The following is a 72,089-nucleotide window of genomic DNA, read 5'->3' as shown; positions in this document are numbered from 1 at the left end:
CCCCTTTGAACTTGGCCATGGCAAGATGGCACCTCAGGAGAAACAAAAAGAAAGCCAACTAATAAAGGAAAAGCCAAAAGCCTACAGCACATGGTATTCCCAGGCAGTCTCCCATCAAGGTACTAACCAGGCCCGACCCTGCTTAGCTTCCAAGATCAGACGAGATCGGGTGCTTTCAGTGTGATGTGGCCGTAGGCGATCACCACTGCCACCCTCGACCCCTTTGAACTTTGCCATGGCAAGATGGCACCTCAGGAGAAACAAAAAGAAAGCCAACGAATAAAGGAAAAGCCAAAAGCCTACAGCACCTGGAATTCCCAGGCGGTCTCCCATCCAGGTACTAACCAGGCCTGACCCTGCTTAGCATCCAAGATCAGACGAAATCGGGCGCGCTCAGGGTAATGTGGCCGTAGGCGATCACCACTGCCACCCTCGACCCCTTTGAACTTGGCCATGGCAAGATGGCACCTCAGGAGAAACAAAAAGAAAGCCAACGAATAAAGGAAAAGCCAAAAGCCTACAGCACCTGGTATTCCCAGGCAGTCTCCCATCAAGGTACTAACCAGGCCCGACCCTGCTTAGCTTCCAAGATCAGATGAGATCGGGCGCTTTCAATGTGATGTGGCCGTAGGCCATCACCACTGCCACCCTCGACCCCTTTGAACTTTGCCATGGCAAGATGGCACCTCAGAAGAAACAAAAAGAAAGCCAACAAATAAAGGAAAAGCCAAAAACCAACAGCACCTGGTATTCCCAGGCGGTCTCCCATCCATTTTCTAACCGGGCCCAACCCTGCTTAGCTTCTGAGATCAGACGAGATTGGGCGCATTCAGGGTTATGTGGCCGTAGGCGATCACCACTGTCACCCTCGACCCCTTTGAACTTGGCCATGCCAAGATGGCACCTCAGGAGAAACAAAAAGAAAGCCAATGAATAATGGAAAAGCCTACAGCACCTGGTATTCCAAGGCTGTAGCGGAAGGGACACTGAGAGTGTGGCTTGTGTTGAAAGAATGGCCATAATATTACTGAACAGTGTCCCTGAGGAAATATATAAAGAAATATTGCAGATTGCTAGAATATGGCAGCAGTGTTTCTTAGACCCCTGCTAGTGGGGTGTGGTTTGTTATTGTGAATACCTGCATTCCATTGTCCTATTGTTTCTGTCTGCCTTGTAAGCATATTATGGGATGTGTGTTTGTGTGGAATGACTCGAAGAGGGAGGGGGTTTTGGAGAAGTGTAGATCTCTTGTGTTTTCAATAAACAATGCATTCTGAGTTGACTCCCAGCCTATGTGTCGTCTAGTTCTTGGGAGGAAAAGTGCACAGTGAAAAATCCAGGAAAATCAGAGGGGGAAATAAGAAAGTTCTTATCTGCTAACCAGAAAACAACAGAAACCAATAGAACAGCCGAAGCTAAGCAGGGTTCGGCCTAGTTAGTACTTGGATGGGAGACCGCCTGGGAATACCAGGTGCTGTAGGCTTTTGGCTTTTCCTTTATTCGTTGGCTTTCTTTTTGTTTCTCCTGAGGTGCCATCTTGCCATGGCCAAGTTCAAAGGGGTCGAGGGTGGCATTTGTGATCGCCTACGGCGACATCACCCTGAAAGCGCCCAATCTCATTTGATCTCAGAAGATAAGCAGGGTCGGGCCTGGTTAGTAGCTGGATGGGAAACTGCCTGGTAATACCAGGTGCTGTAGGCTTTTGGCTTTTCCTTTATTCGTTGGCTTTCTTTTTGTTTCTCCTGAGGTGCCATCTTGCCATGGCCAAGTTCAAAGGGGTCTAGGGTGGCAGTGGTGATCGCCTATGGCCACATCACCCTGAACGTGACCTATCTCGTCTGATCTCGAAAGCTAAGCAGGGTCGGGCCTGGTTAGTAGAGATGTATAGAACTGTTCGCCGGCGAACAGTTCCCGGCGAACTTAGCATGTTCGCGTTCGCCGCTGCCGGCGAACATATGCGATGTCCGGTCCGCCCCCCATAAGACATCATTGAGGCAAACTTTGACCCTGAACTTTACAGTCAGCAGACACATTTCGAGCCAATCAGCATACCTCCCTCCCACACCCTCCCACCTCCTATAAATAAGCAAGGGCAGCATCCATCTTAGATCATTCTGAAGCAGTGTGTGTAGTGAGAGTAGGGAGAGAGCTGCTGCTGCTGCTGCTGCTGTTAAGCTAGGGACAGTTAGTCAGTGTTCCTGGTCTTGCAGTGTTCTTGGTCCACTACTGCTGTAATATCAGCACCCCAAAAAGCCCTTCTAAGGGCTGGTATTTGTGTTTTTTTTTATATATATATATATATATATATATATATACCTAGCGTCCCCAAAAGCCCTTTTAAGGGCTGGTAATTGAGTTGTTTCTTCTTAAATATATATATATATCTATATCTATCTAGTGTCCCCAAAAGCCCTTTTAAGGGCTGGTAATTGAGGATTTTTTTTATTTATATATATACATATATATATATATATATAGTGTCCCCAAAAGCCCTTTTAAGGGCTGGTAAGGTAATAGAGTTTTTTCTTTATATATATATCTATATATATCTATTGTACACTGCAGTTGCCTGCCCGCTGTGTGTGAGAGGCCACAGACCTACCACAGACTGTACTGTGTGCACACCACACTCATTTCGGGTGGCACAGGCACAGTACCTTGCATTTTAAAAAATATTTTTTTTTCCTCTGTCATAATTGCAGTGAGTGCTGTGTCAGGTCCACAGAGTGCACTGTACCCACTGCAGTGCACTGCCCACCACTGATATATATACGGTGGCACAGCATCTTGTTGCAATAAATTGAAAAAAAAAATTATTTTTTATTATTGCAGTTGCCTGGGCTGCCAGTTAATGTCAGGTCCACAGAGTGTACTGTGCCCACTGCAGTGCCACTGTGTGCCCACCCACCACTGATATATAAGGTGGCACAGCAGCTTGCAAAGTAAAAAAATATATATATATTTTTTAATTGCAGTTGCCTGGGTGCCAGTGACTGCTGTCAGGTCCACAGAGAGTGTACTGTGCCACTGCCCACCCACCACTGATATATAAGGTGGCACAGCAGCTTGCAAAGTAGAATAAAATATATTTTTTTAAAATTGCAGTTGCCTGGGTGCCAGTGACTGCTGTCAGGTCCACAGAGAGTGTACTGTGCCACTGCCCACCCACCACTGATATATAAGGTGGCACAGCAGCTTGCAAAGTAAAATAAAATATATATTTTTTAAAATTGCAGTTGCCTGGGTGCCAGTGACTGCTGTCAGGTCCACAGAGAGTGTACTGTGCCACTGCCCACCCACCACTGATATATAAGGTGGCACAGCAGCTTGCAAAGTAAAATAAAATATATATTTTTTAAAATTGTAGTTGCCTGGGTGCCAGTGACTGCTGTCAGGTCCACAGAGAGTGTACTGTGCCACTGCCCACCCACCACTGATATATAAGGTGGCACAGCAGCTTGCAAAGTAAAAAAAAAATATATTTTTTTAAATTGCAGTTGCCTGGGTGCCAGTGACTGCTGTCAGGTCCACAGAGAGTGTACTGTGCCACTGCCCACCCACCACTGATATATAAAGTGGCACAGCAGCTTGCAAAGTAAAAAAATATATATATATTTTTTAAATTGCAGTTGCCTGGGTGCCAGTGACTGCTGTCAGGTCCACAGAGAGTGTACTGTGCCACTGCCCACCCACCACTGATATATAAAGTGGCACAGCAGCTTGCAAAGTAAAAAAATATATATATATTTTTTAAATTGCAGTTGCCTGGGTGCCAGTGACTGCTGTCAGGTCCACAGAGAGTGTACTGTGCCACTGCCCACCCACCACTGATATATATGCCTGCAAGAGAAAAAGCCAGCCGCAGAGAAGCCGTATTCCTGAAAATATAAGAAAAATGCTGTTTTTTAGGGGTTCTGGACATGCTACAGAGCTGAAACTTGACAGGTACACTTTTTAGACCCCCCAGACACTGAATACAAAAAATGACATGCCTGCCTAAAAAAATGCCCGCTAAATGCCTGCAAGAAAAAAAGCCAGCCGCAGAGAAGCCGTATTCCTGAAAATATAAGAAAAATGCTGTTTTTTAGGGGTTCTGGACATGCTACAGAGCTGAAACTTGACAGGTACACTTTTTAGACCCCCCAGACACTAAATACAAAAAATGACATGCCTGCCTAAAAAAATGCCCGATAAATGCCTGCAAGAGAAAAAGCCAGCCGCAGAGAAGCCGTATTCCTGAAAATATAAGAAAAATGCTGTTTTTTAGGGGTTCTGGACATGCTACAGAGCTGAAACTTGACAGGTACACTTTTTAGACCCCCCAGACACTAAATACAAAAAATGACATGCCTGCCTAAAAAAATGCCCGCTAAATGCCTGCAAGAAAAAAAGCCAGCCGCAGAGAAGCTGTATTCCTGAAAATATAAGAAAAATGCTGTTTTTTAGGGGTTCTGGACATGCTACAGAGCTGAAACTTGACAGGTACACTTTTTAGACCCCCCAGACACTAAATACAAAAAATGACATGCCTGCCTAAAAAAATGCCCGCTAAATGCCTGCAAGAGAAAAAGCCAGCCGCAGAGAAGCCGTATTCCTGAAAATATAAGAAAAATGCTGTTTTATAGGGGTTCTGGACATGCTACAGAGCTGAAACTTGACAGGTACACTTTTTAGACCCCCCAGACACTGAATACAAAAAATGACATGCCTGCCTAAAAAAATGCCCGCTAAATGCCTGCAAGAAAAAAAGCCAGCCGCAGAGAAGCCGTATTCCTGAAAATATAAGAAAAATGCTGTTTTTTAGGGGTTCTGGACATGCTACAGAGCTGAAACTTGACAGGTACACTTTTTAGACCCCCCCCAGACACTAAATACAAAAAATGACATGCCTGCCTAAAAAAATGCCCGATAAATGCCTGCAAGAGAAAAAGCCAGCCGCAGAGAAGCCGTATTACTGAAAATATAATAAAAATGCTGTTTTTTAGGGGTTCTGGACATGCTACAGAGCTGAAACTTGACAGGTACACTTTTTAGACCCCCCAGACACTAAATACAAAAAATTACATGCCTGCCTAAAAAAATGCCCGCTAAATGCCTGCAAGAGAAAAAGCCAGCCGCAGAGAAGCCATATTCCTGAAAATATAAGAAAAATGCTGTTTTTTAGGGATTCTGGACATGCTACAGAGCTGAAACTTGACAGGTACACTTTTTAGACCCCCCAGACACTAAATACAAAAAATGACATGCCTGCCTAAAAAAATGCCCGATAAATGCCTGCAAGAGAAAAAGCCAGCCGCAGAGAAGCCATATTCCTGAAAATATAAGACAAATGCTGTTTTTTAGGGGTTCTGGACATGCTACAGAGCTGAAACTTCACAGGTACACTTTTTAGACCCCCCAGATGCTAAATCCAAAGAAATTTTTTATTTTTATTTTTTTTTTAATTTTTCCAATAATTGGCTCTCTATCAAAAAATTATAATTTTTAAGAACTTTTTTTTGCGTGATCCCTCTCCGGCATGCCACAGTCCAGGTGTTAGTCCCCTTGAAACAACTTTTCCATCACTATTGTGGCCAGAAAGAGTCCCTGTGTGTTTTAAAATTCGCCTGCCTATTGAAGTCTATGGCGGTTCGCCCGGTTCGCCGGTTCGCGAACATTTGCCGATGTTCGCGTTCGCCGTTCGCGAACGGCGAATTTTAGGTTCGCGACATCACTACTGGTTAGTACTTGGATTGGAGACCGCCTGGGAATACCAGGTGCTGTAAGGCTTTTGGCTTTTCCTTTTTTTTTTTATTTAAAATTTTGTAATATAACACTTGAGTATCAACAACAGAAAAGGTACAATTAAATACAGACATTATGCAAATTAGGTCACTCATAGTATGGGTAACCTGAACTGGGGAAGGGCAGGGCGGGGGGTCCAGGGTCAAAAGAGCATGGAAACTGATGGGGAATGTGAGAATGGGGAAGAGTTCTTGGGCGAGTCCTGGAACGTAAATGTATATTGATCCATAGAGGGGTCGGATTTGGGGAAGGAGTACTTGACGTAATTGTCCCATTTCTGTAGAAATGATTTCCGTGAGGATGGGGCTGAAAAAAACCTGTTGAGGCGGTCAATGGAAAGAAGTGTGGAAAGCTCTGATCTGACCCGGGAAACTAAGGGGGGAGTCGTGGAGATCCAATTAGTTAGGATTGTCCATCTGGCCACCAGTAAACAGGTCAGGATCCACAGACGATGTGGCGAGGCAGGTGCTAGACCACTTTTGCAGGCGTTTGTCCCAGTAACCGAACAGGAGCAATATAGGGTCTTTGGGAATGTGCCACTTCGTCACTTGAAGGTCAGAACCTGGTCCCAGAATGTCGTGATATAGGGACAGGACCAGAACTTGTGGCAAAGAGAAGGTCTTTCCGCGGAACATAACGGACAATTATGAGCATCCCGAATCGTTTTGTTTAGAGGTACATTAGGCATTCACACAGTATACAGAAGTAAGTGTCGGCATGTATAGGCCCAATCAATATTGAGCCCGTGAGGGGCATAGGATTTGAGGCGGTAAATCCAACTGGTCTCCAACTGGGCGACCCCTCTCCTCAGATTGCTACCCCTCCAATTACCCGGGAATTTATCAATCCCCATAAAAATAGTGCCAGAATACACAGTTCCCTGCGGGGCTCATTTAGGGTCTGGTGTATTGGAACACCAATACCACTTGATACACTTTTTTCTCATATGTCCTTAGGGATGTGGCAGGACCTTTCTTGGCTTACTGGCATTTAGGGTCGGCACATAACATTTTCTACTTACTTCTGCATCCTGTGAATGCCTAATGTACCTTTAGCCACAGAATACTACGTTCTTAGCAGTCAGGTAAACCCATGTGAGCTACGTTTTGGGGCCTAAACAGGCCGACACTTCTGTATACTGTCAATGCCTGATGTACCTCCAGTCATCAAATACACTACGTTCTTTGGTGTCAGTTAAACCCATGTGAGCTAATTTTTGGGGCCTATACAGGCCGACACTTACTTCTGTATCCTGTGAATGCCTAATGTACTTCCATCCTTTAAATACTACGTTCCTTGCTGTCAGTTAAACCTATGTGAGCTAATTTTTGGGGTCTATAAAGGCCGACACTTACTTCTGTTTACTGGAAATGCCTAATGTACCTCCAGCCATCAAATACACTACGTTCTTTGCTGTCAGTTAAACCCATGTGAGCTAATTTTTGGTGCCTATACAGGCCGACACTTCTGTATACTGTGAATGCCTAATGTACCTCCAGCCATCAAATACAGTACGTTCTTTGCTGTCAGTAAAACCCATGTGAGCTCATTTTTTGGGCCTATACAGGCTGACACCTACTTCTGTATACTGTGAATGCCTAATGTACCTAAGGCCACAGAATACTACATTATTAGCTGTCAGTTAAACCCATGTGGGCTAATTTTTGGGGACTATACAGGCCGACACTTACTTCTGTATCCTGTGAATGCCTAATGTACCTTCAGCCTCCAAATACTACATACTTAGCTGTCAGGTAAACCCATGTGAGCTAATTTTTGGGGCCTATACATGCCGACACTTACTTCTGTGTGAATGCCTAATGTACTTCTAAACAAAACGATTCAGGATGCTCATAATTGTCCTTTATGTTCCGCGGAAAGACCTTCTCTTTGCCCATATAGGGTCCTGTCCCTATATCGTGACATTCTGGGACCAGGTACTGACCTTCATCGGGGAAGTGACGAAGTGGCACATACCCAAAGACCCTATATTGCTCCTGTTCGGTTACTGGGACAAACCCCTCCAAAAGTGGTCTAGCACCCCTGCCTCGCCACATCGTCTGTGGATCCTGACCTGTTTACTGGTGGCCAGAAGGACAATCCTAACTAATTGGATCTCCACGACTCCCCCCTTAGTTTCCCGGGTCAGATCAGAGCTTTCCACACTTCTTTCCATTGACCGCCTCAACAGGTTTTTTTCAGCCCCATCCTCAGGGAAATCATTTCTACAGAAATGGGACAATTACGTCAAGTACTCCTTCCCCAAATCCGACCCCTCTATGGATCAATATACATTTACGTTCCAGGACTCGCCCAAGAACTCTTCCCCACTCTCACATTCCTCATCAGTTTCCATTCTTTTTTTACCCTGGACCCCCCTCCCCCCGCCCTGCCCTTCCCCAGTTCAGGTTACCCATACTATGAGTGACCTAATTTGCATAATGTCTGTATTTAATTGTACCTTTTCTGTTGTTGATACTCACGTGTTATATTACAAAAAAAAAAAAAGGAAAAGCCAAAAGCCTTACAGCACCTGGTATTCCCAGGCGGTCTCCCATCCAGGTACTAACCAGGCCTGACCCTGCTTAGCTTCCGAAATCAGACGAGATAGGGCACGTTCAGGGTGATGTGGCTGTAGGCAATCACCCCTGCCACCCTCGACCCCTTTGAACTTTGCCATGGCAAGATGGCACCTCAGGAGAAACCAAAAGAAAGTCAACGAATAAAGGAAAAACCAAAAGCCTACAGCACCTGGTATTCCCAGGCGGTTTCCCATCCAGGTTCTAATCAGGCACGACCCTGCTTAGCTTCTGAGATCAGAGGAGATTGGGCACGTTCAGGGTTATGTGGCCAGAGGCGATCACCACTGCCACCCTCGACCCCTTTGAACTTGGCCATGGCAAGATGGCACCTCAGGAGAAACAAAAAGAAAGCCAACGAATAAAGGAAAAGCCAAAAGCCTACAGCACCTGGTATTCCCAGGCAGTCTCCCATCCAGCTACTAACCAGGCCCGACCCTGCTTAGCTTCTGAGATCACATGAGATTGGCGCTTTCAGGGTGATGTGGTCGTAGGCGATCACAAATGCCACCCTCGACCCCTTTGAACTTGGCCATGGCAAGATGGCACCTCAGGAGAAACAAAAAGAAAGCCAACGAATAAAGGAAAAGCCAAAGGCCTACAGCACCTGGTATTCCCAGGTGGTCTCCCATCCAGGTACTAACCAGGCCTGACCCTGCTTAGCTTCTGAGATTAGACAAGATCGGGTGCGTTCAGGGTGATGTGGCCGTAGGCGATCACCACTGCCACCCTCGACCCCTTTGAACTTGGCCATGGCAAGATGGCACCTGAAGTTATTCGTTGGCTTTCTTTTTGTTTCTCCTGTGTGAATGCCTAATTTACCTCTAGCCATCAAATACACTATGTTCTTTGCTGTCAGTTAAACCCATGTGAGCTACGTTTTGGGGCCTATACAGGCTGACACTTACTTCTGTATCCTGTGAAAGCCTAATGTACCTCCAGCCATCAAATACTACGTTCTGTGCTGTCAGTTAAACCCATGTGAGCTAATGTTTGGGGTCTATAAAGGCCGACACTTACTTCTGTCTACTGTGAATGCCTAATGTACCACCAGAATACTACATTCTTAGCTGTCAGGTAAACCCATTTGGGCTAATTTTTGGGGCCTATACAGGCCGAAACTTACTTCTGTACCCTGTGAATGCCTAATGTACCTCCAGCCACCAAATACTACGTTCTTAGTTGTCAGGTAAACTGATGTGGGCTAATTTTTGGGGCCTTTTATGGCTGACACTTACTTCTTTATCCTGTGAATGCCTAATGTACCTTCAGCCACAGAATACTACGTTCTTAGCTGTCAGGTAAACCCATTTGGGCTACTTTTTTGGGGCCTTTTATGCCCGAAACGTACTTCTTTATCCTGTAAATGCCTAATGTACCTTCAGCCACAGAATACTATATTCTTAGCTGTCAGGTAAACCCATGTGGGCTATTTTTTGGGGCCTTTTATGGCCGACACTTACTTCTGTATCCAGTGAATGCGTAATGTACCTTCAGCCAAAGAATACTACGTTCTTAGCTGTCAAATTTTAGTCAAAATGACTGTATTTTTGTCTTTTAGAGTTTTAAAAAGCCGGTTTTAGACAACATAGCTGCATTTTGCTCTCCAAAGGCCTGAAAATGTTTTTGGTCAAAATGACTCTATTTTGGTATCCAAGTGTCTTAAAAGCCTTTTTTAGTCAAAATAACTGCATTTGGTCACCAAAGGTCTGAAACATTTTTTTAGTCAAAATTACTATTTTTGTCTTTTAGAGTCTTAAAAAGCCGGTTTTAGACAAGATTACTGTATTTTGTCTCCAATGGTCTGAAAATTGTTTTTGGGTCAAAATGACTGTATTTTGGTCTCCAAGTGTCTAAAAAGCCTATTTTAGTCAAAATAACTGCATTTGGTCACCAAAGGTCTGAAAAACAATTTTAGTCAAAATGACTGTATTTTTGTCTTTTAGAGCCATAAAAAGCTGGGTTTAGACAAGATTTGTCTAAAATCGGCCATTTGGGCTCCAATGGCCTGAAAAAAATGTTTTGTCAAAATGACTCCCAAACGTCTGAAAAAAATGTAGTCAAAATGACTACATTTATGTCTTGTAGAGCCTTAAAAAGCCGGTTTTAGGCAAGATTTTAGACATTTGGCTCCAATGGCCTGAAAAATGTTTTTGGTCAAAATGACTTTATTTTGGTCTCCAAGTGTCTAAAAAGCCTTTTTTAGTCAGAATAACTGCATTTGGTCATCAAAGGTCTGAAATTTTTTTTTCTCAAAATTACACTATTTTTGTCTTTTTGAGCCTTAAAAAGCCGGTTTTAGACAAGATTTTAGACATTTGGGCTCCTATGGCCTGTAAACATTTTGTTGGTCAAAATGACTCTATTTTGGTCTCCAAGTGTCTAAAAAGCCTTTTTGTTAGTCAGAATAACAGCATTTGGTCACCAAAGGTGTGAAAAAATATTTAGTCAAAATTACTGTATTTTTGTCTTTTAGAGCCTTAAAAAGCCTGTTTTTAGACAAGATAACTTTATTTGGGCTCCAATGGCCTGAAAAATTGTTTTTCGTCAAAATGACTCTATTTTGGTCTCCAAGTGTCTAAAAAGCCTTCTTTAGTCAAAATAACTGCATTTAGTCACCAAAGGTCTGACAACATTTTTTAGTCAAAATGACTATTTTTGTCTTTTAGAGTCTTTAAAAGCCGGTTTTAGACAAGATAACTGCATTTGGTCTCCAATGGTCTGAAATTTTTTTGTCAAAATGAATGTATTTAGTATTCTGTGGCTGAAGGTACATTAGGCATTCACAGGATACAGAAGTAAGTGTCGGTCTGTATCGGCCCCAAAAATTAGCCATGGGTTGAACTGACAGCTAAGAACGTAGTATTCTGTGGCTGAAGGTGAGTGTCAGGTAAACCCATGTGGGCTAATTTCTGGGGCCTTTTATGGCTGACACTTACTTCTGTATCCTGTGAATGCCTAATGTACCTTCTGCCACAGAATACTACGTTCTTTGCTGTCAGTTAAACCCATGTGAGCTAATTTTTGGGGCCTATACAGGCCGACACTTACTTCTGTATACATGTGAATGCCTAATGTACCTCCAGCCATTAAATACTACGTTCTTTGCTGTCAGTTAAACCCATGTGAGCTAATTTTTGGGGCCTATACAGGCCGACACTTACTTCTGTATACTGTGTGAATGCCTAATGTACCTCCAGCCACCAAATACTACGTTCTTAGTTGTCAGGTAAACTGATGTGGGCTATTTTTTGGGGCCTTTTATGGCCGACACTTACTTCTTTATCCAGTGAATGCCTAATGTACCTTCAGCCACAGAATACTACCTTCTTAGCTGTCAGGTAAACCCATGTGGGCTAATTTTTGGGGCCTTTTACGGCCGACACTTACTTCTGTATCCCGTGAATGCCTAATGTACCTTCAGCCACAGAATACTACGTTCTTAGCTTTCTTTTTTTGTATTTATTGTTCTTTATTTCAATTTCAAGGAGAATTACAACACAAAGTATAATATATACCTCCAAGGCATAAACAAAAAGAGAACGAGAACCACAATACAAGCCCCCATCCTCTTCCCAGTACACAATGTGTTCACATTCAAAGAAATATCCATCATTTTCCAGGGTACCAATAGTGCCCGCAATAAGAAAGAGAAAAAAATTTGTTGACGAGGAAACAGTTTGTCCAGATCGCAAGGCTCTTACCCAATCTTCCTTTTCACTCTTCCCTCTCCCTTCCTCTCCAAACATCACTGCTGCCCCCTTTAATCTACCTCTGTATTGTGTCTTCCGAGAAGACAGCTATGGAGTTCATCTTTCCGTCTTCTACACTATTCTTTTCTCCTTTCCACTCTTTTCCCCTCCCTCCCTACCCTCCCCCCTTCCCTCACTCATACTATCAGACAAACATCCACTCACAAAAAAAACAAAAAAAAAACATTTTTTATAAATTTTTTCTCCTCCCCTCTCCCCCCTCCCCCTCTCCTCCCTCAACCAAGGCCTCCAAAACGCTGAACCTTTGTAGTCTAGTCCCCCAAGCTCATATTTTAGGGTGCTAAGTGGAGAAGTTGTTTCCCCTCATCCGAGGTCGTAAATAAGTTCCAGATACCCCATATCGCCTTATAGTGTTCGTATTTGTTTTGTGAGGAAAGTACTAAATCCTCCATTTTATTTATATGCTCTAATTTTCGTGCCCATTCAGATACTGAGGGGGGATTTGTCCTCCTCCAGTATTGCGGTATGCATGCTCTTGCAGCATTCATCATATGAGGTAATATCGATTTTTCATATTTCTTCCTTCATAGCCCCGATATCTGCAAGAGGCAAAAGGCTGCATCTCCCTCAATTCTATAATCCGTTATTTTCTGAATTATACCCCCTACTTCCGACCAGTATTTCTTTATATCTGGGCAATTCCAGAAAATATGGTACAACGTACCCTCTCCCTCCCCACATCTCCAGCACCTATCAGATTCCTGGGGATACCACTTATGTAATTTATCTGGTGTATTATACCATCTGGTTAAGATTTTATAATTTGTTTCCTGAATTTTAGTGCACTTTGTTGGCCCGAATGTTAACCTACATATTCTCTGTACCTGTGCTATTGTTATATCCCTATTTAAATCTGATTTCCACTTTTCCACCCAATTTAAATTTGGTTGTTCTATTGGGGTATTCATCATTTTTATATAGCATAGAGAGGACGCGTCCACTACTCTCCCCCTTCTCACATAGCCTCTCAAAGTTTGTCAACGGTTTTACAAATTTCTCCGGCCTTGGGAGCGACTCCAAAAAATGTCGTACCTGGAGCGCCTCCCAAAGGGGGAGGCCAAATGGTCCATTCCTATCTGTTAAATTAGGGATCGAGGGCCAGCTCCTCTGATTCGCAAACGTTTTTACATTTACTTGTCCGGATTCTCTTCGTTTTTTGAAATACTGTCTATCCAGTCCTGGGGTAAAGTTTGGGTTCCCCAATATAGGATATAGAGGGGAATCTATTGTTGTTAACTTTTGCCTCAGGGATTGCTGATTACCTATCTTTATAGTATTTCCTATCAACGGGTGTGTTTTTAATGTCTTAGGGAGACTCTGATAGCACCATAACGCTCTCTTTAAGGACACTGCAGTCTGTGCCTGTTCTATTTGAACCCAAATTTTCATTTCCGAATGGTGCCACCAATCTATTATTCTATTTAGCTGTGTGGCATGATAGTATCTACGTACATCTGGGATCGCAAGTCCTCCCATATGCTTAGGCAAAGTTAAGTTATTACGAGCTATGCGTGGCTTCTTCTTGGCCCAGATATATCTAGTAAACATTCCATGTATGGTTTTAAAGAAGCTATTCGATATTTTGATAGGCAGAGCTTGCATCAAATATAAATATTTTGGTAAGATGTTCATTTTTATTAGGTTCCCCCTCCCAAACCAAGACTGGAGTCCCCCCTCCCATTGGTCAAGAAGTCTCCTTGTCTCCTTGACCAGAGGGAGCAAATTCAGGTCGACTAACCTTGACAGGTCTGCTGATATATATGTCCCTAAATATTTCACTGCCTCTTTCACCCAGATAAAGCCAAAGTTACTTTTTAGTCTCTTCATTTTTACTTCCGAGACCCCTATTCCCAGCGCTTCCGATTTCCCATAATTTATTTTGAGATTCGACATGTCCCCATACTGTTTAAATTCCTTTAGGAGCACCGGTAGTGAGATGTCTGGCTCTGTCAAGGTAAATAACAGATCATCCGTATAGGCTGTGATTTTATATTGCTCTTTGCCCTGGGAAACTCCTCTTATATCCGGATTCATGCAGATTTTACATAAGAAAGGTTCCAGTACTAGAGCGAAGAGCAATGGGGAAAGTGGACATCCTTGTCTTGTGCCGTTCTTTATATAAAAAGGTTCTGAGAGTACCCCATTAGCCTTCACCCTCGCTGTCGGATTTGAATAGACTTTGGTGATTCTTTCCCTCATTACTTCTCCTACTCCTATATATCTGAGCACTGACTGCATAAAGGCCCACTCAACTCTATCGAAAGCCTTTTCAGCCCCGGTGCTCAGTATAACACAGGGGGTCCTTGCTTTATTAACAGAGAGTGTACTGTGCCACTGCCCACCCACCACTGATATATAAAGTGGCACAGCAGCTTGCAAAGTAAAAAAATATATATATATTTTTTAAATTGCAGTTGCCTGGGTGCCAGTGACTGCTGTCAGGTCCACAGAGAGTGTACTGTGCCACTGCCCACCCACCACTGATATATAAAGTGGCACAGCAGCTTGCAAAGTAAAAAAATATATATATATTTTTTAAATTGCAGTTGCCTGGGTGCCAGTGACTGCTGTCAGGTCCACAGAGAGTGTACTGTGCCACTGCCCACCCACCACTGATATATATGCCTGCAAGAGAAAAAGCCAGCCGCAGAGAAGCCGTATTCCTGAAAATATAAGAAAAATGCTGTTTTTTAGGGGTTCTGGACATGCTACAGAGCTGAAACTTGACAGGTACACTTTTTAGACCCCCCAGACACTGAATACAAAAAATGACATGCCTGCCTAAAAAAATGCCCGCTAAATGCCTGCAAGAAAAAAAAGCCAGCCGCAGAGAAGCCGTATTCCTGAAAATATAAGAAAAATGCTGTTTTTTAGGGGTTCTGGACATGCTACAGAGCTGAAACTTGACAGGTACACTTTTTAGACCCCCCAGACACTAAATACAAAAAATGACATGCCTGCCTAAAAAAATGCCCGATAAATGCCTGCAAGAGAAAAAGCCAGCCGCAGAGAAGCCGTATTACTGAAAATATAATAAAAATGCTGTTTTTTAGGGGTTCTGGACATGCTACAGAGCTGAAACTTGACAGGTACACTTTTTAGACCCCCCAGACACTAAATACAAAAAATGACATGCCTGCCTAAAAAAATGCCCGCTAAATGCCTGCAAGAAAAAAAGCCAGCCGCAGAGAAGCTGTATTCCTGAAAATATAAGAAAAATGCTGTTTTTTAGGGGTTCTGGACATGCTACAGAGCTGAAACTTGACAGGTACACTTTTTAGACCCCCCAGACACTAAATACAAAAAATGACATGCCTGCCTAAAAAAATGCCCGCTAAATGCCTGCAAGAGAAAAAGCCAGCCGCAGAGAAGCCGTATTCCTGAAAATATAAGAAAAATGCTGTTTTATAGGGGTTCTGGACATGCTACAGAGCTGAAACTTGACAGGTACACTTTTTAGACCCCCCAGACACTGAATACAAAAAATGACATGCCTGCCTAAAAAAATGCCCGCTAAATGCCTGCAAGAAAAAAAGCCAGCCGCAGAGAAGCCGTATTCCTGAAAATATAAGAAAAATGCTGTTTTTTAGGGGTTCTGGACATGCTACAGAGCTGAAACTTGACAGGTACACTTTTTAGACCCCCCAGACACTAAATACAAAAAATGACATGCCTGCCTAAAAAAATGCCCGATAAATGCCTGCAAGAGAAAAAGCCAGCCGCAGAGAAGCCGTATTACTGAAAATATAATAAAAATGCTGTTTTTTAGGGGTTCTGGACATGCTACAGAGCTGAAACTTGACAGGTACACTTTTTAGACCCCCCAGACACTAAATACAAAAAATTACATGCCTGCCTAAAAAAATGCCCGCTAAATGCCTGCAAGAGAAAAAGCCAGCCGCAGAGAAGCCATATTCCTGAAAATATAAGAAAAATGCTGTTTTTTAGGGATTCTGGACATGCTACAGAGCTGAAACTTGACAGGTACACTTTTTAGACCCCCCAGACACTAAATACAAAAAATGACATGCCTGCCTAAAAAAATGCCCGCTAAATGCCTGCAAGAGAAAAAGCCAGCCTCAGAGAAGCCATATTCCTGAAAATATAAGACAAATGCTGTTTTTTAGGGGTTCTGGACATGCTACAGAGCTGAAACTTCACAGGTACACTTTTTAGACCCCCCAGATGCTAAATCCAAAGAAATTTTTTATTTTTATTTTTTTTTTAATTTTTCCAATAATTGGCTCTCTATCAAAAAATTATAATTTTTAAGAACTTTTTTTTGCGTGATCCCTCTCCGGCATGCCACAGTCCAGGTGTTAGTCCCCTTGAAACAACTTTTCCATCACTATTGTGGCCAGAAAGAGTCCCTGTGTGTTTTAAAATTCGCCTGCCTATTGAAGTCTATGGCGGTTCGCCCGGTTCGCCGGTTCGCGAACATTTGCCGATGTTCGCGTTCGCCGTTCGCGAACGGCGAATTTTAGGTTCGCGACATCACTACTGGTTAGTACTTGGATTGGAGACCGCCTGGGAATACCAGGTGCTGTAAGGCTTTTGGCTTTTCCTTTTTTTTTTTATTTAAAATTTTGTAATATAACACTTGAGTATCAACAACAGAAAAGGTACAATTAAATACAGACATTATGCAAATTAGGTCACTCATAGTATGGGTAACCTGAACTGGGGAAGGGCAGGGCGGGGGGTCCAGGGTCAAAAGAGCATGGAAACTGATGGGGAATGTGAGAATGGGGAAGAGTTCTTGGGCGAGTCCTGGAACGTAAATGTATATTGATCCATAGAGGGGTCGGATTTGGGGAAGGAGTACTTGACGTAATTGTCCCATTTCTGTAGAAATGATTTCCGTGAGGATGGGGCTGAAAAAAACCTGTTGAGGCGGTCAATGGAAAGAAGTGTGGAAAGCTCTGATCTGACCCGGGAAACTAAGGGGGGAGTCGTGGAGATCCAATTAGTTAGGATTGTCCATCTGGCCACCAGTAAACAGGTCAGGATCCACAGACGATGTGGCGAGGCAGGTGCTAGACCACTTTTGCAGGCGTTTGTCCCAGTAACCGAACAGGAGCAATATAGGGTCTTTGGGAATGTGCCACTTCGTCACTTCCCCGATGAAGGTCAGTACCTGACTCCCCAAATCCGACCCCTCTATGGATCAATATACATTTACGTTCCAGGACTCGCCCAAGAACTCTTCCCCACTCTCACATTCCTCATCAGTTTCCATTCTTTTTTTACCCTGGACCCCCCTCCCCCCGCCCTGCCCTTCCCCAGTTCAGGTTACCCATACTATGAGTGACCTAATTTGCATAATGTCTGTATTTAATTGTACCTTTTCTGTTGTTGATACTCACGTGTTATATTACAAAAAAAAAAAAAGGAAAAGCCTTACAGCACCTGGTATTCCCAGGCGGTCTCCCATCCAGGTACTAACCAGGCCTGACCCTGCTTAGCTTCCGAAATCAGACGAGATAGGGCACGTTCAGGGTGATGTGGCTGTAGGCAATCACCCCTGCCACCCTCGACCCCTTTGAACTTTGCCATGGCAAGATGGCACCTCAGGAGAAACCAAAAGAAAGTCAACGAATAAAGGAAAAACCAAAAGCCTACAGCACCTGGTATTCCCAGGCGGTTTCCCATCCAGGTTCTAATCAGGCACGACCCTGCTTAGCTTCTGAGATCAGAGGAGATTGGGCACGTTCAGGGTTATGTGGCCAGAGGCGATCACCACTGCCACCCTCGACCCCTTTGAACTTGGCCATGGCAAGATGGCACCTCAGGAGAAACAAAAAGAAAGCCAACGAATAAAGGAAAAGCCAAAAGCCTACAGCACCTGGTATTCCCAGGCAGTCTCCCATCCAGCTACTAACCAGGCCCGACCCTGCTTAGCTTCTGAGATCACATGAGATTGGCGCTTTCAGGGTGATGTGGTCGTAGGCGATCACAAATGCCACCCTCGACCCCTTTGAACTTGGCCATGGCAAGATGGCACCTCAGGAGAAACAAAAAGAAAGCCAACGAATAAAGGAAAAGCCAAAGGCCTACAGCACCTGGTATTCCCAGGTGGTCTCCCATCCAGGTACTAACCAGGCCTGACCCTGCTTAGCTTCTGAGATTAGACAAGATCGGGTGCGTTCAGGGTGATGTGGCCGTAGGCGATCACCACTGCCACCCTCGACCCCTTTGAACTTGGCCATGGCAAAATGGCACCTGAAGTTATTCGTTGGCTTTCTTTTTGTTTCTCCTGTGTGAATGCCTAATTTACCTCTAGCCATCAAATACACTATGTTCTTTGCTGTCAGTTAAACCCATGTGAGCTACGTTTTGGGGCCTATACAGGCTGACACTTACTTCTGTATCCTGTGAAAGCCTAATGTACCTCCAGCCATCAAATACTACGTTCTGTGCTGTCAGTTAAACCCATGTGAGCTAATGTTTGGGGTCTATAAAGGCCGACACTTACTTCTGTCTACTGTGAATGCCTAATGTACCACCAGAATACTACATTCTTAGCTGTCAGGTAAACCCATTTGGGCTAATTTTTGGGGCCTATACAGGCCGAAACTTACTTCTGTACCCTGTGAATGCCTAATGTACCTCCAGCCACCAAATACTACGTTCTTAGTTGTCAGGTAAACTGATGTGGGCTAATTTTTGGGGCCTTTTATGGCTGACACTTACTTCTTTATCCTGTGAATGCCTAATGTACCTTCAGCCACAGAATACTACGTTCTTAGCTGTCAGGTAAACCCATTTGGGCTACTTTTTTGGGGCCTTTTATGCCCGAAACGTACTTCTTTATCCTGTAAATGCCTAATGTACCTTCAGCCACAGAATACTATATTCTTAGCTGTCAGGTAAACCCATGTGGGCTATTTTTTGGGGCCTTTTATGGCCGACACTTACTTCTGTATCCAGTGAATGCGTAATGTACCTTCAGCCAAAGAATACTACGTTCTTAGCTGTCAAATTTTAGTCAAAATGACTGTATTTTTGTCTTTTAGAGTTTTAAAAAGCCGGTTTTAGACAACATAGCTGCATTTTGCTCTCCAAAGGCCTGAAAATGTTTTTGGTCAAAATGACTCTATTTTGGTATCCAAGTGTCTTAAAAGCCTTTTTTAGTCAAAATAACTGCATTTGGTCACCAAAGGTCTGAAACATTTTTTTAGTCAAAATTACTATTTTTGTCTTTTAGAGTCTTAAAAAGCCGGTTTTAGACAAGATTACTGTATTTTGTCTCCAATGGTCTGAAAATTGTTTTTGGGTCAAAATGACTGTATTTTGGTCTCCAAGTGTCTAAAAAGCCTATTTTAGTCAAAATAACTGCATTTGGTCACCAAAGGTCTGAAAAACAATTTTAGTCAAAATGACTGTATTTTTGTCTTTTAGAGCCATAAAAAGCTGGGTTTAGACAAGATTTGTCTAAAATCGGCCATTTGGGCTCCAATGGCCTGAAAAAAATGTTTTGTCAAAATGACTCCCAAACGTCTGAAAAAAATGTAGTCAAAATGACTACATTTATGTCTTGTAGAGCCTTAAAAAGCCGGTTTTAGGCAAGATTTTAGACATTTGGCTCCAATGGCCTGAAAAATGTTTTTGGTCAAAATGACTTTATTTTGGTCTCCAAGTGTCTAAAAAGCCTTTTTTAGTCAGAATAACTGCATTTGGTCATCAAAGGTCTGAAATTTTTTTTTCTCAAAATTACACTATTTTTGTCTTTTTGAGCCTTAAAAAGCCGGTTTTAGACAAGATTTTAGACATTTGGGCTCCTATGGCCTGTAAACATTTTGTTGGTCAAAATGACTCTATTTTGGTCTCCAAGTGTCTAAAAAGCCTTTTTGTTAGTCAGAATAACAGCATTTGGTCACCAAAGGTGTGAAAAAATATTTAGTCAAAATTACTGTATTTTTGTCTTTTAGAGCCTTAAAAAGCCTGTTTTTAGACAAGATAACTTTATTTGGGCTCCAATGGCCTGAAAAATTGTTTTTCGTCAAAATGACTCTATTTTGGTCTCCAAGTGTCTAAAAAGCCTTCTTTAGTCAAAATAACTGCATTTAGTCACCAAAGGTCTGACAACATTTTTTAGTCAAAATGACTATTTTTGTCTTTTAGAGTCTTTAAAAGCCGGTTTTAGACAAGATAACTGCATTTGGTCTCCAATGGTCTGAAATTTTTTTGTCAAAATGAATGTATTTAGTATTCTGTGGCTGAAGGTACATTAGGCATTCACAGGATACAGAAGTAAGTGTCGGTCTGTATCGGCCCCAAAAATTAGCCATGGGTTGAACTGACAGCTAAGAACGTAGTATTCTGTGGCTGAAGGTGAGTGTCAGGTAAACCCATGTGGGCTAATTTCTGGGGCCTTTTATGGCTGACACTTACTTCTGTATCCTGTGAATGCCTAATGTACCTTCTGCCACAGAATACTACGTTCTTTGCTGTCAGTTAAACCCATGTGAGCTAATTTTTGGGGCCTTTACAGGCCGACACTTACTTCTGTATACATGTGAATGCCTAATGTACCTCCAGCCATTAAATACTACGTTCTTTGCTGTCAGTTAAACCCATGTGAGCTAATTTTTGGGGCCTATACAGGCCGACACTTACTTCTGTATACTGTGTGAATGCCTAATGTACCTCCAGCCACCAAATACTACGTTCTTAGTTGTCAGGTAAACTGATGTGGGCTATTTTTTGGGGCCTTTTATGGCCGACACTTACTTCTTTATCCAGTGAATGCCTAATGTACCTTCAGCCACAGAATACTACCTTCTTAGCTGTCAGGTAAACCCATGTGGGCTAATTTTTGGGGCCTTTTACGGCCGACACTTACTTCTGTATCCCGTGAATGCCTAATGTACCTTCAGCCACAGAATACTACGTTCTTAGCTTTCTTTTTTTGTATTTATTGTTCTTTATTTCAATTTCAAGGAGAATTACAACACAAAGTATAATATATACCTCCAAGGCATAAACAAAAAGAGAACGAGAACCACAATACAAGCCCCCATCCTCTTCCCAGTACACAATGTGTTCACATTCAAAGAAATATCCACCATTTTCCAGGGTACCAATAGTGCCCGCAATAAGAAAGAGAAAAAAATTTGTTGACGAGGAAACAGTTTGTCCAGATCGCAAGGCTCTTACCCAATCTTCCTTTTCACTCTTCCCTCTCCCTTCCTCTCCAAACATCACTGCTGCCCCCTTTAATCTACCTCTGTATTGTGTCTTCCGAGAAGACAGCTATGGAGTTCATCTTTCCGTCTTCTACACTATTCTTTTCTCCTTTCCACTCTTTTCCCCTCCCTCCCTACCCTCCCCCCTTCCCTCACTCATACTATCAGACAAACATCCACTCACAAAAAAAACAAAAAAAAAACATTTTTTATAAATTTTTTCTCCTCCCCTCTCCCCCCTCCCCCTCTCCTCCCTCAACCAAGGCCTCCAAAACGCTGAACCTTTGTAGTCTAGTCCCCCAAGCTCATATTTTAGGGTGCTAAGTGGAGAAGTTGTTTCCCCTCATCCGAGGTCGTAAATAAGTTCCAGATACCCCATATCGCCTTATAGTGTTCGTATTTGTTTTGTGAGGAAAGTACTAAATCCTCCATTTTATTTATATGCTCTAATTTTCGTGCCCATTCAGATACTGAGGGGGGATTTGTCCTCCTCCAGTATTGCGGTATGCATGCTCTTGCAGCATTCATCATATGAGGTAATATCGATTTTTCATATTTCTTCCTTCATAGCCCCGATATCTGCAAGAGGCAAAAGGCTGCATCTCCCTCAATTCTATAATCCGTTATTTTCTGAATTATACCCCCTACTTCCGACCAGTATTTCTTTATATCTGGGCAATTCCAGAAAATATGGTACAACGTACCCTCTCCCTCCCCACATCTCCAGCACCTATCAGATTCCTGGGGATACCACTTATGTAATTTATCTGGTGTATTATACCATCTGGTTAAGATTTTATAATTTGTTTCCTGAATTTTAGTGCACTTTGTTGGCCCGAATGTTAACCTACATATTCTCTGTACCTGTGCTATTGTTATATCCCTATTTAAATCTGATTTCCACTTTTCCACCCAATTTAAATTTGGTTGTTCTATTGGGGTATTCATAATTTTTATATAGCATAGAGAGGACGCGTCCACTACTCTCCCCCTTCTCACATAGCCTCTCAAAGTTTGTCAACGGTTTTACAAATTTCTCCGGCCTTGGGAGCGACTCCAAAAAATGTCGTACCTGGAGCGCCTCCCAAAGGGGGAGGCCAAATGGTCCATTCCTATCTGTTAAATTAGGGATCGAGGGCCAGCTCCTCTGATTCGCAAACGTTTTTACATTTACTTGTCCGGATTCTCTTCGTTTTTTGAAATACTGTCTATCCAGTCCTGGGGTAAAGTTTGGGTTCCCCAATATAGGATATAGAGGGGAATCTATTGTTGTTAACTTTTGCCTCAGGGATTGCTGATTACCTATCTTTATAGTATTTCCTATCAACGGGTGTGTTTTTAATGTCTTAGGGAGACTCTGATAGCACCATAACGCTCTCTTTAAGGACACTGCAGTCTGTGCCTGTTCTATTTGAACCCAAATTTTCATTTCCGAATGGTGCCACCAATCTATTATTCTATTTAGCTGTGTGGCATGATAGTATCTACGTACATCTGGGATCGCAAGTCCTCCCATATGCTTAGGCAAAGTTAAGTTATTATGAGCTATGCGTGGCTTCTTCTTGGCCCAGATATATCTAGTAAACATTCCATGTATGGTTTTAAAGAAGCTATTCGATATTTTGATAGGCAGAGCTTGCATCAAATATAAATATTTTGGTAAGATGTTCATTTTTATTAGGTTCCCCCTCCCAAACCAAGACTGGAGTCCCCCCTCCCATTGGTCAAGAAGTCTCCTTGTCTCCTTGACCAGAGGGAGCAAATTCAGGTCGACTAACCTTGACAGGTCTGCTGATATATATGTCCCTAAATATTTCACTGCCTCTTTCACCCAGATAAAGCCAAAGTTACTTTTTAGTCTCTTCATTTTTACTTCCGAGACCCCTATTCCCAGCGCTTCCGATTTCCCATAATTTATTTTGAGATTCGACATGTCCCCATACTGTTTAAATTCCTTTAGGAGCACCGGTAGTGAGATGTCTGGCTCTGTCAAGGTAAATAACAGATCATCCGTATAGGCTGTGATTTTATATTGCTCTTTGCCCTGGGAAACTCCTCTTATATCCGGATTCATGCAGATTTTACATAAGAAAGGTTCCAGTACTAGAGCGAAGAGCAATGGGGAAAGTGGACATCCTTGTCTTGTGCCGTTCTTTATATAAAAAGGTTCTGAGAGTACCCCATTAGCCTTCACCCTCGCTGTCGGATTTGAATAGACTTTGGTGATTCTTTCCCTCATTACTTCTCCTACTCCTATATATCTGAGCACTGACTGCATAAAGGCCCACTCAACTCTATCGAAAGCCTTTTCAGCCCCGGTGCTCAGTATAACACAGGGGGTCCTTGCTTTATTAACAGAGAGTGTACTGTGCCACTGCCCACCCACCACTGATATATAAAGTGGCACAGCAGCTTGCAAAGTAAAAAAATATATATATATTTTTTAAATTGCAGTTGCCTGGGTGCCAGTGACTGCTGTCAGGTCCACAGAGAGTGTACTGTGCCACTGCCCACCCACCACTGATATATAAAGTGGCACAGCAGCTTGCAAAGTAAAAAAATATATATATATTTTTTAAATTGCAGTTGCCTGGGTGCCAGTGACTGCTGTCAGGTCCACAGAGAGTGTACTGTGCCACTGCCCACCCACCACTGATATATATGCCTGCAAGAGAAAAAGCCAGCCGCAGAGAAGCCGTATTCCTGAAAATATAAGAAAAATGCTGTTTTTTAGGGGTTCTGGACATGCTACAGAGCTGAAACTTGACAGGTACACTTTTTAGACCCCCCAGACACTGAATACAAAAAATGACATGCCTGCCTAAAAAAATGCCCGCTAAATGCCTGCAAGAAAAAAAGCCAGCCGCAGAGAAGCCGTATTCCTGAAAATATAAGAAAAATGCTGTTTTTTAGGGGTTCTGGACATGCTACAGAGCTGAAACTTGACAGGTACACTTTTTAGACCCCCCAGACACTAAATACAAAAGATGACATGCCTGCCTAAAAAAATGCCCGATAAATGCCTGCAAGAGAAAAAGCCAGCCGCAGAGAAGCCGTATTCCTGAAAATATAAGAAAAATGCTGTTTTTTAGGGGTTCTGGACATGCTACAGAGCTGAAACTTGACAGGTACACTTTTTAGACCCCCCAGACACTAAATACAAAAAATGACATGCCTGCCTAAAACAATGCCCGATAAATGCCTGCAAGAGAAAAAGCCAGCCGCAGAGAAGCCGTATTACTGAAAATGTAATAAAAATGCTGTTTTTTAGGGGTTCTGGACATGCTACAGAGCTGAAACTTGACAGGTACACTTTTTAGACCCCCCAGACACTAAATACAAAAAATTACATGCCTGCCTAAAAAAATGCCCGCTAAATGCCTGCAAGAAAAAAAGCCAGCCGCAGAGAAGCTGTATTCCTGAAAATATAAGAAAAATGCTGTTTTTTAGGGGTTCTGGACATGCTACAGAGCTGAAACTTGACAGGTACACTTTTTAGACCCCCCAGACACTAAATACAAAAAATGACATGCCTGCCTAAAAAAATGCCCGATAAATGCCTGCAAGAGAAAAAGCCAGCCGCAGAGAAGCCGTATTACTGAAAATATAAGAAAAATGCTGTTTTTTAGGGGTTCTGGACATGCTACAGAGCTGAAACTTGACAGGTACACTTTTTAGACCCCCCAGACACTGAATACAAAAAATGACATGCCTGCCTAAAAAAATGCCCGCTAAATGCCTGCAAGAAAAAAAGCCAGCCGCAGAGAAGCCGTATTCCTGAAAATATAAGAAAAATGCTGTTTTTTAGGGGTTCTGGACATGCTACAGAGCTGAAACTTGACAGGTACACTTTTTAGACCCCCCAGACACTAAATACAAAAGATGACATGCCTGCCTAAAAAAATGCCCGATAAATGCCTGCAAGAGAAAAAGCCAGCCGCAGAGAAGCCGTATTCCTGAAAATATAAGAAAAATGCTGTTTTTTAGGGGTTCTGGACATGCTACAGAGCTGAAACTTGACAGGTACACTTTTTAGACCCCCCAGACACTAAATACAAAAAATGACATGCCTGCCTAAAACAATGCCCGATAAATGCCTGCAAGAGAAAAAGCCAGCCGCAGAGAAGCCGTATTACTGAAAATGTAATAAAAATGCTGTTTTTTAGGGGTTCTGGACATGCTACAGAGCTGAAACTTGACAGGTACACTTTTTAGACCCCCCAGACACTAAATACAAAAAATTACATGCCTGCCTAAAAAAATGCCCGCTAAATGCCTGCAAGAAAAAAAGCCAGCCGCAGAGAAGCTGTATTCCTGAAAATATAAGAAAAATGCTGTTTTTTAGGGGTTCTGGACATGCTACAGAGCTGAAACTTGACAGGTACACTTTTTAGACCCCCCAGACACTAAATACAAAAAATTACATGCCTGCCTAAAAAAATGCCCGATAAATGCCTGCAAGAGAAAAAGCCAGCCGCAGAGAAGCCGTATTACTGAAAATATAATAAAAATGCTGTTTTTTAGGGGTTCTGGACATGCTACAGAGCTGAAACTTGACAGGTACACTTTTTAGACCCCCCAGACACTAAATACAAAAAATGACATGCCTGCCTAAAAAAATGCCCGCTAAATGCCTGCAAGAAAAAAAGCCAGCCGCAGAGAAGCTGTATTCCTGAAAATATAAGAAAAATGCTGTTTTTTAGGGGTTCTGGACATGCTACAGAGCTGAAACTTGACAGGTACACTTTTTAGACCCCCCAGACACTAAATACAAAAAATGACATGCCTGCCTAAAAAAATGCCCGCTAAATGCCTGCAAGAGAAAAAGCCAGCCGCAGAGAAGCCGTATTCCTGAAAATATAAGAAAAATGCTGTTTTATAGGGGTTCTGGACATGCTACAGAGCTGAAACTTGACAGGTACACTTTTTAGACCCCCCAGACACTGAATACAAAAAATGACATGCCTGCCTAAAAAAATGCCCGCTAAATGCCTGCAAGAAAAAAAGCCAGCCGCAGAGAAGCCGTATTCCTGAAAATATAAGAAAAATGCTGTTTTTTAGGGGTTCTGGACATGCTACAGAGCTGAAACTTGACAGGTACACTTTTTAGACCCCCCAGACACTAAATACAAAAAATGACATGCCTGCCTAAAAAAATGCCCGATAAATGCCTGCAAGAGAAAAAGCCAGCCGCAGAGAAGCCGTATTACTGAAAATATAATAAAAATGCTGTTTTTTAGGGGTTCTGGACATGCTACAGAGCTGAAACTTGACAGGTACACTTTTTAGACCCCCCAGACACTAAATACAAAAAATTACATGCCTGCCTAAAAAAATGCCCGCTAAATGCCTGCAAGAGAAAAAGCCAGCCGCAGAGAAGCCATATTCCTGAAAATATAAGAAAAATGCTGTTTTTTAGGGATTCTGGACATGCTACAGAGCTGAAACTTGACAGGTACACTTTTTAGACCCCCCAGACACTAAATACAAAAAATGACATGCCTGCCTAAAAAAATGCCCGATAAATGCCTGCAAGAGAAAAAGCCAGCCGCAGAGAAGCCATATTCCTGAAAATATAAGACAAATGCTGTTTTTTAGGGGTTCTGGACATGCTACAGAGCTGAAACTTCACAGGTACACTTTTTAGACCCCCCAGATGCTAAATCCAAAGAAATTTTTTATTTTTATTTTTTTTTAAATTTTTCCAATAATTGGCTCTCTATCAAAAAATTATAATTTTTAAGAACTTTTTTTTGCGTGATCCCTCTCCGGCATGCCACAGTCCAGGTGTTAGTCCCCTTGAAACAACTTTTCCATCACTATTGTGGCCAGAAAGAGTCCCTGTGTGTTTTAAAATTCGCCTGCCTATTGAAGTCTATGGCGGTTCGCCCGGTTCGCCGGTTCGCGAACATTTGCCGATGTTCGCGTTCGCCGCTCGCGAACGGCGAATTTTAGGTTCGCGACATCACTACTGGTTAGTACTTGGATTGGAGACCGCCTGGGAATACCAGGTGCTGTAAGGCTTTTGGCTTTTCCTTTTTTTTTTTATTTAAAATTTTGTAATATAACACTTGAGTATCAACAACAGAAAAGGTACAATTAAATACAGACATTATGCAAATTAGGTCACTCATAGTATGGGTAACCTGAACTGGGGAAGGGCAGGGCGGGGGGTCCAGGGTCAAAAGAGCATGGAAACTGATGGGGAATGTGAGAATGGGGAAGAGTTCTTGGGCGAGTCCTGGAACGTAAATGTATATTGATCCATAGAGGGGTCGGATTTGGGGAAGGAGTACTTGACGTAATTGTCCCATTTCTGTAGAAATGATTTCCGTGAGGATGAGGCTGAAAAAAACCTGTTGAGGCGGTCAATGGAAAGAAGTGTGGAAAGCTCTGATCTGACCCGGGAAACTAAGGGGGGAGTCGTGGAGATCCAATTAGTTAGGATTGTCCATCTGGCCACCAGTAAACAGGTCAGGATCCACAGACGATGTGGCGAGGCAGGTGCTAGACCACTTTTGCAGGCGTTTGTCCCAGTAACCGAACAGGAGCAATATAGGGTCTTTGGGAATGTGCCACTTCGTCACTTGAAGGTCAGAACCTGGTCCCAGAATGTCGTGATATAGGGACAGGACCAGAACTTGTGGCAAAGAGAAGGTCTTTCCGCGGAACATAACGGACAATTATGAGCATCCCGAATCGTTTTGTTTAGAGGTACATTAGGCATTCACACAGTATACAGAAGTAAGTGTCGGCATGTATAGGCCCAATCAATATTGAGCCCGTGAGGGGCATAGGATTTGAGGCGGTAAATCCAACTGGTCTCCAACTGGGCGACCCCTCTCGTCAGATTGCTACCCCTCCAATTACCCGGGAATTTATCAATCCCCATAAAAATAGTGCCAGAATACACAGTTCCCTGCGGGGCTCATTTAGGGTCTGGTGTATTGGAACACCAATACCACTTGATACACTTTTTTCTCATATGTCCTTAGGGATGTGGCAGGACCTTTCTTGGCTTACTGGCATTTAGGGTCGGCACATAACATTTTCTACTTACTTCTGCATCCTGTGAATGCCTAATGTACCTTTAGCCACAGAATACTACGTTCTTAGCAGTCAGGTAAACCCATGTGAGCTACGTTTTGGGGCCTAAACAGGCCGACACTTCTGTATACTGTCAATGCCTGATGTACCTCCAGTCATCAAATACACTACGTTCTTTGGTGTCAGTTAAACCCATGTGAGCTAATTTTTGGGGCCTATACAGGCCGACACTTACTTCTGTATCCTGTGAATGCCTAATGTACTTCCATCCTTTAAATACTACGTTCCTTGCTGTCAGTTAAACCTATGTGAGCTAATTTTTGGGGTCTATAAAGGCCGACACTTACTTCTGTATACTGGAAATGCCTAATGTACCTTCAGCCATCAAATACACTACGTTCTTTGCTGTCAGTTAAACCCATGTGAGCTAATTTTTGGTGCCTATACAGGCCGACACTTCTGTATACTGTGAATGCCTAATGTACCTCCAGCCATCAAATACAGTACGTTCTTTGCTGTCAGTAAAACCCATGTGAGCTCATTTTTTGGGCCTATACAGGCTGACACCTACTTCTGTATACTGTGAATGCCTAATGTACCTAAGGCCACAGAATACTACATTATTAGCTGTCAGTTAAACCCATGTGGGCTAATTTTTGGGGACTATACAGGCCGACACTTACTTCTGTATCCTGTGAATGCCTAATGTACCTTCAGCCTCCAAATACTACATACTTAGCTGTCAGGTAAACCCATGTGAGCTAATTTTTGGGGCCTATACATGCCGACACTTACTTCTGTGTGAATGCCTAATGTACTTCTAAACAAAACGATTCAGGATGCTCATAATTGTCCTTTATGTTCCGCGGAAAGACCTTCTCTTTGCCCATATAGGGTCCTGTCCCTATATCGTGACATTCTGGGACCAGGTACTGACCTTCATCGGGGAAGTGACGAAGTGGCACATACCCAAAGACCCTATATTGCTCCTGTTCGGTTACTGGGACAAACCCCTCCAAAAGTGGTCTAGCACCCCTGCCTCGCCACATCGTCTGTGGATCCTGACCTGTTTACTGGTGGCCAGAAGGACAATCCTAACTAATTGGATCTCCATGACTCCCCCCTTAGTTTCCCAGGTCAGATCAGAGCTTTCCACACTTCTTTCCATTGACCGCCTCAACAGGTTTTTTTCAGCCCCATCCTCAGGGAAATCATTTCTACAGAAATGGGACAATTACGTCAAGTACTCCTTCCCCAAATCCGACCCCTCTATGGATCAATATACATTTACGTTCCAGGACTCGCCCAAGAACTCTTCCCCACTCTCACATTCCTCATCAGTTTCCATTCTTTTTTTACCCTGGACCCCCCTCCCCCCGCCCTGCCCTTCCCCAGTTCAGGTTACCCATACTATGAGTGACCTAATTTGCATAATGTCTGTATTTAATTGTACCTTTTCTGTTGTTGATACTCACGTGTTATATTACAAAAAAAAAAAAAGGAAAAGCCAAAAGCCTTACAGCACCTGGTATTCCCAGGCGGTCTCCCATCCAGGTACTAACCAGGCCTGACCCTGCTTAGCTTCCGAAATCAGACAAGATAGGGCACGTTCAGGGTGATGTGGCTGTAGGCAATCACCCCTGCCACCCTCGACCCCTTTGAACTTTGCCATGGCAAGATGGCACCTCAGGAGAAACCAAAAGAAAGCCAACGAATAAAGGAAAAACCAAAAGCCTACAGCACCTGGTATTCCCAGGCGGTTTCCCATCCAGGTTCTAATCAGGCACGACCCTGCTTAGCTTCTGAGATCAGAGGAGATTGGGCACGTTCAGGGTTATGTGGCCAGAGGCGATCACCACTGCCACCCTCGACCCCTTTGAACTTGGCCATGGCAAGATGGCACCTCAGGAGAAACAAAAAGAAAGCCAACGAATAAAGGAAAAGCCAAAAGCCTACAGCACCTGGTATTCCCAGGCAGTCTCCCATCCAGCTACTAACCAGGCCCGACCCTGCTTAGCTTCTGAGATCACATGAGATTGGCGCTTTCAGGGTGATGTGGTCGTAGGCGATCACAAATGCCACCCTCGACCCCTTTGAACTTGGCCATGGCAAGATGGCACCTCAGGAGAAACAAAAAGAAAGCCAACGAATAAAGGAAAAGCCAAAGGCCTACAGCACCTGGTATTCCCAGGTGGTCTCCCATCCAGGTACTAACCAGGCCTGACCCTGCTTAGCTTCTGAGATTAGACAAGATCGGGTGCGTTCAGGGTGATGTGGCCGTAGGCGATCACCACTGCCATCCTCGACCCCTTTGAACTTGGCCATGGCAAGATGGCACCTGAAGTTATTCGTTGGCTTTCTTTTTGTTTCTCCTGTGTGAATGCCTAATTTACCTCTAGCCATCAAATACACTATGTTCTTTGCTGTCAGTTAAACCCATGTGAGCTACGTTTTGGGGCCTATACAGGCTGACACTTACTTCTGTATCCTGTGAAAGCCTAATGTACCTCCAGCCATCAAATACTACGTTCTGTGCTGTCAGTTAAACCCATGTGAGCTAATGTTTGGGGTCTATAAAGGCCGACACTTACTTCTGTCTACTGTGAATGCCTAATGTACCTCCAGAATACTACATTCTTAGCAGTCAGGTAAACCCATTTGGGCTAATTTTTGGGGCCTATACAGGCCGAAACTTACTTCTGTACCCTGTGAATGCCTAATGTACCTCCAGCCACCAAATACTACGTTCTTAGTTGTCAGGTAAACTGATGTGGGCTAATTTTTGGGGCCTTTTATGGCTGACACTTACTTCTTTATCCTGTGAATGCCTAATGTACCTTCAGCCACAGAATACTACGTTCTTAGCTGTCAGGTAAACCCATTTGGGCTACTTTTTTGGGGCCTTTTATGCCCGAAACGTACTTCTTTATCCTGTAAATGCCTAATGTACCTTCAGCCACAGAATACTATATTCTTAGCTGTCAGGTAAACCCATGTGGGCTATTTTTTGGGGCCTTTTATGGCCGACACTTACTTCTGTATCCAGTGAATGCGTAATGTACCTTCAGCCAAAGAATACTACGTTCTTAGCTGTCAAATTTTAGTCAAAATGACTGTATTTTTGTCTTTTAGAGTTTTAAAAAGCCGGTTTTAGACAACATAGCTGCATTTTGCTCTCCAAAGGCCTGAAAATGTTTTTGGTCAAAATGACTCTATTTTGGTCTCCAAGTGTCTTAAAAGCCTTTTTTAGTCAAAATAACTGCATTTGGTCACCAAAGGTCTGAAACATTTTTTTAGTCAAAATTACTATTTTTGTCTTTTAGAGTCTTAAAAAGCCGGTTTTAGACAAGATTACTGTATTTTGTCTCCAATGGTCTGAAAATTGTTTTTGGGTCAAAATGACTGTATTTTGGTCTCCAAGTGTCTAAAAAGCCTATTTTAGTCAAAATAACTGCATTTGGTCACCAAAGGTCTGAAAAACAATTTTAGTCAAAATGACTGTATTTTTGTCTTTTAGAGCCATAAAAAGCTGGGTTTAGACAAGATTTGTCTAAAATCGGCCATTTGGGCTCCAATGGCCTGAAAAAAATGTTTTGTCAAAATGACTCCCAAACGTCTGAAAAAAATGTAGTCAAAATGACTACATTTATGTCTTGTAGAGCCTTAAAAAGCCGGTTTTAGGCAAGATTTTAGACATTTGGCTCCAATGGCCTGAAAAATGTTTTTGGTCAAAATGACTTTATTTTGGTCTCCAAGTGTCTAAAAAGCCTTTTTTAGTCAGAATAACTGCATTTGGTCATCAAAGGTCTGAAATTTTTTTTTCTCAAAATTACACTATTTTTGTCTTTTTGAGCCTTAAAAAGCCGGTTTTAGACAAGATTTTAGACATTTGGGCTCCTATGGCCTGTAAACATTTTGTTGGTCAAAATGACTCTATTTTGGTCTCCAAGTGTCTAAAAAGCCTTTTTGTTAGTCAGAATAACAGCATTTGGTCACCAAAGGTGTGAAAAAATATTTAGTCAAAATTACTGTATTTTTGTCTTTTAGAGCCTTAAAAAGCCTGTTTTTAGACAAGATAACTTTATTTGGGCTCCAATGGCCTGAAAAATTGTTTTTCGTCAAAATGACTCTATTTTGGTCTCCAAGTGTCTAAAAAGCCTTCTTTAGTCAAAATAACTGCATTTAGTCACCAAAGGTCTGACAACATTTTTTAGTCAAAATGACTATTTTTGTCTTTTAGAGTCTTTAAAAGCCGGTTTTAGACAAGATAACTGCATTTGGTCTCCAATGGTCTGAAATTTTTTTGTCAAAATGAATGTATTTAGTATTCTGTGGCTGAAGGTACATTAGGCATTCACAGGATACAGAAGTAAGTGTCGGTCTGTATCGGCCCCAAAAATTAGCCATGGGTTGAACTGACAGCTAAGAACGTAGTATTCTGTGGCTGAAGGTGAGTGTCAGGTAAACCCATGTGGGCTAATTTCTGGGGCCTTTTATGGCTGACACTTACTTCTGTATCCTGTGAATGCCTAATGTACCTTCTGCCACAGAATACTACGTTCTTTGCTGTCAGTTAAACCCATGTGAGCTAATTTTTGGGGCCTATACAGGCCGACACTTACTTCTGTATACATGTGAATGCCTAATGTACCTCCAGCCATTAAATACTACGTTCTTTGCTGTCAGTTAAACCCATGTGAGCTAATTTTTGGGGCCTATACAGGCCGACACTTACTTCTGTATACTGTGTGAATGCCTAATGTACCTCCAGCCACCAAATACTACGTTCTTAGTTGTCAGGTAAACTGATGTGGGCTATTTTTTGGGGCCTTTTATGGCCGACACTTACTTCTTTATCCAGTGAATGCCTAATGTACCTTCAGCCACAGAATACTACCTTCTTAGCTGTCAGGTAAACCCATGTGGGCTAATTTTTGGGGCCTTTTACGGCCGACACTTACTTCTGTATCCCGTGAATGCCTAATGTACCTTCAGCCACAGAATACTACGTTCTTAGCTTTCTTTTTTTGTATTTATTGTTCTTTATTTCAATTTCAAGGAGAATTACAACACAAAGTATAATATATACCTCCAAGTCATAAACAAAAAGAGAACGAGAACCACAATACAAGCCCCCATCCTCTTCCCAGTACACAATGTGTTCACATTCAAAGAAATATCCATCATTTTCCAGGGTACCAATAGTGCCCGCAATAAGAAAGAGAAAAAAATTTGTTGACGAGGAAACAGTTTGTCCAGATCGCAAGGCTCTTACCCAATCTTCCTTTTCACTCTTCCCTCTCCCTTCCTCTCCAAATATCACTGCTGCCCCCTTTAATCTACCTCTGTATTGTGTCTTCCGAGAAGACAGCTATGGAGTTCATCTTTCCGTCTTCTACACTATTCTTTTCTCCTTTCCACTCTTTTCCCCTCCCTCCCTACCCTCCCCCCTTCCCTCACTCATACTATCAGACAAACATACACTCACAAAAAAAACAAAAAAAAAACATTTTTTATAAATTTTTTCTCCTCCCCTCTCCCCCCTCCCCCTCTCCTCCCTCAACCAAGGCCTCCAAAACGCTGAACCTTTGTAGTCTAGTCCCCCAAGCTCATATTTTAGGGTGCTAAGTGGAGAAGTTGTTTCCCCTCATCCGAGGTCGTAAATAAGTTCCAGATACCCCATATCGCCTTATAGTGTTCGTATTTGTTTTGTGAGGAAAGTACTAAATCCTCCATTTTATTTATATGCTCTAATTTTCGTGCCCATTCAGATACTGAGGGGGGATTTGTCCTCCTCCAGTATTGCGGTATGCATGCTCTTGCAGCATTCATCATATGAGGTAATATCGATTTTTCATATTTCTTCCTTCATAGCCCCGATATCTGCAAGAGGCAAAAGGCTGCATCTCCCTCAATTCTATAATCCGTTATTTTCTGAATTATACCCCCTACTTCCGACCAGTATTTCTTTATATCTGGGCAATTCCAGAAAATATGGTACAACGTACCCTCTCCCTCCCCACATCTCCAGCACCTATCAGATTCCTGGGGATACCACTTATGTAATTTATCTGGTGTATTATACCATCTGGTTAAGATTTTATAATTTGTTTCCTGCATTTTAGTGCACTTTGTTGGCCCGAATGTTAACCTACATATTCTCTGTACCTGTGCTATTGTTATATCCCTATTTAAATCTGATTTCCACTTTTCCACCCAATTTAAATTTGGTTGTTCTATTGGGGTATTCATCATTTTTATATAGCATAGAGAGGACGCGTCCACTACTCTCCCCCTTCTCACATAGCCTCTCAAAGTTTGTCAACGGTTTTACAAATTTCTCCGGCCTTGGGAGCGACTCCAAAAAATGTCGTACCTGGAGCGCCTCCCAAAGGGGGAGGCCAAATGGTCCATTCCTATCTGTTAAATTAGGGATCGAGGGCCAGCTCCTCTGATTCGCAAACGTTTTTACATTTACTTGTCCGGATTCTCTTCGTTTTTTGAAATACTGTCTATCCAGTCCTGGGGTAAAGTTTGGGTTCCCCAATATAGGATATAGAGGGGAATCTATTGTTGTTAACTTTTGCCTCAGGGATTGCTGATTACCTATCTTTATAGTATTTCCTATCAACGGGTGTGTTTTTAATGTCTTAGGGAGACTCTGATAGCACCATAACGCTCTCTTTAAGGACACTGCAGTCTGTGCCTGTTCTATTTGAACCCAAATTTTCATTTCCGAATGGTGCCACCAATCTATTATTCTATTTAGCTGTGTGGCATGATAGTATCTACGTACATCTGGGATCGCAAGTCCTCCCATATGCTTAGGCAAAGTTAAGTTATTACGAGCTATGCGTGGCTTCTTCTTGGCCCAGATATATCTAGTAAACATTCCATGTATGGTTTTAAAGAAGCTATTCGATATTCTGATAGGCAGAGCTTGCATCAAATATAAATATTTTGGTAAGATGTTCATTTTTATTAGGTTCCCCCTCCCAAACCAAGACTGGAGTCCCCCCTCCCATTGGTCAAGAAGTCTCCTTGTCTCCTTGACCAGAGGGAGAAAATTCAGGTCGACTAACCTTGACGGGTCTGCTGATATATATGTCCCTAAATATTTCACTGCCTCTTTCACCCAGATAAAGCCAAAGTTACTTTTTAGTCTCTTCATTTTTACTTCCGAGACCCCTATTCCCAGCGCTTCCGATTTCCCATAATTTATTTTGAGATTCGACATGTCCCCATACTGTTTAAATTCCTTTAGGAGCACCGGTAGTGAGATGTCTAGCTCTGTCAAGGTAAATAACAGATCATCCGTATAGGCTGTGATTTTATATTGCTCTTTGCCCTGGGAAACTCCTCTTATATCCGGATTCATGCAGATTTTACATAAGAAAGGTTCCAGTACTAGAGCGAAGAGCAATGGGGAAAGTGGACATCCTTGTCTTGTGCCGTTCTTTATATAAAAAGGTTCTGAGAGTACTCCATTAGCCTTCACCCTCGCTGTCGGATTTGAATAGACTTTGGTGATTCTTTCCCTCATTACTTCTCCTACTCCTATATATCTGAGCACTGACTGCATAAAGGCCCACTCAACTCTATCGAAAGCCTTTTCAGCGCCGGTGCTCAGTATAACACAGGGGGTCCTTGCTTTATTAACTATGTGGATTAAATTGAGGACTCTCGTAGTATTGTCTTTCGCTTCTCTTGCCATCATGAATCCTACTTGATCTAAATGAATTACCCTCGAAAGGATCCTCGACATTCTAGTAGCTAATATTTTCGTGAAGATTTTTAAATCTGTATTTAACAGGGAGATAGGCCTAAAACTTCCTCAATTTGCTGGGTCCTTACCCTCCTTCAGAATCAGCGTCAAGTAGGCTCCCCTCTGGACCTCTCTCATTAAATAGTCTTTCCATGTATGGTCCCAAAATTGGGGACAATACATGGAAGTACTGTGGTGTTAATCCATCCGGTCCTGGTGCTTTGCCTATCTTCATGTTTCTTGTAGTCTGTTGTATTTCCTCTAACGAGATTTGTTTTTCCAGATCCTCTTGTTCTTCTTCCGATAGTTTAGGGAGACCTGTTTGTATCAAATACTCATCTATCTCTTTCTGTGTTTTCCCTGTCTCCGGTAAATTATACAACAGAGAATAAAAATTCCTAAACTCATCAGAAATTTGTTTCGGTATCACCTTCTGATGTTACAATCTGTGGGATATAAGATCTTAATTTTTGGTTCTGAATAGATCTTGCTAAGGTCTTTCCACATTTGTTTCCTGATTCATAGGATACCTTTCTCGATATTTGTATTGCAGCCTTAGCTCTATATTGGAGTAGATCTGATATTTGTTTTCTTACGATAACTAGTTCCTCTAGTGTCTTATTTACCTTTTTTTGTTTATGCTCTATTTCTAATATTTTAAGTTTCTCTAATAATGTTGTTAATTGTTTATTTCTTTCTTTCTTTATTCTTGCTCCATGCTTAACTACTTGCCGCCCGCCCGCCGTCAATTGACGGCGGAGCGGTGCGACCATTATCCTGGGAAGACGTCATATGACGTGATCCCAGGAATGCAGGGCAGGCGCGCGATCGCGTGCGCGCCGCCCTGCACTGCCGGTGTCGGGGTGTCCCCGGGACACCCCCCGTCACCGGCAGGGGGGAAACAGCCAATGGGCGTGGCTGTTTCCCACGTGATCGGCTGTGTTCCAATGACACAGCCGATCACAATGGAGGCGCCCGGGAGATGACCGCGCATGCGCGATCGGGAGCGCGCAGCGCGGTCATGTCGGTGGCGCTGTGTTCCGTAGGAACACAGCTGTCACCGGCAGTAGTAAACAGTCACTGACAGTGACTGTTTACTATGTGATCGGCTGTGAATCCATTCACAGCCGATCACAAAATGTAAACAAAGAGCAGTAACTCACTGTTACTAGCTCTTCTCCCCTCATACAGTTTCCAGTATGAGGGGAGCAGAGCTAGAAACAGTGAGTTACTGCTCTGTGTACCTGTAAAAGTAAAATCACAGTAAAATCACACTAATAAAGGTCCCCACACAGTCCTCAGCGTCCCCCCCAATGTCACCTGTCACCCAACAGTCACCTCATCAGTGCCCAGAAATTGACACCCATAACGTTCACATGTGAGCGCAGCGATCGCGGGCAGAATCACCGCGATTCTGCCCGCGATCCGGAAATCATTGCAAATTGCGGGACGCCTGCCGAATCGCGGTAACATCGCGCAAACATCGAATGACGCCCAAAAAAGGTACAAGAGCTTATTTGGGGCGTCATGCGTTGTTTGCGTGATGTTACCTCGATTCGGCAGGCGGAAATCGCAGCAACATCGCACAGCGTTTGGGGTGCTATTGCAAATCACGGGCAACGCACAGGCGTCCCGCAATTGACGCAATGATGCAATGATTTCTGGATCGCGGGCGGAATCGCGGTGATTCTGCCCGCGATCGCTATGCTCACATGTGAACGTAGCCTAAAGTTCACCGGTCACCAGAGACTGCCATCAGTACCGCCGTGCACCATCGCCCATCACCTGTCACCCATCAGTGACCATCACCCGTCACCTGTCACCCCATCAATCACCGTCACCTGTTACCCCATCAGTCATCATCATCTGTCACCCTATCAATCATCGTCACTTGTCACCCCATCAGTGATCGTCACCTGTCACCCCATCAATCATTGTCACTTGTCAGCCCATCAGTGATTGTCATCTGTCACCCCATCAATCATCGTCACCTGTCACCTCATCAATCATCGTCACCTGTCACCTCATCAATTATCGTCACCTGTCACCCCAACAGTCATCGTCACCTGTCACCCCATCAGTCATCGTCACCTGTCACCCCATCAGTCATTGTCACCTGTCACCCCATCAGTCATCGTCACCTGTTTGCCATATACATGCAATCACTTACTGACCGCCTAACGACTATATGCGTCGGCCATTAAAAGCTAAATACTGGGGTTATGGCAGCAGATAGCCCCCATAACCCCGGTATTTTTTGAAACGGCGGGCGGTCGGCTTTCAGATAAGGGTGGTCCCAGTGGCGGATTCGCCGCGGAATTACCCTTATGGTGCAGGGGAAGAGGTGACCCCCCCCTCCTGCCGCGTCCCAGACGTTTTCCCAGCTTACCGGACCGGCCGGCAGCGAGGAAAACTATCCGTTCCCGGATCCTCAGAGACAGGAAGTCGAGTGAGGGCAAGATGGCCCTCACTCGACTCTATGGTCTTGGAGGACCGGAGCTACGTCAAAAGACGTTGCCTAGCAACCGGTTTAAAGGGCCACTTTTTTTTTTCCTCTTTCAACAATTTTTTTTTCTTTTTTAGTGCAGTTGTGAGGTGTGAGGTCTTTTTGACCCCAGATCTCACAATAAAGAGGACCTGTCATGCCTATTTCTATTACAAGGGATGTTTACATTCCTTGTAATAGGAATAAAAATGATCAAAACATTTTTTTTTTAAACTGTGTAAAAATAAAAAAATAATAAATAAAATAAATAGGAAAAAAAAGAAATTAAAGCGGTCTGTCCCCGTTAGCTCGCGCGCAGAAGCAAACGCATACGCAAGTCCCGCCCACATATGTAAACGGTGTTCAAACCATACATGTGAGGTATCGCCGCGATCGTTAGAGTGAGAGCAATAATTTGAGCCCTAGACCTCCTCTGTAACTCTAAGCTAGTAACCTGCAGAAATTTTCAAAATGTTGCCTATGGGGATTTTTAAGTACCAATGTTTGGCGCCATTCTGTGAGAATGCGCAATTTTGAAGCATGACATGTTGGGTATCTAATTACTCGGCGTAACATTATATTTCACATTATGGAAAAAAATTGGGCTAAATTTACTGTTTTCTTATTTTTTAGTTCAAAAAAGTGAATTTTTTTCAAAAAAATCGCATTTGGAAGACTGCTGCGCAAATATGGTGTGATAAAAAATATCTAAAGGTTTTGGAGAAGTGTAGATCTCTTGTGTTTTCAATAAATAATGCATTCTGAGTTGAGTCCCAGCCCATGTACATGTCATGTCTTTTATGTTTTCTCCTTTTTGTTACCGAGAAATGTTCACTCTCGAGAAATGTCTATGAAAACTCCTGAAGAAGCTATTATGAAGATGGCGAAACATGTAGAATATATTTCAGTACCCCAGCTCTGAACAATTGTGCTATAAAATATACACCATGGGCCTCCCACATCTCCGCGCCCTCTAGACGAAACAGTTCCGAAAAGTTGCGATTATGCCAAATCGGAGTCTGAGGAAGGTAACCCGTGATCTGCAACATCCCCTTGACACAGCGCCACACCATGCGAATCAAGGCGAGTGTGGGTAACCGAGTCCCCATATTGGAGAACCCCACTTCAAGGTGTACAAGGACAGGGTGAGGCGAGTCAGTAGGGACCAATAAGGACCCAATAGGATCGAATGGATCCAAAAGACCCCAGCCCCCCATATGCTGAACCTGGAAAGCTAGAAAATATACTCTGGGGTCAAAGTGACTGTATTTTTGTCTTTTAGAGCCTTAACCACTTGCCGACTGCCGCACGACTATTTACGTCGTCACTAGTCTGTGAGGGTCTAGGGAGCGAGCGCGCGCCCTCGGAGGCGCGCTCCCGCGTTGTCACGGACCCCCCCGCGCGTGTGACCGGCGGACCCGATGTCCACCGGTCACTCGGCGATCATCGCTGCAGAGGGAGAAAGTCAGGCGGCTGATGTAAACAAGCCACCTGTCATTCTCCCCTGTGTAGAAACAGTGATCATACGGTTCTACTATGTAGGACCGTTGATCACTGTTCCTACAGCTCAAGCCACAGCCAATCACAGTTAGAATCATGCCCCTAGGGACACACACAGCCCCTCCCTCTCAAAAAAAGTTAACCCCTTCACTGCCAGTGTAATTTTACAGTAACAGTGCATATGTATAGCACTGATTACTGTAGAAATGTCACTGGTAACCCCAAAAGTGTCAAAAATGTCAGTCAAGGGTCCGATCTGTCCACCGCAATTTTGCAGTACCACAAAAAAAATCGCAGATCGCCGCCATTACGCATTAAAAAAAAAACAACAAAAATGACAAAAATCTTTCCTTTTGTTAGTAAACGCGATAACTTTTGCGCAAACCAATCAAAATACGCTTTTTGCAATTTTTTTACCACCTCTTCCCCTTTAGTGAACTGGTTTAATAATGGGTAGGAATAAAATTCATGGGATTCGCACTGAACTGGGAAGGCCGGAGCATCCCTTGGTAGGAAAAACCCTCACCAATAAACGTGTCTTTTAGGGAGGAGGGAAGGGGGGGGGGAAAGGGGAATTTTTTTTTGTTTGGATAAATTGGGTGGTATTTCACTCATAGCACAAATAAGAGGGGGGGGGGTCGATGGTTGACTTAGAATTAATTGGATTTTTTTTTTTTTTTTTAGAAAACTGGGTGATATTTTACTCACAGCACAAACATGGGGGGGGGGGGTTGATCCTGGGAAAATATTATTTTTTTTTCTTTCCTTTTGTTTTTTGTTTTTTTTAGAAAACTGGGTGATATTTTACTCACAGCACAAATAAGAGGGGGGTTGATATAGAAATTTATATATACACACCACGCGACTAATATGCAAACAAAATCTCGAGGGGTATCGATACTAATAGATAGGAAAACTCCATGGCTGTTGGAGGAGAAGTTAAGCGATGATATTGGCAGATTCTTGTTCTTAAAGGGAAAGATAGGGGAAACCCAGTTAACCTTGGCCACTTTATACGCTCCTAATAAACATCAGGATAGGTTTGTAGCTAAAACACTAAACACGCTTAGAAAATTTACACAAGGGCAATTATTGCTAGGAGGCGATTTTAATATGCCTCTGTCTCCAACGGTCGATACCTCTAGGTCTAAATCGACCATTTCTGCAATGGCTTGCAGACGGATGCTGAGGACTCTATACAAGGAACAAATGATAGATGTATGGCGTATTCAACACCCGACGGAAAGGGAATTTACATTTTATTCAAGTTCACATGGGAGTTATTCGAGAATAGATTTCTTTCTGGTCCCCCACACTCATCTCCAAGCGGTTAAATGCACTGATATAGACAACATAACATGGTCAGATCACGCAATGATCTCAATGATTTATAGTGTCACAACAATTAATTCAATAAAACAGAGATCTTGGAAATTAAACAAGAGTCTTTTGCAGATAGAAGAGGTGAGGGTGGAGGTACAGAAGGAGCTTAGGGACTATTTCGATGTTAACGATCAGCCAGGATGCTCTATAGGAATATTGTGGGAAGCCCATAAATCAGTGATAAGAGGAGTTCTGATTAACCACTTGCCTACAGTGCACTTTCACCCCCTTCCTGCCCAGACCGATTTTCAGCTTTCAGCGCTCTCACACTTTGACTGAGAATTACTCAGTCATGCAACACTGTACCCATACAAAAATTGTGTCCTTTTTTTACACAAATAGAGATTTCTTTTGATGCTATTTGATAAATACTGGGTTTTTTATTTTTTGTGCTATAAATAAAAAAAGACAGAAAATATCGTGAAAAAACAAATTTTTCTTTGTTTCTGTCATAAAATTTTGCAAATTAGTCATTTTTCTTCACAAATTTTGGCCAAAATTTATACTGCTACTTATCTTTGGTAAAGAAAACCCAAATAAGTGTATATTATTTGGTCTTTGTGAAAGTTATAGAGTCCACAAGCTATGGTGCGAATCATTGAAAATTGATCACACTTGATCACACCTGATGTACTGAAAGCCTATCTCATTTCTTGAGACACTAAAAAGTCAGGAAAGTACAAATACCCCCCAAATGACCCCTTTTTGGAAAGTAGACATTCCAAGGTATTTAATAAGGGGCATGGTGAGTTTTTTGAAGTTCTAATTTTTTCCCACAATGCTTTGCAAAATGAGTTTTTTTTTTTTACAAATTGCCTTATTAACAGGTTATTTCTCTCACACAGCACATGTATACTTGCAACTACACCCCAAAACACATTCTACTACTCCTCCTGAGTATGGCGATACCACATGTGTGAGATTTTTTCACAGCCTGGCCACATACAGAGGCCTAACATCCAAGTAGTACCGTCCGGCATTCTAGGAGCACAAATTACACATATCATTTCCTGACAACCTATCGCACTTTTGAAGGCCCTGGAGCACCAGGACAATGGAAACCCCCATAAAATGACCCCATTTTGGAAAGCAAAAAGCCCAACGTATAATTTTTGAGGCATAATGAGTCTTTTGAATGTCATTTTTTTCCACAAGTTTTTGGAAAATGTGGAAAGAAAATGAAAACACATTTTTTTACACAAAGCTGTCCATTTATGCAATATTTCTAACACATAGCATGTACATAGCAAACATTGCACCCCAAAATACATTCTGCTATTCCTCCTGAGTATGGCGATACCACATGTGTAACACTTTTTCACAGCCTGGCCACAAACATAGGCCTAACATCCAAGTAGCCCTTTTCACAAAGTTGTCCATTTATCCACTTTAAGACTGGGCCTATTTTTGACACTTGGTGTTTACAAGCTAAAATCATTTTTTTTGCTAGAAAACTACTTGGAACCCCCAAACATTATATATATTTTTTTTTTAGCAAAGACCCTAGAGAATAAAATGGAGATCGTTGCAATATTTTTTATCACACCATATTTGCGCAGCAGTCTTCCAAATGCGATTTTTTTGAAAAAAATTCACTTTTTTGAACTAAAAAATAAGAAAACAGTAAATTTAGCCCAATTTTTTTCCATAATGTGAAAGATAATGTTACGCCGAGTAATTAGATACCCAACATGTCATGCTCACTGAATGGCGCCAAACATTGGTACTTAAAAATCCCCATAGGCAACATTTTGAAAATTTCTGCAGGTTACTAGCTTAGAGTTACAGAGGAGGTCTAGGGCTCAAATTATTGCTCTCACTCTAACGATCGCGGCGATACCTCACATGTATGGTTTGAACACCGTTTACATATGTGGGCGGGACTTGCGTATGCGTTTGCTTCTGCGCGCGAGCTAACGGGGACAGACCACTTTAATTTCTTTTTTTTCCTATTTATTTTATTTATTATTTTTTTATTTTTACACAGTTTAAAAAAAAATGTTTTGATCATTTTTATTCCTATTACAAGGAATGTAAACATCCCTTGTAATAGAAATAGGCATGACAGGTCCTCTTTATTGTGAGATCTGGGGTCAAAAAGACCTCACACCTCACAACTGCACTAAAAAAGAAAAAAAAATTGTTGAAAGAGGAAAAGAAAAAAAAGAAAAAAAAAAGTGGCCCTTTAAACCGGTTGCTAGGCAACGTCTTTTGACGTAGCTCCGGTCCTCCAAGACCATAGAGTCGAGTGAGGGCCATCTTGCCCTCACTTGACTTCCTGTCTCTGAGGATCCGGGACCGGATAGTTTTCCCCGCTGCTGGCGGGTCCGGGAAGCTGGGAAAACGTCTGGGACGCGGCAGGATGGGGGGCGCCTCTTCCCCTGCACCGTAAGGGTAATTCCGCGGCGAATCCGCCACTGGGACCACCCTTATCTGAAAGCCGACCGCCCGCCGTTTCAAAAAATACCGGGGTTATGGGGGCTATCTGCTGCCATAACCCCAGTAGTTAGCTTTTAATGGCCGACGCATATAGTCATTAGGCGGTCAGTAAGTGATTGCATGTATATGGCAAACAGGTGACGATGACTGATGGGGTGACAGGTGACAATGACTGATGGGGTGACAGGTGACGATGACTGATGGGGTGACAGGTGACGATGACTGATGGGGTTACAGGTGACGATGACTGTTGTGGTGACAGGTGATGATAATTGATGAGGTGACAGGTGACGATGATTGATGAGGTGACAGGTGACGATGATTGATGGGGTGACAGATGACAATCACTGACGGGGTGACAAGTGACGATGATTGATGGGGTGACAGGTGACGATCACTGATGGGGTGACAAGTGACGATGATTGATAGGGTGACAGATGATGATGACTGATGGGGTAACAGGTGACGGTGACTGATGGGGTGACAGGTGACGGTGATTGATGGGGTGACAGGTGACGGGCGATGGTCACTGATGGGTGACAGGTGATGGGCGATGGTGCACGGCGGTACTGATGGCAGTCTCTGGTGACCGGTGAACTTTAGGCTATGTTCACATGTGAGCATAGCGATCGCGGGCAGAATCACCGCGATTCCGCCCGCGATTCCGCCCGCGATCCAGAAATCATTGCAAATCGCGGGACGCCTGTGCATTGCCCGTGATTTGCAATAGCACCCCAAACGCTGTGTGATGTTGCTGCGATTTCCGCCTGCCGAATCGAGGTAACATCACGCAAACAACGCATGACGCCCCAAATAAGCTCTTGTACCTTTTTTGGGCGTCATTCGATGTTTGCGCGATGTTACCGCGATTCGGCAGGCGGAAATGGCGGCAACATCGCACAGCGTTTGGGGTGCTATTGCAAAAAACGGGCAACGCACAGGCATCCCGCAATTTGCAATGATTTCCGGATCGCGGGCAGAATCGCGGTGATTCTGCCCGCGATCGCTGCGCTCACATGTGAACGTTATGGGTGTCAATTTCTGGGCACTGATGAGGTGACTGTTGGGTGACAGGTGACATTGGGGGGGACGCTGAGGACTGTGTGGGGACCTTTATTAGTGTAATTTTACTGTGATTTTACTTTTACAGGTACACAGAGCAGTAACTCACTGTTTCTAGCTCTGCTCCCCTCATACTGGAAACTGTATGAGGGGAGAAGAGCTAGTAACAGTGAGTTACTGCTCTTTGTTTACATTTTGTGATCGGCTGTGAATGGATTCACAGCCGATCACATAGTAAACAGTCACTGTCAGTGAGGGGTTGTAACAAATGAAAAACATCAATTACAGAGTGCGCTAAAAAATTATGGAACACAAATATTCACAAAAATGGTGATTGCTGATATTCAGCTAAACACAAAGTCTATATTCTAAATGATGAGACTGTGCAAAAGTCTTGAAAATCCAAAGAATATAGTGAGGTTGGGGAGTGATGAAGGATAAGGGTGACCTCTTCCCAAACGGTGATCCAGACAGTGCTCAAATGTACACGTGATGCACCCGGTGTTAAGAAGGGACTCTTACCAGATGATGGAGAGATGCAAACATATAGTGTATAATCCTGGAGTCCGTTAGGTCAGCTTGTAGGAGAGAATTCACAATAGGAATAAAGCGACCATCTGCTTCCAAAGTGTAGGGATCTAGAGGCTTCCACTCAAGGGGATATCGCCACCAAGAACATACCCAAGGAAGAGAAGGGGACTATAGTGCATTACCTCACTTTATTGAACCAATAAGAAAGAGTAACACTTACATTGTCAGGAGAAAAAACAGCATATGTAAAATTTTTGGATCGAGGACCTCTGCAGTAGTCCGGGATCATAGGCAACACGGCTAGCTCCCCCCGACGCGTTTCCACTAACAAGTCGGCTTCTGGGACTGGAGCTGTAGCCGTGCTGCTCGCATCTCTCATGTAAATAGTGTGGCTGATGGACACTTCCGGTGCGGCCGTGGCGAGGACCCGGAAGTGTTGTGACGCACTTCCGGTTCAAATGTTAGCCAATCACGGTATGTTAAGATGAAGACCCGGAAGTTCTAAAAAGCGCTTCCGGAGGCTTCTGCGGCCAATCACATCGGATGTCAACAAAACTCATCATCCATAACACCGGAGTATAAATAACATAACTGTTCTTATCGGTGCCAAGAATATTGGAATTGTATATGAAGGCAAGCGATTCCATCTGTCTATATAATTATCAAAAAGGAATCTATTATAAATAAAAGGCAGACAGAATTCTCTTATTAGAAGTATATGACAGATGAGTTATATTAAAAAGGGTTTAAAATTAACACATAAATTCCCTAAATTACCACAAATTTGGTCTAAGGACCCGGAAGTGGTTTTAATAATTGTGGCTAAAACATTTACTATATAAAAATATGTGAAAAATATATAAAAAATATATAATATAATTTTAAAAAATTTATTTTTAAAATTTATTTTTAAAATTTATTTTTAAAAAACATCTAGGGTCATCAAACGTTGTGTGATTTTTTTTTTTGGGGTGTGTGGCACCAAAAGTCTCCATCCGCCAATTTCACATTTATATAAACGTATATGGCCTAAATGCTAATAAAAACATGACATTAAAAAACTTAATGTAAACTCTTATTTCAAACATATAAGAGAAAATAGAGAAAAAAAAGGAAGGTAATAAAGCAGGGCGGGAAGGGAAAGGTAGACCAGAAGAAACTTAGAATGTTATTATCCTATGTGGGTGTGTGGTTATTCATTATTGATGTGGGCATTAATGTCCCATTCCACATTCATACCCCATGGCTGATAGCATTTTAGTTCATGAATCCAAAACGTCTCTCTCCTGGAAATAGATCTCTTCATGTCACTCCCCCTCCAATGTGGGGAATAGCACTCAATCACAACAGCTTTCAAATTTGAGTAGCTTCTATTGTGACACTTATCATGATGGGAAGAGAGACTATGACCAGGGAAACCTATTTGTATATTGGTGAGATGTTCACCTATTCTGATACTGGGGGTCCTGATCGTTCTCCCAACATATTGTAATCCACATCCGCACGTTAGGAGATATACCGCCCCTTTGTGATGGCAAGTGGTAAAGTTTTGGATGTCATATTTTTTCTTGGTAACAGTAGAGTTGAAGGACTGAGTTCTCTGTGTGTTCAACTCTTTGCAAACCCGACATTTCTTACAGGGAAAGAAACCTTTCATATTAGAAAACATTTTCGGGATGGTGGGTTTCTCTACTGGAGTAGGGGCAATAATGTCCTTCAAATTCTTAGTCCTCCTAAAAATAATAGGGGGTCTCTCAGGAAGTGTTGGTCCTAATATTTTGTCTCCTTTTAGTATATGCCAATACTTCCTGAAGGTGTGATTGACCCACCTATAGCCAGTTGAAAATGAAGTAATAAAGGCATATTCAAACTTAGAAAAGGCACTTTCTGGTTTGGGTTTGGGCACCACTAACTCTTTTTGAGGTACATTTTTAACTTGAAGGATGTTTTGTTCCAGAATTTCCTCTTTAAACCCCTTTTCCACAAATCTATCCTTCAATATTTTACTTTGCACCTCAAAATCTTGTGAGTCAGTGCAATTACGACGTATCCTCCTAAATTGGCTGATGGGGACCGAGGTTAGCCAGTTAGGGTGATGGCAGCTATCTAGGGAGATGAACCCATTCTTGTCCGTGGGTTTAAAGAAGGTTCTCGTGCCAAATTTACTTCCCATCCTGTATATAACCAGATCTAGGAAATTTATGGATGTTTCACTGAACTGATAAGTGAGGCGAATGCCCCAATCATTGCAGTTCAGTCTATCCATAAATAATTGAAGAGAAGAGATGTCACCTTTCCACAGCAATAAAACATCATCTATGTATCTTCTCCATAGAAAGATGTTGGGTTCTCTAGCGGCATAAATATTGCGGTCCTCCCAGAGTGCCATAAACAGATTGGCAAGGCTGGGAGCAAATTTGGCTCCCATTGCCACGCCAGTCTGTTGTAAATAAAAATTCCCACCGTAGAAAAAATAATTATGCTCCATTCCGAATTGTAATAACTCAAGAATGAATATTTTTTGTTTGAGTGGGAGGTCGTAATTGCTTTCCAAAAAAGTGCTGACTGCCTCATATCCCATCTGGTGAGGTATGATGGTATACAGGGATGAAACATCCGCTGTAACCATCAATACCTCACCTTCTACGTCCAGGTTTGTAAGTTCCTGGATGCATTGGGACGTATCTTTCAAGTACGCAGGGGTTTGTTGTACCAGAGGTTGGAGGAAATGGTCCACGTATTTTCCTATTCGGGAGGTTACCGAATCTATCCCGCTTATTATTGGACGGCCCGGAGGTTTGATTAAACTTTTGTGGACCTTAGGTAAATAATAAATAAGTGGGATTCTCGGGGCTAAAGGAACAAGATGTTCTTTCTCTTTGTCATTGAGAATGCCCTCTTGGTGACCCCTCAATATCAACCGCTCTAGTTGTCTCTTGTATGAATAGGTTGGATCATTGGGAAGGATCCGATATGTGTCGCTGTCAGACAGCAAACGATCCATTTCTTCTATATAATCCTCTTTCTTAAGCAGTACAACTCCGCCTCCTTTGTCAGCAGGGCGGATAATTAAGTCTTTCCGTTCACACAGTGACTTAACTCCTGTCATTAAATCCTTCTGACGGTGATGGTGAAATTTGGCTTCATCTAGGTCTTTCAGAACAAGGTCTTTAAATACCGTGATGTTGCTACTTTTTACACCTGAAGGGTTGAAAAGTGAGGCATTTTTAAGTTTGGTATGGGTGTATGGAGAGACTTGATAGCTGGTATAATTCCTTTCCCTAGCATTTGATAGAAAATGTCTCTTCACATTGAGTTTTCTGACAAATTTGTGCACATCAATAAATGTGTCAAATTTGTTGATACCTTTCTTTGGTGCATATTTTAGGCCTTTATCGAGGGTACGTTGTTCAGAGTCTGTTAGCGTGATTCCACTTAAATTAAAGATGCCCTGCCCTTTCATCTTTTTCTTTTTCCGGGAGTCACCTCCTCTGCACCCCCTCGTTTTTTTCTTTTGCCTTTGTTGTGGCCCTTCCCTAAAAAACCCCTCGGTTTCTGGCTAATGGGGGTATTTTTTTGGTAATTATTTGGAGGTTCATACTCATCGTCTTCACTCTCTTCAGTGTCATCTTGCAAAGATTCATATCTGTTATGAGACACTAGCTGTCTTGGATCTTGATATGAAGGTCCAGGATAGTTTCCTTCATAGTCCAGGGAGGATCTCCTGGGTGATTTAAGAGAGGGTGAGGCATGATGTCTAATGGGTTTATGACCTTCCTCTTCCCACCTTAAGTTTTTTACTTGAGGGTGTTTGAACCCTTTGACACTGTTTCCCTTCCCTTTTGAGGGAGCAAACTCTTTTAGAGGTTTGAATTTGGAGTAATGGGCTCCAGACGTGGAGGGTACCGCGTCTCCCATAGAAGGGAGTTTTTGGTTATTGGAACTCATAATTTCCTGTGTCTCTTTGGAATTGGTACCAGTAACCTCGGGATTAGCTGAACCGCCAGAGGTGGAGCCAAATTTCTCCCCAGTGTTCAATTGCCATTTGAACACACGGGTGGAGTTGTAATCTTCCACATCCCGAAAGTACTTTTTTCTTTTCTTTATTTTTTGTTCCTCCTCCTCCATGGTGAGGATCTCTCTAAGTTCTTTAGTGTAAATTTTGTAGGCCTCTTCTTCTTTGAATGGTGTCAGCTTCTCCTTAATTTCTAGAATCTCCTTGTTGAGTCTAATGGTTTTCCTCCTTTTTCTATCAACAAGGAAACTTAGTAGGCTAATGCCTGCTCCATTGAAGAACTGACTCCACTCAAGAAGCTCTGTGTCCCCTTGATCGGGAGTAATGTTCCACCTGAGGCTACGGGGAACCATTTTTTCATCTATATATTTCTCTAGGAAGACTATATCCCATGCGGCATGTAATTCTGCCACCATTACATTTTTTAGTCGCATGAATATTCCTCTGAGATCAGTGGATTCAGTTTTATTCCTAATGAATACATCATCCACTGCTAGTTTACGGGAACTGTGATATTCAAAAATATCCATTTCCAAAAGGACGCAGCTAACCTGTGAAGGTGTATAATCAATGGTGAAAAGAAAAATAGGTGCGCGAACCTTTAATGAGAAAAAGGAGTGAAAAAAAGCAGCACTGAAAAATTATAAATATGTGAGGGGTTGTAACAAATGAAAAACATCAATTACAGAGTGCGCTAAAAAATTATGGAACACAAATATTCACAAAAATGGTGATTGCTGATATTCAGCTAAACACAAAGTCTATATTCTAAATGATGAGACTGTGCAAAAGTCTTGAAAATCCAAAGAATATAGTGAGGTTGGGGAGTGATGAAGGATAAGGGTGACCTCTTCCCAAACGGTGATCCAGACAGTGCTCAAATGTACACGTGATGCACCCGGTGTTAAGAAGGGACTCTTACCAGATGATGGAGAGATGCAAACATATAGTGTATAATCCTGGAGTCCGTTAGGTCAGCTTGTAGGAGAGAATTCACAATAGGAATAAAGCGACCATCTGCTTCCAAAGTGTAGGGATCTAGAGGCTTCCACTCAAGGGGATATCGCCACCAAGAACATACCCAAGGAAGAGAAGGGGACTATAGTGCATTACCTCACTTTATTGAACCAATAAGAAAGAGTAACACTTACATTGTCAGGAGAAAAAACAGCATATGTAAAATTTTTGGATCGAGGACCTCTGCAGTAGTCCGGGATCATAGGCAACACGGCTAGCTCCCCCCGACGCGTTTCCACTAACAAGTCGGCTTCTGGGACTGGAGCTGTAGCCGTGCTGCTCGCATCTCTCATGTAAATAGTGTGGCTGATGGACACTTCCGGTGCGGCCGTGGCGAGGACCCGGAAGTGTTGTGACGCACTTCCGGTTCAAATGTTAGCCAATCACGGTATGTTAAGATGAAGACCCGGAAGTTCTAAAAAGCGCTTCCGGAGGCTTCTGCGGCCAATCACATCGGATGTCAACAAAACTCATCATCCATAACACCGGAGTATAAATAACATAACTGTTCTTATCGGTGCCAAGAATATTGGAATTGTATATGAAGGCAAGCGATTCCATCTGTCTATATAATTATCAAAAAGGAATCTATTATAAATAAAAGGCAGACAGAATTCTCTTATTAGAAGTATATGACAGATGAGTTATATTAAAAAGGGTTTAAAATTAACACATAAATTCCCTAAATTACCACAAATTTGGTCTAAGGACCCGGAAGTGGTTTTAATAATTGTGGCTAAAACATTTTTTTTAACTATTATTTTTAGGAGGACTAAGAATTTGAAGGACATTATTGCCCCTACTCCAGTAGAGAAACCCACCATCCCGAAAATGTTTTCTAATATGAAAGGTTTCTTTCCCTGTAAGAAATGTCGGGTTTGCAAAGAGTTGAACACACAGAGAACTCAGTCCTTCAACTCTACTGTTACCAAGAAAAAATATGACATCCAAAACTTTACCACTTGCCATCACAAAGGGGCGGTATATCTCCTAACGTGCGGATGTGGATTACAATATGTTGGGAGAACGATCAGGACCCCCAGTATCAGAATAGGTGAACATCTCACCAATATACAAATAGGTTTCCCTGGTCATAGTCTCTCTTCCCATCATGATAAGTGTCACAATAGAAGCTACTCAAATTTGAAAGCTGTTGTGATTGAGTGCTATTCCCCACATTGGAGGGGGAGTGACATGAAGAGATCTATTTCCAGGAGAGAGACGTTTTGGATTCATGAACTAAAATGCTATCAGCCATGGGGTATGAATGTGGAATGGGACATTAATGCCCACATCAATAATGAATAACCACACACCCACATAGGATAATAACATTCTAAGTTTCTTCTGGTCTACCTTTCCCTTCCCGCCCTGCTTTATTACCTTCCTTTTTTTTCTCTATTTTCTCTTATATGTTTGAAATAAGAGTTTACATTAAGTTTTTTAATGTCATGTTTTTATTAGCATTTAGGCCATATACGTTTATATAAATGTGAAATTGGCGGATGGAGACTTTTGGTGCCACACACCCCAAAAAAAAAAAAAAAAAAAAAAAAAAAAAAAATCACACAACGTTTGATGACCCTAGATGTTTTTTAAAAATAAATTTTAAAAATAAATTTTAAAAATAAATTTTTTAAAATTATATTATATATTTTTTATATATTTTTCACATATTTTTATATAGCAAATGTTTTAGCCACAATTATTAAAACCACTTCCGGGTCCTTAGACCAAATTTGTGGTAATTTAGGGAATTTATGTGTTAATTTTAAACCCTTTTTAATATAACTCATCTGTCATATACTTCTAATAAGAGAATTCTGTCTGCCTTTTATTTATAATAGATTCCTTTTTGATAATTATATAGACAGATGGAATCGCTTGCCTTCATATACAATTCCAATATTCTTGGCACCGATAAGAACAGTTATGTTATTTATACTCCGGTGTTATGGATGATGAGTTTTGTTGACATCCGATGTGATTGGCCGCAGAAGCCTCCGGAAGCGCTTTTTAGAACTTCCGGGTCTTCATCTTAACATACCGTGATTGGCTAACATTTGAACCGGAAGTGCGTCACAACACTTCCGGGTCCTCGCCACGGCCGCACCGGAAGTGTCCATCAGCCACACTATTTACATGAGAGATGCGAGCAGCACGGCTACAGCTCCAGTCCCAGAAGCCGACTTGTTAGTGGAAACGCGTCGGGGGGAGCTAGCCGTGTTGCCTATGATCCCGGACTACTGCAGAGGTCCTCGATCCAAAAATTTTACATATGCTGTTTTTTCTCCTGACAATGTAAGTGTTACTCTTTCTTATTGGTTCAATAAAGTGAGGTAATGCACTATAGTCCCCTTCTCTTCCTTGGGTATGTTCTTGGTGGCGATATCCCCTTGAGTGGAAGCCTCTAGATCCCTACACTTTGGAAGCAGATGGTCGCTTTATTCCTATTGTGAATTCTCTCCTACAAGCTGACCTAACGGACTCCAGGATTATACACTATATGTTTGCATCTCTCCATCATCTGGTAAGAGTCCCTTCTTAACACCGGGTGCATCACGTGTACATTTGAGCACTGTCTGGATCACCGTTTGGGAAGAGGTCACCCTTATCCTTCATCACTCCCCAACCTCACTATATTCTTTGGATTTTCAAGACTTTTGCACAGTCTCATCATTTAGAATATAGACTTTGTGTTTAGCTGAATATCAGCAATCACCATTTTTGTGAATATTTGTGTTCCATAATTTTTTAGCGCACTCTGTAATTGATGTTTTTCATTTGTTACAACCCCTCACATATTTATAATTTTTCAGTGCTGCTTTTTTTCACTCCTTTTTCTCATTAAAGGTTCGCGCACCTATTTTTCTTTTCACCATTGATTATACACCTTCACAGGTTAGCTGCGTCCTTTTGGAAATGGATATTTTTGAATATCACAGTTCCCGTAAACTAGCAGTGGATGATGTATTCATTAGGAATAAAACTGAATCCACTGATCTCAGAGGAATATTCATGCGACTAAAAAATGTAATGGTGGCAGAATTACATGCCGCATGGGATATAGTCTTCCTAGAGAAATATATAGATGAAAAAATGGTTCCCCGTAGCCTCAGGTGGAACATTACTCCCGATCAAGGGGACACAGAGCTTCTTGAGTGGAGTCAGTTCTTCAATGGAGCAGGCATTAGCCTACTAAGTTTCCTTGTTGATAGAAAAAGGAGGAAAACCATTAGACTCAACAAGGAGATTCTAGAAATTAAGGAGAAGCTGACACCATTCAAAGAAGAAGAGGCCTACAAAATTTACACTAAAGAACTTAGAGAGATCCTCACCATGGAGGAGGAGGAACAAAAAATAAAGAAAAGAAAAAAGTACTTTCGGGATGTGGAAGATTACAACTCCACCCGTGTGTTCAAATGGCAATTGAACACTGGGGAGAAATTTGGCTCCACCTCTGGCGGTTCAGCTAATCCCGAGGTTACTGGTACCAATTCCAAAGAGACACAGGAAATTATGAGTTCCAATAACCAAAAACTCCCTTCTATGGGAGACGCGGTACCCTCCACGTCTGGAGCCCATTACTCCAAATTCAAACCTCTAAAAGAGTTTGCTCCCTCAAAAGGGAAGGGAAACAGTGTCAAAGGGTTCAAACACCCTCAAGTAAAAAACTTAAGGTGGGAAGAGGAAGGTCATAAACCCATTAGACATCATGCCTCACCCTCTCTTAAATCACCCAGGAGATCCTCCCTGGACTATGAAGGAAACTATCCTGGACCTTCATATCAAGATCCAAGACAGCTAGTGTCTCATAACAGATATGAATCTTTGCAAGATGACACTGAAGAGAGTGAAGACGATGAGTATGAACCTCCAAATAATTACCAAAAAAATACCCCCATTAGCCAGAAACCGAGGGGTTTTTTAGGGAAGGGCCACAACAAAGGCAAAAGAAAAAAACGAGGGGGTGCAGAGGAGGTGACTCCCGGAAAAAGAAAAAGATGAAAGGGCAGGGCATCTTTAATTTAAGTGGAATCACGCTAACAGACTCTGAACAACGTACCCTCGATAAAGGCCTAAAATATGCACCAAAGAAAGGTATCAACAAATTTGACACATTTATTGATGTGCACAAATTTGTCAGAAAACTCAATGTGAAGAGACATTTTCTATCAAATGCTAGGGAAAGGAATTATACCAGCTATCAAGTCTCTCCATACACCCATACCAAACTTAAAAATGCCTCACTTTTCAACCCTTCAGGTGTAAAAAGTAGCAACATCACGGTATTTAAAGACCTTGTTCTGAAAGACCTAGATGAAGCCAAATTTCACCATCACCGTCAGAAGGATTTAATGACAGGAGTTAAGTCACTGTGTGAACGGAAAGACTTAATTATCCGCCCTGCTGACAAAGGAGGCGGAGTTGTACTGCTTAAGAAAGAGGATTATATAGAAGAAATGGATCGTTTGCTGTCTGACAGCGACACATATCGGATCCTTCCCAATGATCCAACCTATTCATACAAGAGACAACTAGAGCGGTTGATATTGAGGGGTCACCAAGAGGGCATTCTCAATGACAAAGAGAAAGAACATCTTGTTCCTTTAGCCCCGAGAATCCCACTTATTTATTATTTACCTAAGGTCCACAAAAGTTTAATCAAACCTCCGGGCCGTCCAATAATAAGCGGGATAGATTCGGTGACCTCCCGAATAGGAAAATACGTGGACCATTTCCTCCAACCTCTGGTACAACAAACCCCTGCGTACTTGAAAGATACGTCCCAATGCATCCAGGAACTTACAAACCTGGACGTAGAAGGTGAGGTATTGATGGTTACAGCGGATGTTTCATCCCTGTATACCATCATACCTCACCAGATGGGATATGAGGCAGTCAGCACTTTTTTGGAAAGCAATTACGACCTCCCACTCAAACAAAAAATATTCATTCTTGAGTTATTACAATTCGGAATGGAGCATAATTATTTTTTCTACGGTGGGAATTTTTATTTACAACAGACTGGCGTGGCAATGGGAGCCAAATTTGCTCCCAGCCTTGCCAATCTGTTTATGGCACTCTGGGAGGACCGCAATATTTATGCCGCTAGAGAACCCAACATCTTTCTATGGAGAAGATACATAGATGATGTTTTATTGCTGTGGAAAGGTGACATCTCTTCTCTTCAATTATTTATGGATAGACTGAACTGCAATGATTGGGGCATTCGCCTCACTTATCAGTTCAGTGAAACATCCATAAATTTCCTAGATCTGGTTATATACAGGATGGGAAGTAAATTTGGCACGAGAACCTTCTTTAAACCCACGGACAAGAATGGGTTCATCTCCCTAGATAGCTGCCATCACCCTAACTGGCTAACCTCGGTCCCCATCAGCCAATTTAGGAGGATACGTCGTAATTGCACTGACTCACAAGATTTTGAGGTGCAAAGTAAAATATTGAAGGATAGATTTGTGGAAAAGGGGTTTAAAGAGGAAATTCTGGAACAAAACATCCTTCAAGTTAAAAATGTACCTCAAAAAGAGTTAGTGGTGCCCAAACCCAAACCAGAAAGTGCCTTTTCTAAGTTTGAATATGCCTTTATTACTTCATTTTCAACTGGCTATAGGTGGGTCAATCACACCTTCAGGAAGTATTGGCATATACTAAAAGGAGACAAAATATTAGGACCAACACTTCCTGAGAGACCCCCTATTATTTTTAGGAGGACTAAGAATTTGAAGGACATTATTGCCCCTACTCCAGTAGAGAAACCCACCATCCCGAAAATGTTTTCTAATATGAAAGGTTTCTTTCCCTGTAAGAAATGTCGGGTTTGCAAAGAGTTGAACACACAGAGAACTCAGTCCTTCAACTCTACTGTTACCAAGAAAAAATATGACATCCAAAACTTTACCACTTGCCATCACAAAGGGGCGGTATATCTCCTAACGTGCGGATGTGGATTACAATATGTTGGGAGAACGATCAGGACCCCCAGTATCAGAATAGGTGAACATCTCACCAATATACAAATAGGTTTCCCTGGTCATAGTCTCTCTTCCCATCATGATAAGTGTCACAATAGAAGCTACTCAAATTTGAAAGCTGTTGTGATTGAGTGCTATTCCCCACATTGGAGGGGGAGTGACATGAAGAGATCTATTTCCAGGAGAGAGACGTTTTGGATTCATGAACTAAAATGCTATCAGCCATGGGGTATGAATGTGGAATGGGACATTAATGCCCACATCAATAATGAATAACCACACACCCACATAGGATAATAACATTCTAAGTTTCTTCTGGTCTACCTTTCCCTTCCCGCCCTGCTTTATTACCTTCCTTTTTTTTCTCTATTTTCTCTTATATGTTTGAAATAAGAGTTTACATTAAGTTTTTTAATGTCATGTTTTTATTAGCATTTAGGCCATATACGTTTATATAAATGTGAAATTGGCGGATGGAGACTTTTGGTGCCACACACCCCAAAAAAAAAAATCACACAACGTTTGATGACCCTAGATGTTTTTTAAAAATAAATTTTAAAAATAAATTTTAAAAATAAATTTTTTAAAATTATATTATATATTTTTTATATATTTTTCACATATTTTTATATAGTAAATGTTTTAGCCACAATTATTAAAACCACTTCCGGGTCCTTAGACCAAATTTGTGGTAATTTAGGGAATTTATGTGTTAATTTTAAACCCTTTTTAATATAACTCATCTGTCATATACTTCTAATAAGAGAATTCTGTCTGCCTTTTATTTATAATAGATTCCTTTTTGATAATTATATAGACAGATGGAATCGCTTGCCTTCATATACAATTCCAATATTCTTGGCACCGATAAGAACAGTTATGTTATTTATACTCCGGTGTTATGGATGATGAGTTTTGTTGACATCCGATGTGATTGGCCGCAGAAGCCTCCGGAAGCGCTTTTTAGAACTTCCGGGTCTTCATCTTAACATACCGTGATTGGCTAACATTTGAACCGGAAGTGCGTCACAACACTTCCGGGTCCTCGCCACGGCCGCACCGGAAGTGTCCATCAGCCACACTATTTACATGAGAGATGCGAGCAGCACGGCTACAGCTCCAGTCCCAGAAGCCGACTTGTTAGTGGAAACGCGTCGGGGGGAGCTAGCCGTGTTGCCTATGATCCCGGACTACTGCAGAGGTCCTCGATCCAAAAATTTTACATATGCTGTTTTTTCTCCTGACAATGTAAGTGTTACTCTTTCTTATTGGTTCAATAAAGTGAGGTAATGCACTATAGTCCCCTTCTCTTCCTTGGGTATGTTCTTGGTGGCGATATCCCCTTGAGTGGAAGCCTCTAGATCCCTACACTTTGGAAGCAGATGGTCGCTTTATTCCTATTGTGAATTCTCTCCTACAAGCTGACCTAACGGACTCCAGGATTATACACTATATGTTTGCATCTCTCCATCATCTGGTAAGAGTCCCTTCTTAACACCGGGTGCATCACGTGTACATTTGAGCACTGTCTGGATCACCGTTTGGGAAGAGGTCACCCTTATCCTTCATCACTCCCCAACCTCACTATATTCTTTGGATTTTCAAGACTTTTGCACAGTCTCATCATTTAGAATATAGACTTTGTGTTTAGCTGAATATCAGCAATCACCATTTTTGTGAATATTTGTGTTCCATAATTTTTTAGCGCACTCTGTAATTGATGTTTTTCATTTGTTACAACCCCTCACATATTTATAATTTTTCAGTGCTGCTTTTTTTCACTCCTTTTTCTCATTAAAGGTTCGCGCACCTATTTTTCTTTTCACCATTGATTAGTCACTGTCAGTGACTGTTTACTACTGCCGGTGACAGCTGTGTTCCTACGGAACACAGCGCCACCGACATGACCGCGCTGCGCGCTCCCGATCGCGCATGCACGGTCATCTCCCGGGCGCCTCCATTGTGATCGGCTGTGTCATTGGAACACAGCCGATCACGTGGGAAACAGCCACGCCCACATGCTGTTTCCCCCCTGCCGGTGACGGGGGGTGTCCCGGGGACACCCCGACACCGGCAGTGCAGGGCGGCGCGCACGCGATCGCGCGCCTGCCCTGCATTCCTGGGATCACGTCATATGACGTCTTCCCAGGATAATGGTCGCACCGCTCCGCCGTCAATTGACGGCGGGCGGGCGGCAAGTAGTTAAGCATGGAGCAAGAATAAAGAAAGAAAGAAATAAACAATTAACAACATTATTAGAGAAACTTAAAATATTAGAAATAGAGCATAAACAAAAAAAGGTAAATAAGACACTAGAGGAACTAGTTATCGTAAGAAAACAAATATCAGATCTACTCCAATATAGAGCTAAGGCTGCAATACAAATATCGAGAAAGGTATCCTATGAATCAGGAAACAAATGTGGAAAGACCTTAGCAAGATCTATTCAGAACCAAAAATTAAGATCTTATATCCCACAGATTGTAACATCAGAAGGTGATACCGAAACAAATTTCTGATGAGTTTAGGAATTTTTATTCTCTGTTGTATAATTTACCGGAGACAGGGAAAACACAGAAAGAGATAGATGAGTATTTGATACAAACAGGTCTCCCTAAACTATCGGAAGAAGAACGAGAGGATCTGGAAAAACAAATCTCGTTAGAGGAAATACAACAGACTATAAGAAACATGAAGATAGGCAAAGCACCAGGACCGGATGGATTAACACCACAGTACTTCCATGTATTGTCCCCAATTTTGGGACCATACATGGAAAGACTATTTAATGAGAGAGGTCCAGAGGGGAGCCTACTTGACGCTGATTCTGAAGGAGGGTAAGGACCCAGCAAATTGAGGAAGTTATAGGCCTATCTCCCTGTTAAATACAGATTTAAAAATCTTCACGAAAATATTAGCTACTAGAATGTCGAGGATCCTTTCGAGGGTAATTCATTTAGATCAAGTAGGATTCATGATGGCAAGAGAAGCGAAAGACAATACTACGAGAGTCCTCAATTTAATCCACATAGTTAATAAAGCAAGGACCCCCTGTGTTATACTGAGCACCGGCGCTGAAAAGGCTTTCGATAGAGTTGAGTGGGCCTTTATGCAGTCAGTGCTCAGATATATAGGAGTAGGAGAAGTAATGAGGGAAAGAATCACCAAAGTCTATTCAAATCCGACAGCGAGGGTGAAGGCTAATGGGGTACTCTCAGAACCTTTTTATATAAAGAACGGCACAAGACAAGGATGTCCACTTTCCCCATTGCTCTTCGCTCTAGTACTGGAACCTTTCTTATGTAAAATCCGCATGAATCCGGATATAAGAGGAGTTTCCCAGGGCAAAGAGCAATATAAAATCACAGCCTATACGGATGATCTGTTATTTACCTTGACAGAGCCAGACATCTCACTACCGGTGCTCCTAAAGGAATTTAAACAGTATGGGGACATGTCGAATCTCAAAATAAATTATGGGAAATCGGAAGCGCTGGGAATAGGGGTCTCGGAAGTAAAAATGAAGAGACTAAAAAGTAACTTTGGCTTTATCTGGGTAAAAGAGGCAGTGAAATATTTAGGGACATATATATCAGCAGTCCTGTCAAGGTTAGTCGACCTGAATTTGCTCCCTCTGGTCAAGGAGACAAGGAGACTTCTTGACCAATGGGAGGGGGGACTCCAGTCTTGGTTTGGGAGGGGGAACCTAACAAAAATGAACATCATACCAAAATATTTATATTTGATGCAAGCTCTGCCTATCAAAATATCGAATAGCTTCTTTAAAACCATACATGGAATGTTTACTAGATATATCTGGGCCAAGAAGAAGCCACGCATAGCTCGTAATAACTTAACTTTGCCTAAGCATATGGGAGGACTTGCGATCCCAGATCTACGTAGATACTATCATGCCACACAGCTAAATAGAATAATAGATTGGTGGCACCATTCGGAAATGAAAATTTGGGTTCAAATAGAACAGGCACAGACTGCAGTGTCCTTAAAGAGAGCGTTATGGTGCTATCAGAGTCTCCCTAAGACATTAAAAACACACCCGTTGATAGGAAATACTATAAAGATAGGCAATCAGCAATCCCTGAGGCAAAAGTTAACAACAATAGATTCCCCTCTATATCCTATATTGGGGAACCCAAACTTTACCCCAGGACTGGATAGACAGTATTTCAAAAAACTAAGAGAATCCGGACAAGTAAGTGTAAAAACGTTTGCGAATCAGAGGAGCTGGCCCTCGATCCCTAATTTAACAGATAGGAATGGACCATTTGGCCTCCCCCTTTGGGAGGCACTCCAGGTACGACATTTCTTGGAGTCGCTCCCAAGGCCGGAGAAATTTGTAAAACCGTTGAAAAACTTTGAGAGGCTATGTGAGAAGGGGGAGAGTAGTGGACGTGTCCTCTCTATGCTATATAAAAATGATGAATACCCCAGTAGAACAACCAAATTTAAATTGGGTGGAAAAGTGGAAATCAGATTTAAATAGGGATATAACAATAGCACAGGTACAGAGAATATGTAGGTTAACATTCGGGCCAACAAAGTGCACTAAAATTCAGGAAACAAATTATAAGATCTTAACCAGATGGTATAATACACCAGATAAATTACATAAGTGGTATCCCCAGGAATCTGATAGGTGCTGGAGATGTGGGGAGGGAGAGGGTACGGTGTACCATATTTTCTGGAATTGCCCAGATATAAAGAAATACTGGTCGGAAGTAGGGGGTATAATTCAGAAAATAACGGATTATAGAATTGAGGGAGATGCAGCCTTTTGCCTCTTGCAGATATCGGGGCTATCAAGGAAGAAATATGAAAGATCGATATTACCTCATATGATGAATGCTGCAAGAGCATGCATACCGCAATACTGGAGGAGGACAAATTCCCCCCTTAGTATCTGAATGGGCACGAAAATTAGAGCATATAAATAAAATGGAGGATTTAGTACTTTCCTCACAAAACAAATACGAACACTATAAGGCGATATGGGGTATCTGGAACTTATTTACGATCTCGGATGAGGGGAAACAACTTCTCCACTTAGCACCCTAAAATATGAGCTTGGGGGACTAGACTACAAAGGTTCAGCGTTTTGGAGGCCTTGGTTGAGGGAGGAGAGGGGGAGGAGAAAAAAATTCTAAAAAATGTTTTTTTTTTTTGTTTTTTTTGTGAGTGGATGTTTGTCTGATAGTATGAGTGAGGGAAGGGGGGAGGGTAGGGAGGGAGGGGAAAAGAGTGGAAAGGAGAAAAGAATAGTGTAGAAGACGGAAAGATGAACTCCATAGCTGTCTTCTCGGAAGACACAATACAGAGGTAGATTAAAGGGGGCAGCAGTGATGTTTGGAGAGGAAGGGAGAGGGAAGAGTGAAAAGGAAGATTGGGTAATAGCCTTGTGATCTGGACAAACTGTTTCCTCGTCAACAAATTTTTTTCTCTTTCTTATTGCGGGCATAATTGGTACCCTGGAAAATGATGGATATTTCTTTGAATGTGAACACATTGTGTACTGGGAAGAGGATGGGGGCTTGTATTGTGGTTCTCGTTCTTTTTTTGTTTATGCCTTGGAGGTATATATTATACTTTGTGTTGTAATTCTCCTTGAAATTGAAATAAAGAACAATAAATACAAAAAAAGAAAGCTAAGAACGTAGTATTTTAAAAAAGAATAGCGCGCAAATGCAAAGGAAATTACTACCAAATCTGAAGAGAGTCCATAAATAAAAATGGGGGTTTGGTCCCACCATATGGCCATATCGTGCTCAAGCCCACTACTGCGTCAAAGTACCCCATTATCAGTGGGTCCTACACTATCCATGAAAAAGAGATGAATCCAGCCTTTCTAACCCATGGAGATAATACTCCTTGCTGGGAAAAATGTGCAAATGCACTACAGGGGACTCCTCCTATATCCACTTGATGGTGGACACTGATTGAGTACAGGTGTGTGTGGGGGGTGGGGAGGGCTGCTCAACCCCGATAGTCTGGTCAGACCGAATACATAATAAACAGGCAAAAAATTTGGGGGAGCATACCCATGTATTTCCAAAGCTGCTGCAGCTATGAACCAAAAGACATGTATATTAAAAAAGAATAGCGCGCAAATGCAAAGGAAATTACTACCAAATCTGAAGAGAGTCCATAAATAAAAATGGGGGTTTGGTCCCACCATATGGCCATATCGTGCTCAAGCCCACTACTGCGTCAAAGTACCCCATTATCAGTGGGTCCTACACTATCCATGAAAAAGAGATGAATCCAGCCTTTCTAACCCATGGAGATAATACTCCTTGCTGGGAAAAATGTGCAAATGCACTACAGGGGACTCCTCCTATATCCACTTGATGGTGGACACTGATTGAGTACAGGTGTGTGTGGGGGGTGGGGAGGGCTGCTCAACCTCGATAGTCTGGTCAGACCGAATACATAATAAACAGGCAAAAAATTTGGGGGAGCATACCCATGTATTTCCAAAGCTGCTGCAGCTATGAACCAAAAGACATGTATATTAAAAAAGAATAGCGTGCAAATGCAAAGGAAATTACTACCAAATCTGAAGAGAGTCCATAAATAAAAATGGGGGTTTGGTCCCACCATATGGCCATATCGTGCTCAAGCCCACTACTGCGTCAAAGTACCCCATTATCAGTGGGTCCTACACTATCCATGAAAAAGAGATGAATCCAGCCTTTCTAACCCATGGAGATAATACTCCTTGCTGGGAAAAATGTGCAAATGCACTACAGGGGACTCCTCCTATATCCACTTGATGGTGGACACTGATTGAGTACAGGTGTGTGTGGGGGGTGGGGAGGGCTGCTCAACCTCGATAGTCTGGTCAGACCGAATACATAATAAACAGGCAAAAAATTTGGGGGAGCATACCCATGTATTTCCAAAGCTGCTGCAGCTATGAACCAAAAGACATGTATATTAAAAAAGAATAGCGCGCAAATGCAAAGGAAATTACTACCAAATCTGAAGAGAGTCCATAAATAAAAATGGGGGTTTGGTCCCACCATATGGCCATATCGTGCTCAAGCCCACTACTGCGTCAAAGTACCCCATTATCAGTGGGTCCTACACTATCCATGAAAAAGAGATGAATCCAGCCTTTCTAACCCATGGAGATAATACTCCTTGCTGGGAAAAATGTGCAAATGCACTACAGGGGACTAAGAACGTAGTATTCTGTGGCTGAAGGTACATTAGGCATTCACTGGATAAAGAAGTAAGTGTCGGCCGTAAAAGGCCCCACAAATTAGCCCACATCAGTTTACCTGACAACTAAGAACGTAGTATTTGGTGGCTGGAGGTACATTAGGCATTCACACAGTATACAGAAGTAAGTGTCGGCCTGTATAGGCCCCAAAAATTAGCTCACATGGGTTTAACTGACAGCAAAGAACGTAGTATTTAATGGCTGGAGGTACATTAGGCATTCACATGATACAGAAGTAAGTGTCGGCCTGTATAGGCCCCAAAAATTAGCTCATATGGGTTTAACTGACAGCAAAAAACGTAGTATTCTGTGGCAGAAGGTACATTAGGCATTCACAGGATACAGAAGTAAGTGTCAGCCATAAAAGGCCCCAGAAATTAGCCCACATGGGTTTACCTGACACTCACCTTCAGCCACAGAATACTACGTTCTTAGCTGTCAGTTCAACCCATGGCTAATTTTTGGGGCCGATACAGGCCGACACTTACTTCTGTATCCTGTGAATGCCTAATGTACCTTCAGCCACAGAATACTAAATACATTCATTTTGACAAAAAAAATTTCAGACCATTGGAGACCAAATGCAGTTATCTTGTCTAAAACCGGCTTTTAAAGACTCTAAAAGACAAAAATACAGTCATTTTGACTAAAAAATGTTGTCAGACCTTTGGTGACTAAATGCAGTTATTTTGACTAAAGAAGGCTTTTTAGACACTTGGAGACCAAAATAGAGTCATTTTGACCAAAAACAATTTTTCAGGCCATTGGAGCCCAAATAAAGTTATCTTGTCTAAAAACAGGCATTTAAGGCTCTAAAAGACAAAAATACAGTAATTTTGACTAAATATTTTTTCAGACCTTTGGTGACCAAATGCCGTTATTCTGACTAACAAAAAGACACTTGGAGACCAAAATAGAGTCATTTTGACCAAAAAATTTTTTTCAGGCCATAGGAGCCCAAATGTCTAAAATCTTGTCTAAAACCGGCTTTTTAAGGCTCAAAAAGACAAAAATAGAGTAATTTTGAGAAAAAAAATTTCAAACCTTTGATGACCAAATGCAGTTATTCTGACTAAAAAAGGCTTTTTAGACACTTGGAGACCAAAATAAAGTCATTTTGACCAAAAACATTTTTTCAGGCCATTGGAGCCAAATGTCTAAAATCTTGCCTAAAACCGGCTTTTTAAGGCTCTACAAGACATAAATGTAGTCATTTTGATTACATTTTTTTTCAGACGTTTGGGAGTCATTTTGACAAAAACATTTTTTTCAGGCCATTGGAGCCCAAATCTTGTCTAAACCCAGCTTTTTATGGCTCTAAAAGACAAAAATACAGTCATTTTGACTAAAATTGTTTTTCAGACCTTTGTTGACCAAATGCAGTTATTTTGACTAAAATAGGCTTTTTATACACTTGGAGACCAAAATACAGTCATTTTGACCCAAAAAATTTTTTCAGACCATTGGAGACAAAATACAGTAATCTTGTCTAAAACCGGCTTTTTAAGACTCTAAAAGACAAAAATAGTCATTTTGATTAAAAAAATTTTTCAGACCTTTGGTGACCAAATGCAGTTATTTTGACTAAAAAAGGCTTTTAAGACACTTGGAGACCAAAATAGAGTTATTTTGACCCAAACAAATGTTTCAGGCGATTGGTTAACAAATGCAATTATCTTGTCCAAAACCGGCTTTTGAAGACTCTAATAGACGAAAATACAATCATTTTGACTAAATTTTTTTCAGACCTTTGGTGACCAAATGCAGTTATTTTGACTAAAAAGGGCTTTTTACACACATGGAGACCAAAATAGAGTCATTTTGACCAAAAAAATGTTTTCAGATCAATGGTAACGAAATGCAATTATCTTGTCTAAAACCGGCTTTTTAAAACTCTAAAAGACAAAAATACAGTCATTTTGGCTAAAAAAAAGTTTTCAGACCTTGGGTGACCAAACGTAGTTATTTTGACTAAAAAGGGCTTTTTATAGACTTGGAGACCTAAATAGAGTCATTTTGATGAAAAACATTTTTTCAGGCCATTGGTTACCAAATGTAGTTTATCTTGTCTAAAAGCAGTGTTTTAAGACTCTAAAAGGCAAAAATACAGTCATTTTGGCTAAAAAAAGGTTTTCAGACCTTTGGTGACAAAATGCATTTATTTTGACTAAAATAAGCTTTTTAGACACTTGGAGACCAAAATAGAGTCATTTTGACCCAAACAGATATTTCAAGCGATTGGTTACCAAATGCAATTAATCTTGTCCAAAACCGGCTTTTTAAGACTCTAATAGATGAAAATACAATCATTTTGACTAAAAAAAGGTTTTTCAGACCTTTGGTGACCAAATGCAGTTATTTTGACAAAAAGGGGCTTTTTAGGCACTTGGAGACCAAAATAGAGTCATTTTGACCAAAAAATGTTTTCAAATCACTGGTTACGAAATGCAATTATCTTGTCTAAAACCGGCTTTTTAAGACTCTAAAAGACAAAAATAGTCATTTTGGCTAAAAAAGTTTTTCAGACCTTTGGTGACCAAATGCAGTTATTTTGACTAAAAAAGGCTTTTTAGACACTTGGAGACCATAATAGAGTCATTTTGACCAAAAAAATGTTTTCAGATCACTGGTAACGAAATGCAATTATCTTGTCTAAAACCGGCTTTTTAAGACTCTAAAAGACAAAAAGACTCTAAAAGAAAAAAAGCCGGTTTTAGACAAGATAATTGCTTTTGTTAACCAATCGCCTGAAACATTTGTTTGGGTCAAAATGACTCTATTTTGGTCTCCAAGTGTCTTAAAAGCCTTTTTTCATCAAAATAACTGCATTTGGTCACCAAAGGTCTGAAAAACTTTTTTAGCCAAAATGACTATATTTTTGTCTTTTAGAGTCTTAAAAAGCCGGTTTTAGACAAGATAATTGCATTTCGTAACCAGTGATCTGAAAACATTTTTTTGGTCAAAATGACTTTATTTCGGTCTCCAAGTGTCTAAAAAGCCCTTTTTAGTCAAAAAAAATGCATTTGGTCACCAAAGGTCTGAAATAAAAATTTTGTCAAAATGACTGTATTTTCGTCTATTAGAGTCTTAAAAAGCCGGTTTTGGACAAGATAATTGCATTTGGTAACCAATCGCCTGAAACATTTGTTTGGGTCAAAATGACTCTATTTTGGTCTCCAAGTGTCTAAAAAGCCTTTTTTAGTCAAAATAAATGCATTTGGTCACCAAAGGTCTGAAAACCTTTTTTTAGCCAAAATGACTATTTTTGTCTTTTAGAGTCTTAAAACACTGCTTTTAGACAAGATAAATTACATTTGGTAACCAATGGCCTGAAAAAATGTTTTTGGTCAAAATGACTCTATTTAGGTCTCCAAGTGTCTAAAAAGCCCTTTTTAGTCAAAATAACTACGTTTGGTCACCAAAGGTCTGAAAAACTTTTTTAGCCAAAATGACTGTATTTTTGTCTTTTAGAGTCTTAAAAAGCCGGTTTTAGACAAGATAATTGCATTTCGTTACCAGTGATCTGAAAACATTTTTTGGTCAAAATGACTCTATTTTGGTCTCCATGTGTCTAAAAGGCCCTTTTTAGTCAAAATAACTGCATTTGGTCACCAAAGGTCTGAAATAAAAATTTAGTCAAAATAACTGTATTTTCGTCTGTTAGAGTCTTAAAAAGCCGGTTTTGGACAAGATAATTGCATTTGGTAACCAACCGCCTGAAACATTTGTTTGGGTCAAAATGACTCTATTTTGGTCTCCAAGTGTCTAAAAAGCATTTATTTTTTTGCATTTAATCACCAAAGGTCTGAAAATTTTTTTAATATTTATTGAGTATAAACAGTACATTGAATAAATAACATGAACCGTAGACATAATCAGTTACAGAACCAGTGTTTGGAAAAATACAAATATATAAAGGATATAACAGCAACAGTACAGGAAAACGTCATCCATAAACCATTGCATTCAGGTGAAAATTACAGCCAAGTAAACAAACCTGAGCATGTGCCCATGTGCATAAGAGAAGGATAAATAAAAACATACAGTTATTCCCTCCCAATAGTAATAGGACCATGAACATCTAGCAATATAGCACACACCTCCGTAAAGTAGCAAAAACCCACCTGAAGTACTAAGTGCAAAGGAGAAGGGAAGGGAAAAAAGGAAAACAGTGGCAGAAAACTTAAAGGGAGGGGGGAGGGGGGAAAGGAAGGGAAAGGATGGGAGGACTCTGCACACTAGACCTTCTCAAGAAATGCTACCCTATCCAATGAGCAGCCGATCCATAACCAACTGGGGGGAGCCAAGGCCGGGTCATCCAACCAAGGTTGCCATAACGAGGCAAATTTCTTGTGAGCATTTCGATGCTGGTATGGCTTTTCCCTGATTAAAGAGGCATTGACCTGTGTTATCCACTGGCCCCTGCTCGGCACCCTGGAGGTGATCCAAAATCGATGATCGATGAGAGGCAAAGATCCCACGTCTGCCCATCTATGGGTCCAAGATCCCCCCTCCCACCCTGCACGAGCAGGGAGGGAAGAGGGGTCCTGCACGGATCCCAACAGAAGGACATAAACCTGTGAGATCATACCCTTCTTGTCCGAGACCCGAAACACCTCACCCAACAGGCAGTGAGTGTCGGGTGTCAAAGAAGCCAAGCCTGCCTGGGCCATCATTGCGTGTCTCAATTGTAGTTAGTGAAAGAAACAGTGCCTAGGAACATCAAACTCCCTCTGTAAGTCTTGAATATATTTCAGTACCCCAGCTCTGAACAATTGTGCTATAAAATATACACCATGGGCCTCCCACATCTCCGCGCCCTCTAGACGAAACAGTTCCGAAAAGTTGCGATTATGCCAAATCGGAGTCTGAGGAAGGTAACCCGTGATCTGCAACATCCCCTTGACACAGCGCCACACCATGCGAATCAAGGCGAGTGTGGGTAACCGAGTCCCCATATTGGAGAACCCCACTTCAAGGTGTACAAGGACAGGGTGAGGCGAGTCAGTAGGGACCAATAAGAACCCAATAGGATCGAATGGATCCAAAAGACCCCAGCCCCCCATATGCTGAACCTGGAAGGCTAGAAAATATACTCTGGGGTTGGGGACTGCCAAGCCACCACTATCCTTGCCCATCTGAAGGGTAGCCAATTTAATCCTAGCCACTTTTTTGCATCAGATCAGTTCTCGGAACTGGGAGTCAATCCTATAGAACCATTTCCTGGGTATCCAGATTGGGGAGTTGTGCAAGACATAAAGAAGTTGAGGAGCCCACACCATCTTAATTAGATTGACTCGCCCAGCCACCGACAAGGGAACTTTGCAGCAGAGGTACGAGGTTCAGTGTGATATACTGGGTAGGATCAGGAGACACCTGGATCCCCAAATATTTGAAGCAGTCAACCACTCGCACTGTGGATGCACAGTCCGGAAGAGGCTGAGTTATGGGATCAAGGGGCATTAAAACTGATTTATCCCAATTTATGGAAAATCCCGACAGGGACCCAAAATAGTCAATAAGGGACATTACCGCCCGCAAGGATTCCCCTGTATCACCTAGGTAGAGCAGTGTGTCATCCGCATAGAGTGAGATAACGTCTGCATGGGAGCCCCTTCTGAACCCCACTATGTCAGGGGAGGACCGAATCCGCGCCGCTAAGGTCTCCAGTGCCATGGCAAACAGCAATGGAGATAGTGGGCAGTCCTGTCTAGTCCCCCTGTGCAAACAGAAGGGTCCAGAAAGCTCCCCTTTCACCCTCAGTCTGGCCGCGGGGGCAGCGTACAGTACCCGCACCCAGTTCAGAAAGTTCTCTCCCACACCAAAGCGTTTGAGAACTTCCCATAGGTACACCCATTCAACACTATCGAATGCCTTAGCGGCATCTAGCGAAAAGACTGCCCGGTTCCCAGGGTTGTCTACTGGGATCTGAAGGTTCAGAAATAGTCGGCAGAGATTAAGTGCCGTCGATCTGGTCAGGATAAACCCCGATTGATCCCTATGGACAACCCCCTGGACAACAGAGGACAGCCTAGTGGCCAGTATCTTAGCTAGAACCAGATACCTCCAGCCATCAAATACTACGTTCTCTGCTGTCAGTTAAACCCATGTGAGCTAATTTTTGGGGCCTATACAGGCCGACACTTACTTCTGTATACTGGAAATGCCTAATGTACCTCCAGCCATCAAATACACTAGGTTCTTTGCTGTCAGTTAAACCCATGTGAGCTAATTTTTGGGGCCTATACAGGCCGACACTTCTGTATACTGTGAATGCCTAATGTACCTCAAGCCATCAAATACAGTACGTTCTTTGCTGTCAGTTAAACCCATGTGAGCTAATTTTTGGGGCCTATACAGGCTGACACTTACTTCTGTATCCTGTGAATGCCTAATGTACCTTCAGCCACAGAATACTACGATCTTAGCTGTCAGTTAAACCCATGTGGGCTAGTTTTTGGGGACTATACAGGCCGACACTTACGTCTGTATCCTGTGAATGCCTAATGTACCTTCAGCCTCCAAATACTACATACTTAGCTGTCAGGTAAACCCATGTGAGCTCATTTTTGGGGCCTATACATTCTGACACTTACTTCTGTATACTGTGTGAATGCCTAATGTACCTTCAGCCACAGAATACTACGTTCTTAGCTGTCAGTAAAACCCATGTGGGCTAATTTTTGGGGACTATACAGGCCGACAGATACTTCTGTATCCTGTGAATGCCTAATGTACCTTCAGCCACCAAATACTACATTCTTAACTGTTAGGTAAACCCATGTGAGCTAATTTTTGGGGCCTATACATGCCGACACTTACTTCTGTATACTGTGTGAAAGCCTAATGTACCTCTAGCCATCAAATTCTATGTTCTTTGCTGTCAGTTAAACCCATGTGAGCTATTTTTTGGGGCCTATACAGGCCGACACTTACTTCTGTATACTGTGTGAATGCCTAATGTACCTCCAGCCACCAAATACTACGTTCTTATTGTCAGGTAAACTGATGTGGGCTAATTTTTGGGGCCTTTTACGGCCGACACTTACTTCTGTATCCCGTGAATGCCTAATGTACCTTCAGCCACAGAACACTACATTCTTAACTATCAATTAAACCCATGTGGGCTAATTTTTGGGCCCTATACAGACACTTACTTCTGTACCCTGTGAATGCCTAATATACCTTCAGCCACCAAATACTACGTTCTTAGTTGTTAGGTAAACCCATGTGGGCTAATTTTTAGGGCCTTTTATGGCCGACACTTACTTCTGTATCCTGTGAATGCCTAATGTACCTTCAGCCACCAAATACTACGTTCTTAGCTGTTAGGTAAACCCATGTGGGCTAATTTTTGGGGCCTTTTACGGCCGACACATATTCTTTGCACTGGCACTTTATTTTGCACATATCTTAAAAGTTACCCCACGGTCTGGATACACTGTTGGTTTTACTTTATATATAAAAGGTAGCACCGTTTCCAACTACCTTCCCCCCATATGATACTTGACCCCTAATGTTTTAGGGGTTGGTTGGTGGCTGCAACCTATTTTTATGCAATAAAGTCTCTGAGAATGTATCCATAGCGCTGGTCTTTCTCCTCACCTGCATTTCATTTTACAGCCGACACTTACTTCTGTATTCTGTGAATGAAAAAAAACTTTTAGTCAAAAGGGCTGTATTTTTGTATTTTAGAGTCTTAAAAAGCCGGTTTTAGACAAGATAACTGCATTTTGCTCTCCAATGGTCTGAAAATTTTTTTGGTCAAAATGACTCTATTTTGATCTCCAAGTGTATAAAAAGCCTTTTTTTTAGTCAAAATAAGTCATTTGGCCACCAAAGGTCTGAAATTGTTTTTTAGTCAAAATGACCCAATTTTTGTCTTTTAGAGTCTTAAAAATCCGGTTTTAGACAAGATTACTGCATTTTGTCTCCAATGGTCTGAAAATTTTTTTGGGTCAAAATGACTGTATTTTGGTCTCCAAGTGTCCAAAAAGACTATTTTAGTCAAAATAACTGCATTTGGTCATTAAAGGTCTGAATTTTTTTGTCAAAATGACTATTTTTGTCTTTTAGAGCTTTAAAAAGTCGGATTTAGACACGATTTGTCTAAAACCGGCCATTTGGGCTCCAATGGCCTGAAAAAAATGTTTTGGTCAAAATGACTCTATTTTTGTCTCCAAGTGTCTAAAAAGCCTTTTTAAGTCAAAATAACTGCATTTGGTCACCAAAGGTCTGACATTTTTTTTAGTCAAAATGACTGTATTTTTGTCTTTTGG

This window comes from Pelophylax lessonae (assembly GCF_965119305.1).
Source record: "Pelophylax lessonae genome assembly, chromosome: 12".
Taxonomy (NCBI): Eukaryota; Metazoa; Chordata; class Amphibia; order Anura; family Ranidae; genus Pelophylax; species Pelophylax lessonae.
This window is presented reverse-complemented; position numbering follows the sequence as displayed.